This window comes from Bos indicus, chromosome 9 (genome assembly GCF_029378745.1).
Source record: "Bos indicus isolate NIAB-ARS_2022 breed Sahiwal x Tharparkar chromosome 9, NIAB-ARS_B.indTharparkar_mat_pri_1.0, whole genome shotgun sequence".
NCBI lineage: Eukaryota > Metazoa > Chordata > Mammalia > Artiodactyla > Bovidae > Bos > Bos indicus.
This window is the reverse complement of record NC_091768.1, coordinates 61,937,135-62,009,223: the sequence shown is the minus strand read 5'-3', so window position 1 is coordinate 62,009,223 and position 72,089 is coordinate 61,937,135. Positions and strand designations below refer to the sequence as shown.

The following is a 72,089-nucleotide window of genomic DNA, read 5'->3' as shown; positions in this document are numbered from 1 at the left end:
TTTTAGATTTTTCTTTGCTTTTTCTCTTTTCCACTGTATCTTTGCTCTTTTCTTACTATTCCCCAGGAAACTGTGTCTTATGCGATCTCAGAGTAAAGGGATACCCAGTTATGCAGCCCATCTCTGCTGTTAGCTTTCTTTTCAGCACCCTTTTTACCTTGCTAGTTCCTCTTTCTGACCACATTTTTGTAGCCTCCTCCTTTACATTGTCAGCTTGAGCATCGGATTGCACCAAGGAATACATTTCTGTTTAATTACTGTTTGTTTATTTATTTTTCTTAAATTGAAGTACAGTTGACTTACAATGTCATGTTAGTTTCAGGTGTACGGCAAAGTGAGTCCAGTATGCATGTGTAAATGCTTCCCAGGTTGAGCAGTGGTAAAGAATCTGCCTGCCAATGCGGTAAACTCAAGAGATGTGGGTTCAATCCCTGGGTCAGGCAGGTCTGCTGGAGTAGGAAACGGCTACCCACTTCAGTATTCTTGTTGGGAAATCCCATGGACAGAGGAACTTGGCAGGCTAAGTCCATGGAGTCTCAGAGGGTCAGACGTGACTGAGCGCATGCGTGTGTGCACACACACACACACTCAAATATTCTTTTTCATATTCTTTCCCATTAGGGTTTATCACAGGATATTGTGTATAGTTTTCTGTACTATACAGTAGGTACTTGTTGATTATCTACTTTGTATATAGTAATTTGTATCTACAGGACTGGAAAGGTCAGTTTTCATTCCAATTCCAAAGAAAGGCAATGCCAAAGAATGCTCAAACTACTGCACAATTGCACTCATCTCACACGCTAGTAAAGTAATGCTCAAAATTCTCCAAGCCAGGCTTCAGCAATATGTGAACTGTGAACTTGCAGATGCTCAAGCTGGTTTTAGAAAAGGCAGAGGAACCAGAGATCAAATTGCCAACATCCACTGGATCATGGAAAAAGCAAGAGAGTTCCAGAAAAACATCTATTTCTGCTTTATTGACTACTCCAAAGCCTTTGACTGTGTGGATCACAGTAAACTGTGGAAAATTCTTCAAGAGATGGGAATACCAGACTACCTGACCTGCCTCTTGAGAAACCTATATGCAGATCAAGAAGCAACAGTTAGAACTGGACATGAAACAACAGACCGGTTCCAAATAGGAAAAGGAGTACGTCAAGGCTGTATATGGTCACCCTGCTTATTTAACTTCTATGCAGAGAATATCATGAGAAACACTGGACTGGAAGAAGCAGAAGCTGGAATCAAGATTGCCAGGAGAAATATCAATAACCTCAGATACGCAGATGACACCACCCTTATGGCAGAAAGTGAAGAAGAACTAAAAAGCCTCTTGATGAAGGTGAAAGAGGAGAGTGAAAAAGTTGGCTTAAAGGTCAACATTCAGAAAACGAAGATCATGGCCTCTGGTCCCATCAAGTCATGGGAAATAGATGGGGAAACAGTGGAAACAGTGTCAGACTATATTTTTCGGGGCTCCAAAATCAACGCAGATGGTGACTGCAGCCATGAAATTAAAAGACACTCCTTGGAAGGAAAGTTATGACCAACCTAGATAGCATATTGAAAAGCAGAGACATTACTTTGCCAACAAAGGTCCGTCTAGTCAAGGCTATGGTTTTTCCTGTGGTCATGTATGGATGTGAGAGTTGGACTGTGAAGAAAACTGAGCGTCGAAGAATTGATGCTTTTGAACTGTGGTGTTGGAGAAGACTCTTGAGAGTCCCTTGGACTGCAAGATCCAACCAGTCCATCCTAAAAGAGATCAGCCCATGGATTTCTTTGGAAGAAGTGATGCTGAAGCTGAAACTCCAGTACTTTGGCCACCTGATGCGAAGAGTTGACTCATTGGAAAAGACTCTGATGCTGGGAGGGATTGGGGGCAGGAGGAGAAGGGGATGACAGAGGATGAGATGGCTGGATGGCATCACCAACTTGATGGACATGAGTTAAGTGAACTCCGGGAGATGGTGATGGACAGGGAGGCCTGGAGTGCTGCAATTCATGGGGTCACAAAGAGTCAGACACGACTGAGCGGCTGAACTGAATCCTTAATTCCTAATTTATTCTCCTCCCCACCACACCCCTTTCCTCTTTGTTAACCATAAGTCTGTTCTGTGTGACTATGAGTCTTTTTCTAGTTCCTAAATAAGTTCCTCTGTGTCATATTTTAGATTCCACAGGCAAGTGGTATCATTTGGTGTTTCTTTCTCTTTTTCACTTACTCACTAGTATGATCATCTCTAGTATGATGATGATCGTGGTCCGTCCATGTTGCCGCAACCTTTCTGTTTCTTGTTACCCAGAGCACACCCGAAGTCCAGGCCACTGAGAGGTGCCAAGCCCTGGACACCACCGCCTGAGAGAGGCCTGCCTGTCTCACTCAGCAGCATGGAATGGATTAAAGCCCTATCAGTGTCTGACAGCCATGCTTAGAGCCCTACCAGTGTGAATTCAAAACGAAGCAATTCTTGATCACTGCTACCACTCTTACTGATGCAAAAACCTCATGGGCGCAGGCCAGCCACTGCTGGCCATTTACCCAAAATGCAAAGCAAAAGAGTTGGGAAGGGAAAGCAACCATGTGAGCCAATAACTTTAAGTTGCTTCGCAACCCTGAAGCTGTAGGTAAAAAATCATTTTGTCTGTTAAAAAGTCCTAATGATTAATTCCTTGTCTTCATTGTTGACAATTGCTGAACTCTCTGCTCTCCAAATACTCCAAGCTGGCTCCTCGTGTACATTCACCTTTATGCTTTCATCTCTTTGTTTCCATTTTTTAAAGAAAATAATAGGGCAAATCTCCTCTCATGTCCTTCTTATGCCAGATTTCCAAGGAAGGCACGTTCCTGCCAAGATCCCACCATAGGCGTACACACACACACTAGTCCCCAAATCATACCTTTCTCCAAAAGCAAAAAAGCCTTTGTGTCCACTTGCTCCTGGAGTCCCTTGAATCTGCCTGTTGTGTCTGTTTTATGCACCTCACTGCTCTCACTCCTTTCCTGCGTGATTTTTAGAGACCCACTCATAGAGCCTGTCCAAGAAGACTCAAGGTCTTTCCAAGCACCAGATTCTTTCCAAAGTCTTTCAAAGCCCTGATTCCAGGAATCTACAAGAATTACCCTTTTGAGCTTGTGCAAGTGACCAGCAGCCCAATGTCACTGACAAGACTTCCTATCCTCCTGGTGCACTTTTTAGAATCCCTGTCAGTTTCATTCGCAGGCAGGGCAAGAAGCATAAAGAATAGCTGTCAACCAGTTCTCTCTGACTCCTTTTGGCCCTCACTGACCCCAGAACACAGTCCATAGAGATGCAGCCTTCAGAATTAGCCTGTGCTTTTGTCTTTCTCCCAGAGGAGATTTTCAGACCCTTTGAAGCAGGAAGCAATCATCTGTATCATTTTCTTTCCCCCTTTATATGGTAGTTTTCTCTTACATGCATTCCTGTGGAGCATGTGTACCATTTGTGGCCATTTTTATTAGTGATCAGACTATAATAATATATAATTTCTTAGCAGTCTTCACCCAGGAATCTCATTGCACTTTATAAACAGCAACTAATTGGAGAGGGACTGCTGTGTATTTATTTAATGATACAGTTGTATCTTCTGTTTAAACAAAATGTTCAGTTCTTTACTGTTTATTGTCAATGTAATTTCCTTCACATAATACAAATTAATGAGGAGAGAAAAAAGCAAATTTGTTTTTCATTAGTTACTAATTTAAGGGTTTCCAAGCTGATTAATCAGAGTTCTTCCAGCTCACCCCCCACTTCTATGCGCTCAACTGATCAGCCATTTTTCTTGCTAAGGATATCATTTGTAGTGAAGTGTTTGTTTTGATTCCTTAACCTGTACTAACTATCCGTTTGCATATACATCTGCATTTTCATATTTCTCTGTTCTTTTCCTTCCTCTCCCACAAAATCCACATGAGTATGAGACAAACACATGCACAGTGTCTCATTTTCATCTCTCTAGCAACTCCTGTTTCATCTAGTCTCTCAAAATTATGCCTTTCTTCCTCTCTCTTTTTTCCCCACTACCTTTGAATTTAACTCAGTGGCCTCAAGGGTGAGATCTTTCAATTTGGAGTTATCTCCAAATACACACACAGACAGTAGGATGATAGCTTTCTGCTGCTGGTAAGATTACTAACTGCTCATACGACTTTATCACAGATTTTGTGTGTGTGTGTCTGACAGTTGCTTGTAAAAACTGTATTTTTCCTAAAGTTCTCCAACTGCATTTCTATCATTATCACACATCTTTGCCTTTATTGGACCCACTGGCAAAACCTCAATGATTAATTGTAAAATAAACAGCTTTCCAGCTGAAAGAGACTCTATCTCCTTTCACAGGACCTCCCCCTGCCTGCCCCTTCCCTCCGCCCCTGGCAGGGCTATCTTCATGTGACTTGTGAAGCTGTGCTGGGTCTCGTGCTTAGAAGGACCCCTTGCTGGATGCTTTGAGTCATGGTCTTGATATTCCTAATAACTTTATAACAAGGAACATGCATTTTCATTTTGCACCAGACACCACAATTATGATGCCATCCTGCTTCCTCAGTAGTATTTACTTCCTCCTTTTTTTTTTTTAAATGTTTTTTAAAATTATCTACTTATTTAGCTACTCAGGGTCTTAGTTGTGGAATTTGGGATCTTTAATTGTGGCATGTGGGAATGTAGTTTTCTGACCAGGGATGGAACCTGGGCCCCCTCCATTGGGAGTATGGAGTCTTAGCCACAGGACCACCAAGGAAGTCCCACTTCCTCCTTTTTGCAGGTCCTAGGACCCCGCGTGGGCCCATTTTCTCTTTCTTTTCGCAGGTCCTAAGACCCCACGTGGGCTTTCCAGGTGGTGATAGTGGTAAAGAACCTGCCTGCCAGTGCAGGACACTTAAGAGACGAGGGTTCAACCCCTGGGTCAGAAAGATCCCCTGGAGGAGGGCAAAGTGATCCACTCCAGTACTCTTGCCTGGAGAATCCCATGGACAGAGGAACCTGGCAGGATATGGTCCACAGGATCACAAAGAGCTGGACATGACTGAACGACTTAGCACACATGCACAGGAACCCATGTAAAGTCAGAGAGGTTGGACTGGCCCCTTGGTGTGTATTATCACCAAGAAAGAGAATACAAGAGGCTTCTCTCACCAGGAGGAGCTTTCCACCGCCCTGTTTGCTTCCACTGAGAGAATCTCCTCTGAGTGTCCTAGATCACTTGGTGACTTTTACTCCCACACATTCTTCCCCCCAATCCTAGACCTCAGTGTTTCTCTTCATAAGATTCATCACATGAACTTTGTTTCCCTCTCTGCCACCTTCAGGTGACTCATTTTTATCAGGCGATGGGCGCTGCTGCAACTCAGTTCTTCAATGGCAAAGACATTGAACCTGGTACCTGAGCACCTCAGGATCTGAAATCTGAGCTCAAATATTCAGAAAAAGGCTTTTTAGACCGTGACTGAAATGCAATCAAGAAGCAACAACCAGCAAGAGGTGGACTGGGGTGAAAAGAAGGACATGAGCTTTGAAAGAAAGGGCTAGAGAATGGTTAAGGAATCAGCAGGCAGCAAAACAATAACTGGGTCTAAGGAAGAGGTTTGTGTTCATCCCTCATGAACATATGTACAAACATGCATGCAAATGGAGGGAGAGAAAGCAAGGAGGGGTCTTGGAGTATGGTGGTTTAGTCGCCAAGTCATGTCTGACTCTTTTGACCCCACGGACTGTAGCCCACCAGCCTGTCCATCAGATTTCCCAGGCAGGAATACTGGCAGGGGTTGCCATTTCCTTCTCCAGGGGATCTTCCCAACCTAGGGGTGGAACCTGGGTCTCCTACATTGCAGGTGGATTCTTTACCAACTGAGCCACCAGGGAAGCCCCTTGTGAGTATAAACTGATTGAAACGTCAACTGTCATCTGTTTCTTCAAGGCCCATTGTGGAGGAAGGGCTGGGACTCTACTGGAGAGCAAATCTAACAGGGACTGGATTGTACCTTTCTCTTCTAAACACACACACATTACACCACCACCAAGTGATGACAAGGTTATTTTTTTCCACCTGGCTTGTTCTGTTAGATGGCTGCCCTTAGGGATCAGGAACTTTATCTGTTTTTCAAGGCACTGCTGTGTGTCCTGCATTGGAAACAATGACATTCAATGCAGATTCAATCAGATTTGAAGAGTCGTGAGCATGAGGCGTACTGCTGGGAGTCCAATTCTGGTCTCGCTGTTGCTGGCTCTGTAGCCTTAGATGCATGTCTCAACTTCTCTACGCCTCAATTGCTTCATCTGGAGACAGGATGTGGTGAGGATTAGATGGGTTAATAAACATAAAGCACTTACAATGGCTAAGCACTCAATAACTGTCAGCAATTATTATTGTGGCTGACTTTTCTCTCTGCCTTGGGAGGAAACAGAGCTGGACTGTGCAAAGGGTGTATTGAGGCCATGCTTTCTGGAGCTCTGGGGCCACATTGCCTGCTCCAAACAAGGGCTGTCATCCTTTCAGGGTGTCAGACCATCCTCCTCACCTCTTACAGCAGAAGTGGGTCTTGATTCAAAGGTACAGCTCAGAGCCTTTATCCCTTGCTTTCATCTCTGGGCAAAGATGATACATTCAATGCTTATTTCCTGAGGAAATTTACCAGGAAAATATTTCTGACCATTCACATCCAGAGCAGACCATAGACATATGACTGTGCTATGTGGGTAATATTATTTTCAGATGTTGATAAAGCTGGTGTGGTGGTGAATGAGACAGTGAGATGATGATAATATATCCAATGCATACATAAGAACAAAGCATGTGACACTTGGGAAAAATCTCTCTGGGAAATCAGTGGATCCAAGTGGTAGAAATACTAACATAACTGATGGGACTACAGTGCCTGATGAAAGGCCATCTCTTGCCTCATTTCCAAAGTCCCTAAAAAGCAATAAATTCAAACCGATTACACAATAAAATATTTCAACATATTATTCAGTTTAACCTGCTAACACAATACTAGACCTTGGCATTTTCCATTGCTTCTAGCTTCTTTGTGGAAAGAATTCATCCCATTAGGTGACAGCTGTCCTTGATACTAAAGTAACATTCAATCTCTCTTCTTTTTTTTCAGATGCAAACCAGAGATGTTTGTGACTTGCTTTCAGAGTGTCTCATGCACTTGATGTTTTAATTATTTTTTTTAGCACAGCCAAGCTTGCCATTGGAGAATTCTTTGAATTTTCAAACAAAGCTCAATGCCACAGAAACCCTGCAGAGTCTCAGAATAAAGCAATATTATATCCCAGAGAAAGCATTTGATTTCAGGCGCAACTGTGCTAACACTGATCAGCCACATCCCACCCAGCCCAGGAGATGCATATAAGTGGCCTCCTGTAGGAGGAGACTGTCGTTTTCTGTGACCTCCAGCTCCCTTTCCACACAAGTATCAGGTTATCTGATTCTTGCATTCACTGACCACAGCCAGAGAGCCCCCAAACGAATCAAATTATCAGAAGGTAACCTCTCTGGATAGGAGTCAAAGGAGAAGAAAAACAACCGTATGTCCCCGCACTGGTTTCCTTAACACCTTCTGTCTGAAGGAACAACGTACAAGAGACCACTGGGGAGATGATGACAACAGAGGAGAGTCATCTACGTCATCTTTGCCCCCAAACACTGTGTATTGTCAACAGTTGCATTGTCAGTTGCTTCATCTAAGCTTTTTGAGTGCTTTTCACTGGTAAAGATAATAATGATGATACTAGGGTAAAAAACAACAACAACAACAAAAAACTTCCTATGCTAACATGTCTTCAGAGTCCAGCAGGATAATCCTTTCATTCTTTTTGGCACAATGGCCCATGAGCATGAAGGGGCAATAAAGATATAAGATTGATAGGAGGATGTACTTAACCCAACACACTGTGATGCTAATGGAAAACATCTCAGCCATGGCCATATGAAGCTGTTTGCCTGAACTTCCCTGGTTGCTGGCAATCATCTTGTGACAAGTGTCGTCTTCAACAAGAGGAGAACCTTAAACATCCAGTTTGGGCACAGACATCTTTTCCTAGCAATGAGTCATTTCAGAAAAACAAGTGCTTCTACATAGATTTCCCTTGCATACACTGACCCCAGGTAGGGAGACAGCGAAGGCAGACTAATTAACAAGATGTTTTGAAGCTAATACTCAGGAGTGCCTAGCCTTCTGATTCCCATTTGTAAATATTTTCTTTTTCCTCTGCTTGTAACAAAATTTGAAGCTAGTAGGACTTCTTATTGCCTTTAGGAGGTTTTTGAGGGGGCAGAATTTTTCGCAGTCTGTGTGTGAATCTGACATTTGCTCTTAGTTTATTCAGAACACGTAATAAAATGTTTGGTGTAGGATGGACACAGACATTTGCACTAACAATTCTATCAGCATTTCATTGGTGTTCAAAGATCAAAAGAGTTTGATCTCCCTTGTGTGGAAGATGCGGATGAGGCCCTTTGAGGTCCAGCTAACTGTGTGTTTCTTATTCTCCCTTAAGGTCCTCAAGGTGATGGGAACTTTTCAGAATGTGTTCCCAAAGAGATAGCAGTCAGGACAAAGGAAAACATTTGGAAGCAACTCACTAATCTAAACAAGTCTAAATGAAAAAAAAAAAGCAAGATGCAAAGGCAAACATTTCAGGAACCAAGAGGACTCAGAGGATTCAGGGTTTTGATACGTAGTCTTGCTTTTTTAGTCCTGGGCTAATTGTGTTGGAAGGGGCTAGTTCCAAGAGGACAACATGACCATCTTCCACATGTGGACTTTGTTATTTTTACATGGGACCCAGATGTCTCAAAGCACAAGACATTTGGAGACAATTTCACCCCATGGAAAGCCTGGAGTATAATAATATGGTCAACAAAGATGGAAAAGGTACATAATTTGTATAATGGGAGTGTAATCTTTTGGTAAACTCACAGATCTTTCAGTCATTCTCTTGTAGTTTAAATTTAACGTATCTTCCTAATTTCCTTCTTCACTGGGTCAGGGAATGACGTGTGAGTACAAAATGATAAAGCTGATGCAGGAAGAGGTAGGGTGGAAGTTAACATCTTCCTTGTGACTGGGCAAGAAAGAAGACTTTGGGTAAATTCCTGAAGTTTGAGAGACATCTCAGAAGATAACCAGGTGGCAAAGATCACCTACTGTATTTGAGATGGCAGATATTCATCAACATGTTCAGGAGAAAAGACAGAGATGCAAGAGAGAGGTGAGGAGCAAGGTAAGATCTAGGGGAATAAACCTAGGTCTAGAGCCCATGAAAAAGCAAGTTGGTGATATTTTCAGGACTTACCTGCCAAAAAGCCAACTTTGCCCTCATTCAATATTGATTGAATCTTTGGGCCTCAGTTTGTACAGCATCAGGCTAAAATTAGAAGCCTGGAGTTTTTCAAACTGGTGAGGCAACTTACTATCCATACGCAGTTGGGTAAGTCTCAAACTATTTCAATCTACAGAGATGCCTAGTGTAAGAAGGTTTACTACCTGCCTAGTCTAGCTCAGCTGATAAAGAATCCGCCTGTAATGCAGGAGACTCCGGTTCAATTCCTGAGTTGGGAAGATCCTCTGGAGAAGGGACAGGCTACCCACTCCAGTATTCTTGGGCTTCCCTTGTCGCTCAGCTGATAAAGAATCCACCTGCAATGCGAGAGACCTGGGTTCAATCGCTGGGTTGGGAAGATCCCCTGGAGAAGGGAAAGGCTACCCACTCCAGTATTCTGGCCTGGAGAATTCCAGACTATACAATCCATGGGGTCGCAGAGTCAGACACGACTGAGCGACTTTCACTTTCAGTCTTTCTTAAGAGTCATTAGTGGACCATATGAGAAGGCATATGAATGTGTTCTAAAAATCTAAATGGGGACTTTCAATAACATGGAAGATAGAGAAAGCAAAGATACGATTCAAGTCCTGGAAAAATATTTTTCCATCAATTATTCGGTACATAGCTAAGCTCAAAAAATGAAATGGAAATGCTGGGGCAGAAATTTAGAGAGAAACCAGAACCAAAGTAGTAAGTAGGAGCTGATACGATTTGCCCATGCGGCTTTCAGATGAGCTATGTCTCTAGAGTCCAGAGGTTGGAGACTAGAGAAATGGCACTGGATCCATGTGAGGCTGGGCAGCTGAAAAAGAACTCCATGCATAGAACCTAGAGCCTTAAAAATCTGCCCTTTTTGTTGAAAAAGATATAGAAAAACCTTTCCTACCAGCTCAAAAGAACAGAAATAAAAATTATTTTTTGTCGAAGGCTTTGGGGGAAAGGGGAAGAGTTGTTGTGCCAAATGTAGATGTGGTCTGAATTTATTCTACTAGGATGGTACAGAAAACTTAAACCATGAAATTAGCATTAGAAGCTGATTTTGGACCATCGAATGACTTGAAATCCCCAGTGACAACACATCTAAAAGGACCCAAAAATGTTTTATTTTTTTCTCCCACATTCAGAGCAATCAAGATTTTCAGGGAAAAATAGGCTCTGCAGAAGATGAGCTCACAAATTAAAAAATTACAAACCACACGAGGAAATGAATCACCATGAAGAAGAGTCAAGGCATAAAAACAAATGAAAACTAGCTACCCAAATGTGACCGTAATAAATCTGAGGCCCTGTAGATTTTGAAAGAATTAAATAGAACTTCTGGAAATGAAAACAATAGAGATTAAGGTTTTTAAGTGTTGAAAGGATAAGTATTAGTATGATGAGAAGGTTGTGTATCAGAAATAGATGTTTTTATTTTATACAATAATGATCAATATTATAAAAATATGGCAAAGGAAATCAGTCCTGAATATTCATTGGAAGGACTGATGCTGAAACTGAAACTCCAATACTCTGGCCACCTGATGTGAAGAACTGACTTATCTGGAAAGACCCTGATGCTGGGAAGGATCGGAGGCAGGAGGAGAAGGGGACAACAGAGGATGAGATGGTTGGATGGCATCATTGACACAATGCACATGAGTTTGAGTAAGTTCCGGGAGTTGGTGATAGACAGGAAAGCCTGGCGTGCTGCAGTCTATGGGGTCACAAAGAATCAGACATGACTGAGCGAACTGAACTGAAGGCAATTTTATGTCATATTTATTCATGTCCACTATGAAAGTCTATATTAAGTTCTTGCTATATCAAAGCCAGTTAAGATGCAGTCCCTGACCTTGGGGTGCTCATATTCTAGGACAAAAAGAATAATAGTGCAAAATGAATGATAAAATATCACAGATGAATAGGCTACAGTGAGGGCCTAAAAGAGGGAGTGATCGAATCCATTGGGGTTGGGTGGAGGCGGTCAGAAAAAGCTTTGTAGATACTTGAGTTGAGGCTTAAAAGATGGGTGGGTATTTTCCAGATCCATAAAGAGGGAAAGCCATTAAAAGTAGAAGGTGTGTGGTTAAAAGAAAAAAAGAAAAGTCAAGTCTGTGTCACTAAGTGTGAGGGTGAAGGAAGGATAGAGAAGGAGACGGGGATAGGTTGTAAATAGCAAATGGTGATTTTCACAGAGAGATGAAAGAAAAAAAGCACAGTCACACTATAGTTAGGAGCCAGGAGTTAGACTTTCTGGTTTAAATCTTGGGTCTGCAATTTACTGGTAATATAACTTAGCTCAAGTTACTTAATCTCTCCATGTCTCAATGTCTTCAACTATAAAAGAGATAAGGACAATGCAAAAATTTTAAGAAGATTGTTGTGATCATTAAATGAGATGATGAGGATCAACACCTGGCAGTTTCTAACACATTTTAAACACTTAGTGAACACTAGCCCTTGTTATTTTAACTGCTAATCTTATAAAAACATAGAGGATTTTGAGAGAGATGAATGCAAACAGCTAAGTCAAACTGTCACAGTATTTATTCAGCCAAAAGAATATTTAAGACACTATATAAGGTGTCTAGGGTTAGTGTAATGAACAAAACAGACCCAGTTCCTTCCCTCAAGAAACTTACATTCTAAAAGGGAGGACAACTATCAAAAGGAGACAGAGAATGTTAAAATGTTAAGAGGAGGCAGAGAAAATGCATTGTGTTGGGACTTCCCTGGTGGCCCAGTGGCTAAGACTCTGTGCTCCCAAAGCAAGGGGCCCCAAGTTCAGACCCTGGTCAGGGAACTAGATCCCACATGCTGCAGCTAAGATCTAGTGCAGCCAAGTAAATAATTAAATATTTTTTAAAAAAGAAAATGCATTAAGTTGTGCAGTATCCCCTGGGAACATGTTATTAATGCCATTTCTCAGCTTCTACCCCAAACCTACTGAACTGAAAGCTGTGAACAGGGTCCAGCAATCTGTGTTTTAACAAATACTCTGATTCCGACACAAGCTAAAATTTGAGAATTACTGCCCTAGGCTTTTGTTTCTTTAAGTTTCTTGTCAAGAGGTCTTTATCGCAGTTGGAAACAGCTTAACAGCAACTGGAATGGAGCCATTGAAAATTCTGGGTTCTCTTCTTGTGCTTCAGTTTTTCATGGGTTGTTCTGAGAACTAATTTAGGTTTAAAAGGCCTTGTTTTTTTAAATTGAATCTTGGTAAAAATCATAAGAAAGAAATCAATAACTAATTAGAGCCCATTTGATTTTCCCTCTTTAGGACCTCCAGGGAAATAGAGTATGGGTCTCTTTTTTCCAACAGGGGGCTCCACAGTCGGCCAAAGGAACAAGGAGAGGATCCCTACCCAGGATCAGGAATGAGCGCCACCGGTACACAAAGGTTAACTGCCCAGGAGAATTTATTCTGTGGGTCCCGCCCACTGTCTGGCCTCTTGTAAGCTTCCTGAAGTACCTAAGTGGTCGGTCATAAAGTATCTTCTAAAGAAAGTAAGTTCAGTCAATGACAAGACTTTTAATTTGTGACTGGGAATATAAATTGAAACAATACTACCTGTGGGCTTCCTTTTTAACCTTTCTTCTGTAAATAATGCTCACCCTTTATCTTGAACATATGTTGAAGAAATATTTAATGAAATTTCATTCCAAGGGTTGCTGAATGATTCATCTTCCCAGGACTACCCCACATCTAGGTCAGGCTGGAGCAAATGGACAGTTCTATGAAAATTTGCATTTAACCTTATTTATTCTGCAAGTTCAGATATGCATGTAGTGAGATTGACGGAATTTTCAATATATTGGTTTAATTGGAAAAATTCCATTAGACTGTTTCTCTCCCCAGTAGTCTCCATTCATTTTCCCCATCTCACCATTTCTGCATCATTAAAAAAAAAAACCACGTGGCTAAAACACTTTAATTCCCAGATCTGCCATGTATTTGCACACGACTTTAAGAGGAAGGAATTCTCCAGTGATTCTCCTATAAACATTTGTAAATGGCAGTATCTTCATGTGTAAATGGAAGGTAATGGCTTTTGCCTGATGGGTTTTTAAAAAGCAGTGTGTTTGTAAATGATTTCTGGCTTCTTTGAGTCAAAGAATTGTATCAATTAAAGCAGAAAGATTCTGACATAACAACACCAGTTATTCCTGAGAAATAGAAGAATGTCCCTATGGGATAAACCATGAAGCTCAAAGGGCAAATGCATTAATTGAGTGAAACTAATAAATTATTGGAAAACACTTTTCTAAAAGAGGAAAATGTCATAAATATGAACAACAGTGTTATTATTAACTCTAAAAAGAAGCAGAATGTCTCACATTGCAGCCTACCAAAGTCCTCTTTCAAGCATCTTTATTCAGAAACAATGACCTACTACAATGTTTATTTAGAAACTAAAATTCCCAGTGTGGAATAAGCACTTATTCATTGTTGGAACTCTAGAAGCTTAAAAGGCTTTATTAGATGGAGGTGGTGAAAGCAGCCTACTGGCCTTCTTACAAATGAGAGTAAGATGTGCCCAGGAGAATTACCAGAAGTGCCGAGGTCTAATCTGAAGGGGGAATTGACAGCAGTAGATCAGAACCTACATAGTTGACATGTATTATTGAAAACCTAGGCTTAATAGTATAGTATCATGTTTATTTTTATCATTTAGAATAGTGAATAGCCCAAGGTAAGAGAAGTAAAAGTGATTATTAAAATATATATATATAGTTGACACTATTATTTTAGAACATTTACATTAAGGTATAAATGATGGTAAGTTCAATGTATCATGAGGACATTTGCAGTCTAATACAAGAGCTTGTTAATCTGAATTCATTTCTAATTGGAGAAATCACAACTTCTCTTTCCCTAGCAGCCACTCACTTGCCTCATTTCATCTATGAGGTCAACATCCTAAACCTTTTGCTGCCTTGCAAACTAGACCCATACGGTGTAAAATGCAGAGAATCAATACTGTTTCTTAGCTGGAAGTCTCCTATCACCTAGACTTCTCTATCCTAACACCTTTACAAGTGTCTTCGTATCTCATGGGACTTGGTAAAGATAGCCAATTTTGGAGGGAGAAGTGAATGTCAGCACAAACCAAATAGATACTCAAAATCTAAGAAATCCAAAATGACTACAGAGAATGACTTATATACTGTAAATTATCATAGAACCCTATAACCTCTAAAGAGCTTTGAGCTGTTTTCCCAGTGTAGGTAAGAGATCTGCACAAGTGTTTCTTAAATGAATAACATATAAATCAACAAATAATCGGATTTTGTTGATTCATGTAAACTATCATTATGGAACAGAGTAAAACAATCTGGTCTTTGCACAGTGCTTTGGTTTGGCTAAAACCTCCAGAACAATGTAGCAGTAAACAATTATTCTAAAATACCATAACAAGACGGTTGAGAAGTAGGAATCATGATATAATCCTGTTTCTGAAAGTCAAACGGATGAGCTAAGTTTTTTGATCTGTATTCTCAAAATTAATTCCCCATATTAAATCTCAAATTGGCACTGAAATAGTGTTATCAATTTCACAGAGTTTCAAGTATAACTCTAAGTCCACTGAGAATCATCTATTTATTTTCAGTGTCTTCAATTTTTTGCATATATATGATCTTTGGGGAAAAAGTAATATCTAATGCAAAGAGTTTGACTTTACATATGAATTCTGTGCACAGAGATTGACTGCTGCTGAGTCACCCGGGAGGCTCTGGGGAGAGCTACATGGCACTGAATTTGATCATAGAAGACAGAATCATATTTTAAAAAGAATTTTCCCAGCAGTTCAGCTACACAGCAGAGATTTGCCATTTTTCTTTTCAGTCTTGGCTGCAAGTGCCACACGTGGGACAGAGTAGGGGGACTCTGGGACTCATGGGAAGGTATCTAGTCACTCTGACATGAATTGCACTACTGTCTTATTTTCTAAATGCTCCCAAATATAATGTGACATGAATGTAGCATTTTATAAACTTAACATGTAGTCAGAGAAACGATCCCATTTCATCATGATTCTAGCCCACTAGATTCTCTTCTAGTTCTGAAGAGCAACCAGGAGAAAAATTGCTGTTGTTCAGTCATGTCTGACTCTCTGTGACACCATGGATTGCTGCACGTCAGGCTTTCCCATCCTTCACTGTATCCCAGAGTTTGCTCAAACTCACGTCCATTGAGTTGGTGATGCCATCCAACCATCTCATCCTCTATCGCCCCCTTCTCCTCTTGCCCTCTATCTTTCCCAGCATGAGGGTCTTTGCCAATGAGTCAGCTCTTTGCAACAGGTGGCCAAAGCATTGGAGCATCAGCTTCAATGTCGGTCCTTCCAATGAATATTCAGGCTTGATTTTGTTTAGGATTGACTGGTTTGATCTCCTTGCAGTCCAAGGGACTCTCGAGAGTCTTCTCCAGCACCACAGTTTTAAAGCATCAAGTCTTCAGTGCTCGGCCATCTTTAGTGGGCTTCCCTAGTAGCTCAACTGTTAAAGAATATGCCTGCAATGCAGGAGACCCTGGTTTGATTTCTGGGTCAGGAAGATCCACTGGAGAAGGGATAGGCTAACCACTCCAGTACTGTTGGGCTTACCTGGTGGCTTAGCTGGTAAAGAATCCACCTGCAATGCAAGAGACCTGGGTTCGATCCCTGGGTTGGTAAGATCCCCTGAAGAAGGGAACGACTACTCACTCCAGTATTCTGGCCTGGATAATTCCATGGACTGTATAGTCCGTGGGGTCGCAAAGAGGCAGACAAGACCGAGCAACTTTCACTTTCAGCCATCTTTATAGTCCAACTCTCACATTCGTACATGACTACTGGAAAAACCATAGCTTTGCCTATACAGACCTTTGTCAGCAAAGTTTCAGAGAACAATTACCGGGGCCCCATTGATGGGGCAGGAATGAAGTACCGCCAAGCTCAAACTAAGATATTAAGTCAGGCCTTGAACCTGGGCCTGGCATCCTTTCCAGGACAGCACAGTGTCTTCACAGAGTCTTGGCAGCTTGGGGGAGCCAGGAAGCGGGCTGCTGCTTGATGACGATGGCCTTTCTGGAGAACCTTAGGAGAGGTCCAAAGCTGAGCGCTTAGCCTCAGCACCCAGTGGATATGGACAAAATCACTGCTAAATGGATGTAAAGTCCCCTCTGGCTTGCTCCCATCTTGTTTATGTTCTTCTCTTTGCTATTTCGGAGCTAATTATGCGGTGTGCTGAGTGTCTCTGCTCCCAGATCTCATGCTGCCCGTTCTCTGACCGTTCGCCTGCCTATTATTTCTGTCAGTAGATAGAGGTCAGCCAGATAAGGCATCAGACTTTAATCAGCCTCCTCTCCCTCTTGTTAGCATCAGTAGAAAAATCTTTACAGAATGTTTCATATTTAGCTCTCAAGGATTGGGACATCCAGGGATTATTTATGGATTTCATTACTCACTTTATTCCGTTCACTATTATTGTGAAGAGCTGAGGTTTGCCTATATTCCTAACATAATTTCAAGTTTGCAGAGGGGTCCTATGCCTTAAGGAATTGAACGTACTCAGTTCATTATATCTGTCCACTCAAACAATTCTGCTTTACAGAATACGGAAGGATGCAAGAAATACTTGTGCAGGATTAGAGGGTAGGAAGAGTAAAAAAAAAATGAAACTATAAATATCTTCCTTTGAACAATAGAGCTATTTCTTAAAAGTTATTAAGAATTGGATTTATGCAAGCTACAATGAGGTACCACCTCACACTGGTCAGAATGGCCATCATTAAAAAATTTACAGAGGCTTCCCTGCTCCAGGGGCTGGGATGCCATGTTCCCAGTGTAAGGGGCCCAGGTTCGGTCCTTGGTCTGGGAAATAGAAATCACATGCCCAACCTGAGAGTTCACATGCCACAACTAAAGATTCTGAATGCTGCAACTAAGACCCAGCACAGCCAAATAAATAAATAAATAAAAGTAAATATTTAAAAAATTATCTACAAGTAACAAATTCTGGAGAGGGTGTGGAGAAAGGGAACCCTCCTACACTGTTGGTGGGAATGTAAATAGGGAAAACAGTATGGAGGTTTCTCAAAAAGCTGAAAAGAAAGTTGCCATATGATCCAGCAGTCCCAGGGTATATATCCAGACAAAACTATAATTTAAAAAGATATATGCACCCCTATGTTCATAGCAGCACCATTCACAATACCCAAGACACGGAAACAACCTAAATGTCCACCAACAGATGGCTGGATAAAGAAGATGCAGTACACATATGCAGCGGAATAGCACTCAGCCATGAAAAATGCCATTTACAGCAATGAGAATGGATCTGGAAATTACCATACCACATGAAATACGTTAGAAAGAGAAAGTCAATTACCATATGATACCATTTATATGTGAAATCTAAAATGTAATACAAATGATTTGATCTACAAAACAGAACCAGACTCAGACACATAGAGAACAAATTTGTGGTTGCCAGGAGGAAGGAGGATTGGGGGAGGGATGGATTGGGAGTTTGGGATTAGCAGGTGCAAAGTATTATATATATAACGAATAAACATCAAGGTCCTACTGTATAACATGGGGGTTTATATTCAGTATCCTGTGGTAGTTCATAATGGAAAAGAATATGAAGGAGGATGCATATAGATATGTATAACTGAATTACTTTGCTATAGAATATAAACAAATACAACATTATGAATCAACTACACTTCAATAAAATTTTTTTTATGGGGTTTAGGAACATTTGGTTACATTTGAAATCCAGTAGAGGAGTTGACAATTCAAGGCATACCCTGCTATGAGCTCTTTTGCAGGTGCAAAGTATCTTTGTGAGGAAATAATTCCCTCCCCATTTGTCTTGTTTATGAATTTGAGTTTGAATCTATCAAGCTGTCTTTAAACACCTGTATAGCTAAATCTGCCAAGATGCTTTTCATTGACTACCTGGTAGATGAACAAATGCATTTTCTCGTGGCAACATGAGAAGTTGTTGGCCATTTCCACATTCAAAGGTGAGAAGTGCTTATCATAAATTGGACAAAAGACTTTTAATGGGCCACACCTGACTAGGTTCCGACAATTTGTGAACACTCATTCTCTGCCTAGGGGAGAAAATCAAAGGGATCAGTTTATACAGCCACGTTTAGAAGCTTCTGCTTTATGTAATGTTAAATCTATTGGTTATTGTGTTTACATATATTTGGGTAGGAAAGACCCATTTGTTTTTAGGTTTCTAAATCTAATATCTTTGCAAATACTTTAATCACTTGCCTATGGAGTTTTCATTAGATTCAAAGGGTTATATAAGCTCATTTTCATTCATAAATTGCATACTCTTTTCTGCTCTTTATACCTCATTTTTACTTTGCTAGCTACAGGGGAAAAAAAACTAGTGTTTTTAGTTCCTGTTGTCCAGATAATTGCTATCTTTGCTGTCCTTGGTGCAAATGTCTTCCAAGTTCCAATACAAACACATCAGTTCAGTTCAGTTCAGTTCAGCCACTCAGTCGTGTCTGACTCTTTGTGACCCCATGAATCCCAGCACGCCAGGCCTCCCTATCACCAACTCCCGGAGTTCACTCAAACACGTCCATCGAGTCGGTGATGCCATCCAGCCATCTCATGCTCTGTTGTCCCCTCTTCCTCCTGCCCCCAATCCCTCCCAGCATCAGAGTCTTTTCCAATGAGTCAACTCTTCGCATGAGGTGGCCAAAGTACTGGAGTTTCAGCTTTAGCATCTTTCCTTCCAAAGAACACCCAGGGCTGATCTCCTTTAGAATGGACTGGTTGGATCCCCTTGCAGTCCAAGGGACTCTCAAGAGTCTTCTCCAACACCACAGTTCAAAAGCATAAATTCTTCGGCACTCAGCTTTCTTCACAGTCCACCTCTCACATCCATACATCACCATAGGAAAAACCATAGCCTTGACTAGACGGACCTTTGTTGGCAAAGTAATGTTTCTGCTTTTGAATATGCTATCTAGGTTGGTCATAACTTTCCTTCCAAGGAGTAAGCGTGTTTTAATTTCATGGCTGCAGTCACCATCTGCAGTGCTTTTGGAGCCCCCAAAAATAAAGTCTGACACTGTTTCCACTGTTTCCCCATCTATTTTCCATGAAGTGATGGGACCAGATGCCATGATCTTCGTTTTCTGAATGTTGAGCTTTAAGCCAACTTTTTCACTCTCCTCTTTCGCCTTCATCAAGAGGCTTTTGAGTTCCTCTTCACTTTCTGCCATAAGGGTGGTGTCATCTGCATATCTGAGGTTATTGATATTTCTCCACTAGACCGTTCAGGTATGACCTAAATCAAATCCCTTATGATTATACAGTGGAAGTGAGAAATAGATTTAAGGGACTAGATCTGATAGATAGAGTGCCTGATGAACTAAGGAATGAGGTTCGTGACATTGTACAGGAGACAGGGAGCAAGACCATCCCCAAGAAAAAGAAATGCAAAACAGCAAAATGGCTGTCTGGGGAGGCCTTACAAATAGCTGTGAAAAGAAGAGAAGTGAAAAGCAAAGGAGAAAAGGAAAGATATAAGCATCCTAATGCAGAGTTCCAAAGAATAGCAAGAAGAGATAAGAAAGCCTTCCTCAGTGATCAATGCAAAGAAATAGAGGAAAACAACAGAATGGGAAAGACTAGAGATCTCTTCAAGAAAATCAGAGATACCAAGGGGACACTTCATGCAAGGATGGGCTCGATGAAGGACAGAAGTGGTATGGCCCTAACAGAAGCAGAAGACACGAACACATGGTGACATGTAAAACGAGCCGGAAAATTTGTAAGGGTTTCCAGTATAGTAACGCTGGTTTTCCCCAGAGTTTTCATTTCTCTTGGCCCACTGCCTATCATCTGAGTATCCTAGCCCTGGACACATAGGAAAGAACTTCCTTTTTAGACTGGTTCGTTCCATTTATAGTCAGAGACAATAGCAATGAGAGTAATGACATTAAGCTCTGTTGCCAAGTCGCATAGTTCACGACTGTTTCCGGGCATTGGCATTCATTCTCCTCCTTTCAATTAAGATGAGAGGTCATATGTTGGTTACATGCTTAGTCATCCTTAGAAGCAGCCCTGGAAGCATTTTTGGTTGTCCTTCAACCTTAAGAAATCCAAGCCTTCCATAACGAGAGCCATGGAAGCCAATTCCATTGGTGGACATAGCATTTTAACCATAGTATTGTCTGTTTCTAGCTTCAAACTATCAAGGGTGGTGTGTGAATATGCACATAAAACCTCAAGAAGCTCCCTGTTCTACTGCAGACATCTCCTGAGGCCACCTTGTTAAAGAATTCACTTTCATAATCAGTTTCTCAGAATCAATATTTCTTTTCTTATTTCCCTCCACTTGGACATAATGTGATTAGAACAAAGAACTCCATGCTTTGGGACTTATCAGAATTCTTGCTAAAGGAACACTGTCCAGCCGTCCTTCTCTCAGGTGTGAACTGAGCTGTATTCTCTTCTTGTAGACTTGGCTGTGGCTATGAGAGCAAGAGAGCTTGGGACTGGGTCTCTAGGGGATGCAAACGTGCCCCCATTTTCTTGGAGGGGCCTCGAGAAGGGACATCTTGCGCCAAGATCTTTGTTGATTTATATTTGCTGTAACAGTCACATGCTCCATCTTGCTCATCTTTTCCTGGAGGCTGTCCTGAGGAGACAGTGGCATTTTGTATTAAGTGTGATCTATTCTGGATCATTCAAAGGAGATGTTTGTACTTGTTGATTGCAGCCGTGAAATTAAAAGATGCCTGCTCCTTGGAAGGAAAGTTATGACCAACCTAGACAGGATATTAAAAAGCAGAGACATTACTTTGCCAACAAAGGTCTGCCTAGTCAAAGCTATGGTTTTTCCAGTAGTCATGTATGGATGTGAGAGTTGGACTATAAAGAAGCTGAGCACCAAAGAATTGATGCTTTTGAACTGTGGTGTTGGAGAAGACTCTTGAGAGTCCCTTGGACTGCAAGGAGATCCAATCAGTCCATCCTAAAGGAGATCAGTCCTGGGTGTTCATTGGAAGGACTGATGTTGAAGCTGAAACTCCAATACTTTGGCCACCTGATGTGGAGAGCTGACTCATTTGAAAAGACCGTGATGCTGGGAGAGATTGAGGGCAGGAGGAGAAGGGGACGACAGAAGATGAGATGGTTGGATGGCATCACCGACACAATGGACATGGGTTTGGGTGTACTCCGGGAGTTGGTGATGGACAGGGAGGCCTGGCATGCTGTGGTTCATGGGGTGGCAAAGAGTCAGACACGAGTGAGTGACTGAACTGAACTGAACTGAATGTTAGTGAATAATGCTGAAATACATAGGACTTTCCCTTTTGTTAGGAAATGAAGGACATTTTCTATCTCTAATTCCTTAATCAATAGGAAGGAATTAATACTTGAAAATATTTGCATTGGATGACCAAGTAAGACAAATTATTCATAGCCACCTATATTAGAAAGATAGGAATTTAATAAGACATGCAATCAGAGGCTGAGTTGAACAAATAAATGGTCTCTGTCCCTTTCTAGAATAGTCAGAAATTTGAACAAAGCACAAATCAGAAAAATTGTTGTTAGTTTTATAAGTACAAGTAAATAAAACCTATCTTAAAATATGTGGCAAAGTCCCCCCTCCTCCCTTAAAAAACACAAAATGTCTGCGTAGATTTTGTGAACACAGATACAATGAAGTGTTGACAAAAACCAAAATATGCAATTAATTTGGAAAAGGATTAATGCCAGAATACTTTAAAGCTTTATTCCCCTCCCTACAGCATAACTCAAAGATGTTTTCAGTTTTTTTTTTTCCCTTTGAAAACTCAGACTCCTAATTGAAAAATACTCTGTAATTCAATATGAATGAAGTAACTGTGTTTGTATCAGGTGTAGGGTTGCGTTGCTTTGGACAGTTTTAAAAGATTCTCCCTTTTAGTTCTTATCTACTTGTTCCCTGAAGGATTTCTGTATCTCTTAGGGGAAACCAGGCAGTAGCAGCAGCAATAATCTTATTTGCAAAGAGGGCAAGAGGGCACAGGGTTGGCGGCCTCAAGGGCTGGTGTTCAGTATCGGCCCTGTCATCTGGAGATCACAGGCTTTGCCCCAGCCCAGGTGAATAATGACCAGGAATATTTTGTGACTGATGACTGCTCTGTTTGGGGAGCAAATTGATGTCCCTCAGTTCCTAGTGAATAATGTTCTTTCTAGCAGTGACAGTAATGTCATTAGTAGGGAAAATATGTTACCAGTTAATGAGGAAACAGGGTAGAGAGGCCCACCCTCATCTCTGGGTGCCCTACTGGGCCAAGCAGGAAGTCATACTTTCACATAATACACAATGCTTTGGAAAACAACAACAACAACAACAAAACTCTTTGAACCAGCAGAACTAGGGAAAAGGCTACCTAAATTCTGATCTTTTTTGGCTGATTATGAATCTGCTCAGGTCTCTGCTCAGGTCTCTGTAAATCACAGTGAGGTGCACCAAGAACGATGAATCTGCTTAGCATCCATTGCCCTTGGTGATCTGGTCCCTGGCCCCCATCCCCAGTACTCTCCTCTAGGTACCACAGCCCAGCCACATCAGACTACGTGTCATTCTCTGGACATATCGCCCGTCTCCCTTAAATCTCTCACGTGTCTCTCCCACCCCACCCTTATTTCTCCCTAGAGCATCCTTTATCTCTATTTTTCCCCTTTTCTTTTCTCCTGGCTAGCTCTTTCTTGGTCTTCAGTGTTCAGAGCAGTATCACATCTTCTTCCTAAGTTAGTTTCCTGGGCCTTTTCTGATTTTCCATAGCCTTGTTCTTTTTAGCTTTGGTTGGGTTACACTGAGGTCGTCTGTTTACGTGTTCACCTTCTTTCATTAGATCTTAAATAATTTGAGGACTTGTCATGGTAGATAGTCAATAAACACTGTTTGAATTGAAGAAATACATGCAACAGTATGTTAAATGGAGATTGGCTTAAGGCAATCAACTTAGTAACTCAGCCCCTCAGTAGGAGCTAAAAGCCAATCTGATCTCTACCACCCACTGGCTATGTGACCTTGGGCAGGTTACTATCTGTCCAATTGGAGTAATGATCTTGCTGCTGCTGCTGCTGCATGCGAAGTCGCTTCAGTCATGTCCGACTCTGTGTGATCCCACAGACGGCAGCCCACCAGGCTCCGCCGTCCTTGGGATTCTCCAGGCAAGAACACTGGAGTGGGTTGCCATTTCCTTCTCCAACGCATGAAAGTGAAAAGTGAAAGTGAAGTCGCTCAGTCGTGTCTGACTCTTAGCGATCCCATGGCCTGCAGCCTACCAGGCTCCTCTGCCCATGGGATTTTTCAGACAAGAGTACTAGAGTGGGTTGCCATTGCCTTCTCCGATAATGATCCTGGGTTGGCCAAAAAGTTCATTCCTGTTTTTTCTGTAGGATGTTTTGGAAAACCCAAATGAATTTTTTGGCCAACCCAGTAGTACTTCACAGGTTAGTTGAAAGGTTTAAATGAGATGTTGCATCTCCAAACAGGTGAGATAATGCTAACCATTACTGTCATTTCAAGGACAACATAAGTTCTTAGTAAATATTTGTTAAATTGTATTTTAACAAGTTACATTTCATTTACTAAAAGAGTATTATTTCCTGGATGCCTTGTTCTTACAACTTAAAAATAAAGCACATTTTTTAAGTTAAAAGAATTAAAATGAGAACTGTGTGGTAGGAAGTGGCCAAAGAGCTTAGGGAAAATAAGCTACTATAAGAGGGATCAGAAATATATTTGTAGCACCCAGCTCAAGGGATAAAATCAATCAAACTTCTCAGTCACTGTTTCAGCTACCCACGGTGAGTGATGATTCATACTAGGCAAGTGATAAAGAACACAAATTTAATTTATTTTGATATCCAGAATTGGTTTGATAAAGTTTTGAACTGCTGCTGTCTGGAGAACAATGGAAGGAAAATGCAGATATCTGGTTAGAACCGTGCACCTGATCACATCCCACACAGTCTTGCAATGTGATGGAGGAAAAGATCCTGGGTTCAGAGCCCAAGGACCAGAAGTACCAGAGATTCAACTCACTACTAACTATCCATGTAACCCTAGGCAAGATCCACACCTACATATGTGGAAGTGTGCTGTAAAACACAAGAACTTTGGGCGTTTTTTGTACTAGGCATTCTGATAAGAAAAGTTAAGTTTTCATCTTTCCATTTCCTAGCACAGAGGAAGCTTTCCGTGAATACTTGTGGAATATACGGCTTTCAGTGAAGAATGGAGGATGAGAATTGGCATTGTGGTTTAATAAAATTAATATGGGCTTTAGAATCAAGAAGGCCTGAGTTCCATGTGTTCTTTACCTCACTGAGCTTTCTTCTCACAACTGTAATATGGTGCTAGTCATGCCTACATACTAGAGCTGCTGAATGTATATCATCATGTCACTATAAAGTGCTGATGTAATGCCTGTCACTCACAGGCACAACAAAATGTAGCTTCTTTATTCTTGATTATTAGCTAAAGGATTGGTATAGACAATAACTGAGTAAAATAAAATGAATTATTTGAACATGAGTTAATTTACACTTGGGCTGGTATAGTTCTTCATAGTTTTCAAAGCTTTTCAAAACACTTTACATCGTCTGATGCTACTGATATTTTCAGAGCTGGCATTTTTATTGATAAGAAAACCAAATCAGAGGTTGTAATACATCCAAGGCCAAATAGCACTAAAGTGACTGATTCAGCGCTTTCCTGGATCTAATGATTTCTTCTCCAGTGTTCTCACAGCACTATAGCTGCTTCCTCTGTCAGAATTGCATGCCTTTGACATTTGTCATGATTCTGATGTTAGCCAAAACGATTTGCACACTGGATAGGAAATGCTTGAAGATTTTCAAATGGATCAGACTTACCCCAAGAAGTTAAGAATTCTGTTATTATCATTATTAAAATAATAAAAAACTGAGTACTTCCCTGGTGTCCACTGGTTAGGACTCTATGCTTTCACTGCAGGGGGTGCAGGTTTGATCCCTCATCAGGGAACAAGATCCCACATGCCACATGGTATGGCCAAACAAGGACATCTCTTAAAAAAATAAATAAAGTAAAAATACTAAAATAAATAAATGAGTAAATGACTGAAGTGCTGCATTTCCTTCTCCAAGTAATATAATTACTTGAGTTAAAAGAAAATTATTCCACTGCTTTACCAATATTTGAGTACCCATGTTCCAAGCAATGAATAGGTGCTGCCGTTAATTCTGGGCAGTCCTAGAATTTCATTTGGCTTTTAATATAAGATTGCATCTGCATATTTTAATTACTTATCCCTTTTGTCATTCCTTCCTGTCACTCTCTTTCCCGTTGGATATATCATAGGGAACTATACATCTTATAATCCTGTATATTCATTACACAGCCTTACCCAGAAATTTGTGAAGTAGCCCAAGAGTATTTCTGAAAGGTTCAGAGACACACGTCTCTGTACATGCCATTCTGTACATATCACGGCTCCTAAGCTAATCAGAATGTACACTCCAAATTTCCCTTACCAGCATTCCAGGGACACAGAGTTGAAGAGCAATGATAATGTTTACTGCTCACTTTCCATATTCCAAGAGTGAACCAAGAACTTCACATGTTATCGCCTTCTATCAAGGAGTCACACTTACCACAGACTATTCTAGAGGGGATGGTGAAATTTTTCTATTTGGAAACATTTAGGGGCATATTGTGGAGTTTCTTGCATATCTCAATTGTTTTTCTGTTTCTACATCATTCTTAATTTATATTTCAGTACAGATGGCAATGCATATTACTGATGGGGGTCAGTTTTGAGTTTCAAGATGCTATATGAAGATATTGAAATAAGTATTAGGTTGGTGCAAATGTAATTGTGGTTTTGGACCGTAAATTTTAAATCATTATAACAAGGCTCAAACACATCTTTATTAATCAAAATAGGAACCATTACAATCAACACATTTTTGCCAGTGAGAAATGTTTGTTTATTCCTGTGGTATAAAATCTATGCTTCAAGATTTGACAAACTCTTGGAAAGCATTTTCTGCCTCCTCCTGGTTGTGGCAGCACTTTGCCTGCGAAAAAGTTGTCGAGATGCTTGAAGAAGTGGTAGTCAGATGTGAGAGGTCAGTAGGTGAGAAGTCAGGTGAAGAAGGCGGAAGAGGCAAAACTTCATAGCCCAACTTGTTCAACTTTTGAAGCATTGGTTGTGTGACATACAGTCGGGTGTTGTGAAGAAGAACTGGGGCCATTCTGTTGACCAATGCCAGCTGCAGACGTTGCAGTTTTCAGTGCATCTCATTGATTTGCTGAATATACTTCTCGGATATAATGATTTCACTGGGATTCAGAAAGCTATAGGGGATCAGCCTTACAGCAGACCACCAAAGAGTGACCATGACCTATTTTTGGTGCAAGTTTGGCTTTGGGAAGTGCTTTGGAGCTTCTTCTCAGTTCAGCCACTGAGCTGGTCATTGCCAGCTGTGGTACACAATCCACTTTTCGTCACACATCACAATCCTATTGAGAAATTGTTCATCATTGTTGTGTGGAATAAGAGAAGATGACACTTCAAAAACTTTTTTTTGATTTGTGGTCAGCTCTTGAGACACTCACTTATCAAGCTTTTTTTGCCTTTCCAACTTGCTTTAAACGTTTCGAATGACCATACAATGGCTGATGTTGAGTTCTTTGACAACTTCTCGTGTGGTTTTAAGTGGATCATCTTTGATGATTGCTCTCATTCAACTGTTGTCAAATTCTGATGGCCAGCCACTGCACTCCTTGTCTTCCAGGCTCTCATCTCCTTTGCAAAACTTCTTGAACCACCACTGGACTGTATGTTCCTTAGAAGTTCCTGGGCCAAATACATTGTTGATACTGCAAGTTGTCTCCACTGCTTTACGACCCATTTTGAACTCAAATAAGAAAATCACTCAAATTTGCTTTTTGTCTAATATCATTTCCATAGGCTAAAATAAGTATAAAATAAACAGCAAGTGATAAGTCATTAGCAAAAAAAGAATAAACCAAGAAATACACATTAAAATGCTGTGTAACATAACCACATTTATTAAGAATGTATTCCAATATCAAATGGCAAATTTCAACAATGTAAAAACCAGTTACTTTTGCACCAACCTAATATCTTATTCTCTTCAAACCCCAGTATAAAATTTAAGAATTAAGAACACATGTCATTTGCTCTTTGCTAGAAGCGTTTAGCTCATGCAGTTAACTACAATGCTTACTAAGAGAAGAATGAAGAGTTTTAATTACAGTTATTTAAAAAATAAAGATGATCTATTTTCAAACATTTGTCAATTCATCATTTGAAAAATTTAAAAACTTCTTTCAAAATTGACTGCAAACATCCTGTATTTCAGACAGTAATAATGTATAAACTTCATTGTAATGCTTTTTTACTTCATTATAAAATTTTCTATTTTCTCCTACGGTTCAAATAAAAATATGCTTTTATAAATAAGCTGAAAAGTAATTATCTTTTCACATCATTCAGGATATGTGATGCTATAAATTCTTTAGATTTATATATTTTACTAAATCTATGAAGTTCAAATTTAATTTATACATTATGAGTAGTACATTTGCTCTAGCTTAGTGCAAAATCATTAAACTCTTTAATTAAATAATGATTTTTAAAAGGTATGGCAGGCTTTTCCCTTTATTATGTAAATGATGCTTTTTGCATTTTTTTCTATGTTAAAAATGAATATATTAATCTAATCTGTTCTCATTTCTCAAATAGAGTCTTCCTTGCTTTTGAGGAACAAATCAACCTTTCAGAACTTAAACCTCAAGTGTTTTGACATTAGACAGTGAAATAAGGCAGAATCCAAAGACACTGTGTGTTCTTTGTGATAATCTAGAATTTTTATTTGATTCCAGGTAACTTTGGACAATGGACATGATGGGATGTTTTCTCTTTGAATAAATAACAATTTAATTACACCACTGAAATAAAATATAGTGTGGGCTTAATACATTGTAAATATTACAGAAGTACTACTTCACTATAGTAATTTAATGACTGAAGCTACATTGAATAACAATCTTACTAGTACTTGTGTACAAAGTTTTATTACTAACAAAGATATTGCAGCGGTTGCAAGGATGTTACCAGCTCAACAAACATCTAACAATACAGTATTTCTCTAAGAGGAAAAGTAATCATGTTTGATTTACAGACAATAAAGACCTATGTTTTCCACTTGAAACATTGGAAATAAGAATCCAGATCATCTGGTATCTTGATTCATATTATTACAAGAAAAGGTTTCCTTCCTTGGGGATGCCGATCATCCCCAGCAGGCCTAGTACATTAAGTTGATGTGAAGATAGCTTTTAGGATGCCACAGCAGTGTAAAGAAACTCTCCTATCTGAAAATTACTGATTTGTAGGCCACTGCTTAAACATCTGACTTTTTGAAAACCTATTTACATACATTCAGCCCAAATCAGTAGATAAAATGTTTTGTCTATATTACAGTAGGCATTGTTAACGTTTCATCAGAAGGCCAGTGCAAGACAATTGTTAATAACCATTGCCCAGCATTTAGGAGATTTTTAAATATCATACAAATATACAGTTAGATTGTGAGAAATCTAATTTTGCGCATGATATTGGTAGTCTCTTTTACAGACATAAGATGGCAGAAATTAATCAACAAGACAGTAACTAGAATGCTACTCATCAAGGGTCTAATTCTCATCAGGAGGTTGGGCCTTTTCCTGCTGTGTGGGTTTAGGCAGCCACAATTCCATTACACTTAATACCACTTGGACTCAAAGTGATAGGGAATCTTGGGGATCATCTCAAGTGTAGGCATATGTCTGTAGCTTCTTCCAGATCTATGTTTCTTTTACACTTATTTCCTATGTAATGGAAAAGTAAGGGTTGTTAGAGACAGCCCTCTTTTTCTAAATGAAAATGTGGGTCTGGGATTGAAAGATTCATCATTACTCTGAAGAAACCAAGCAGGTTGGCAATTTGGCCCTTTCTGAAGACATATATGATGGTGAAATGCATGGTCAGGACCCATATGTCAGCCTTAGAGGAAAGAAGATAACTCTGAAGCTAGACCTTATAAAATGTACTGAAATCTAAATTATATTTAAATCAATGGATCTCATTAAGGGACTAATTAATGAATGGTACTAATGAATAATAATTCTAATGAGTATATTCATTGGGGAGAGCATTTGAGTCACTTGGGTTAGGAAATGATATTAAAAGTGTCAGAGTGAATCAAACTCATTTAAATGCTTTAAAATGAAGGTGGCATAACACATACAGGATGATATTTCACAGATATTTCTTAGAATATCAATAAGCACCAAGTTTAGTGCTGTCAGCCCCATTGTCCCTTAATTGATTATATATGATTAAGATCTTGTAAGCACAACACACTATAAAATCTACTTTGCATACACACAAATACAGTTTCAAAAATGAATCCCGAAATTTTTCTACCAATAACAAGAATTTCATCTTCACCAGGTCTTCAGAGCTGTGAAAAGAGCATTGACATTGCCTGGTGAGCTCATAGATATGTGGATTCATCTTCAGGGTAATTTGGGACTAAAAAGTGGCAAACTCTTCAATGGAAACTAGGAACCCTGGTGAGTTTTTTCATAAATAATCTTTTGTCCTTCTAAAGAGATCTTCTTAATCCTCTAGCACCCTGAGCCCTCATCTGCATATGACGGAGAGGTAAAGTGAAGAAACCAGCAGGCAGATTCGAGCTGTACAGACAATTAAAAGCATCTCAGCTTGGTCCACAAGCCATATTCAGCCTTATACTGCAAGAAACGACATTGCCCCATCAGGCTGCTTGGGTACCACATAGCTAGCAATCACCAGATTAGCTAGCTCTCCACTTTACTTCAGGCTATGCAGGCCTATGCAGGCTATGCAAAAGCTACATTTTATCCATTTAGGGAAAAGGTAGTCTGCAAGCAAAATTTGTCAGAGTCGAATGGCTTCTTCAGCACTATCAATGCTTACTGTGAAAGGGCCTAATTTGGAGCACCCATGGCACCACTGAGGATGAAGTGGAGGGTAAGAAGAAAGCAAGCCATGTTCATCATTATGCCTTAGCACCTCTAGCTAACCAGGAGCAGAGGACAGCCTCTTCCTTAGCCCGAACCTATACAGGCAAAGCTGCTGGGTTGTCACCAAGGGCATCTGCTTGAAGTACAGAAGCAGCCACATGACGTCTAGGCCTCCATCCCAAGGGTGTCAGCTCCTCACTGCCCTTTTCTCTCCCACTTGCTGTCTGATTGGCCTTCTTACCACATGAGCCAGATCTGGTAGTCTCACTCCAGTGAGCAAGGTATAGAGCTACTTAAACTGGGATCTCGCTGCCTACACATACAACTAAACTGTGTTACTACTGGCTTTTCTTCTTTCTTTTAGAACCACTTCCCTTATAATGACTTACATTTCCATGGACTTGATCGACATTAGGCAATCAGAAACCAAAACACTTCTATTTCCTGACATGAACACTATACAGACCGTGACTTGAGTGTTCATGGTCAATGATTCCTTGCTAAACACTGGTCTTATGAAATATCTAAAGGTCAGTTTAGTAATACTTGATCCAGTTTCAAAGGGGGAGGGTTCTGAAGGTTTATGGTCAGTGTTTTTATCAACAAGATTTCCAGAAGAACTCAACTTTAGAAACTGAATTCATGTGCGAGAGTGCAGCAAGGGGAACAGCGTACACATGGTCACAGTTTTCTCACTTTAAGACATTACTAGAACAGTTACAGGATAGAATCACACACATACACACACATTTATATTCACACATACAGTAGAATTTTACTGATCCAGACAATACTTCTTTTCAATTAAGAAAAAATGAAGACTGTTGTTTGGCCACCCAGGCATGAAAGCTACCTAAACCTGGTATATAAGGATGCAGTACTCTTCAAGTAAACAGCGATTGCACAGTGCTAACAACTTACATTAAGATTGACACATGCTGTCTTAAGAGGTCCAGTAAGAGCTAAAGACTAAACAAAGTCAGTGATTCCAGCCAAAAGTCAATAAGTCGTCTCTCTTTTGTTCTGCCTGTAATCCATCACTCAGCAGAACAGTTAGAGTCCAGAAGATAATACGAGTCCTCGTATGAAATGCAGGACTAAGAAAATTTTAAGTGTCAATGAGTTCTGCTCAAGACTTTGGACAGTCTTAAAATTCTTCTTGTTGGATTAACAGAAAAATAAAACTTTATGGTTATTTCAATGTCAAGTTTTAATAGAGATTTTTGAAAAAATATTAAGGTTTCTAAAGTTAGATCATGGGCAATAATGCTTTAAAAAGTGGTCTCATTGGCATATATCCACTGCTTAGGTTCCATTGGTCTCATAGAAGCCCACCTTGCAGTTTCGCTGAACTAGACAAATATAAATAACACATAGTAAACACTAATACACATCTCACAGGACACACTGCATGTCACAAAATAGCTCTACTTTAGTCCTAAAACTGTTGTAAAAATGGAGATCTCTCAGATATCAGAAGTATCTCTGATATTTCTGGACAAGTACATTTCACATTATAATGAAAGTTGTGATTACGAAGGCATTACTCATTTAATGGCCTTTTTCTATGGGTACTTGGGCTTTCAACTGTGTAGCTGAAAGTGTCTCTCTTATTTCATTGAGACTCTGCAAGGACCTTCCAGTTCCTGAAGCCACAGGCTCTCTTCCCTGTAAACCTCCAGAGAACTGAGTTTGAGGACCTACACTATAGAAACGTTAGAGAACTGATAACTGATCATGGTGACAATCACCTTTTCACTGAGCGTGGTCAACTTAAAAAAATATAACCGATGAGAGGACAGACGCTTCTGGGTTTTGAGCTTTAAAAAAAAGAAAGAGAGAGAATTTTTTATTTTTTCTGTGCAGCCAGGGAAGTGTCTGGCTCACAGAGCCTCGGCAGACGTGTCCGTGGACACAGACATGGTCACCTTGGCGATCTTGACCGTGCTCTTGATGCAGCTCTCCGCCGCCCTGTGGACGCTGGCTGCATTGTTGGCGTGTTTGTGCAGGCAGTCTGAGTCCCCCATGCTGTTATCAAGAGGCTGCGCGGTGCCTTCGCAGGAGGGGAACATGCTCCGGAAAGCATGTCTCAGGTCCTTGCTCCGCAGAGCATAGATGATGGGGTTCACTGTGGAATTCAGCAGGCAGAGCATGCTGCAGAATGCAAACACCGTCTTAATGAGCTTGTTCATCTTCCCAAAGACATCATATACCATGATCGCGAGCAGAGGGCCCCAGCAGATGATCAAGACCACCAGGATCAGGACCAGGGTCTTGGCCAGCCGAATGTCCATGCGGGCTTGGTCGGGCCGTGTCACCTGCACCTTGCCATCCTCGGACGTGTGGATGATGATGCTCTTCTGGGTACCACGCTGGATCATGCGGACAGCATGGCTGTGCGCCTTCCAGAGGATGTACATGTAGGCATACACGATGAACAGCAACAGCACGCTGGTGACCCCGATCCAGAACATCAGGTAGGTCTCGTCGATGAGAGGGAAAATGTCTGAGCACACGGATTGCAGTTTCTTGCAGTTCCAGCCTAGCAGGGGCAGCACGGCGATCACAATCGCGATGGTCCACATCAGGCAAAACGCCACCACAGCCTTAGGCCGTGTGACGATCCTCTTATAGGCCAGGGGCCTGTGAATCGATATGTACCTGTCGATGGCCGTGAGGAACAGGCTGCCCACCGAGGCTGTGAACGAGGCCGTGACCCCACCCAGTTTGAACAGAAACACGTTGGGGCTGTCTTTGCGGTGGAACACGTGGAAGTCGACGAAGCTATAGACGAAGATGACGCTCCCCAGGAGATCGGCGACTGCCAGGCTGCCGATGAAGTGGTAAGAGGGCCGGCAGCGGAGGCTGCGGGAGTGGAGGATGACGCACAGCACCAGCAGGTTCTCCAGGACCGTGAAGGTGCCCAACGTGAGGGACAGCACAGCGATGGCCAGCTGCTGGCTGGGGTTCAGGATCATGAAGCACTCCATGTCCATAAAGTTCTCCCCGCACTGAATGTTCTCATCATTCTCCTTGTAGGAGGACAGGGACTTGTTGTAAAATTCGGTGAGGTTCACCTGGTCTGCTGGGACCAGCTGAGGACTGTCCCCCGCAGTCATCTTTTCTTGGAAGGGACTTCCCCTGAAGGAAGTCAGAGGAAATTTCTGTGGGAAGTACCCTAATTTGGATGCCATGTCGCTTTTGATATCTTCGTACTGAATGTCATTGGCACCCACGTACAGGAGGTCTGTGGTGATGGTTCGGAAGGTGGTATCTGCCAGGCCGTCGAGGATGGACTTCATCCCCTCCGTCTTCAATCAGGCCACACACACAATGACTGAGAAAGAGCCCCTTAGCGGGGGACCCTGATGGGAGGGAAAACAGATAAGCTGAATGGTGAAAGAACCGGGAGAATTAAAACATACCAACCACAAAAATTCCCCCCAATGATGGTAAACATCCCAACAATGTACCCTCATGTTATTTTATTCCTATCTCTAAACATAGGTAAAATCCTTAGCCAATCATGGAACTGGGAGAATTAAAACACACCACCAACTGATGTTGGGGAAGATTGAGGGCAGGAGAAGGGGGTGACAGAGGATGAGATGGTTAGATGTCATCATTGACTCAACAGACATGAGTTTGAGCACACTCCATGGGAGACAGTGAAGGACAGGGAAGCCTGGTGTGCTGCCGTCCATGGAATCACAGAGTCAGACATGACTGAGTGGCTGAACAACAACTAACAAAAAATCCCCGAAAATGACTGTAAACATCCCAACTGTGTGCTGCTGCTGCTGCTGCCAAGTCGCTTCAGTCGTGTCCGACTCTGTGTGACCCCACAGATGGCAGCCCACCAGGCTCTCCCGTCCCTGGGATTCTCCAGGCAAGAACACCGGAGTGGGTTGCCATTTCCTTCTCCAATGCATGAAAGTGAAAAGTGAAAGTGAAGTTGCTGTGTACCTTCATGTTATTTCATTCTTGTCTCAAACATAGGTAAAATCCTTTAACCAATCCAGTCAACAAAACAAGTCAATTCCTTAGTTGAAAAAGAAAAGCTGCCCAGAGAATTCCTTGGCGATCCAGTGGTTAGGGCCCCATGCTTTCACTGACAAGGGTGCCAGTTCGATCCCTGGTAGGGGAGCTAAGATTCCACAAGCTCACTGCTCCATGAAAAAAATTAAATAAAAATAAAGCCATGCACTTGATTAATGTACAGAAAAATATACAATAATAAAAATAAACACATAATTAAAATTAAAAAAAAAAAAACAAGAAAAGCTATCCAAAGTTGATGAGGTAGAGCACACCCCCAACACATCCATATCTTTCATTTTGTAAGCTCTCCAGACTTGAGTCACTGTGTGAGTCCCATGTGGCTCTCCAAGGCCTGGTTGTCAAGTGAAGGCAATGTACCTTGGGTGTGGCTACATTTCAGTTGTCTTAGGGACTGTCTGCCACCTGGCCTCTACTCTCTCTCACACACACAGTGTCCTAATGTTGGTGTAGGAGAGTAACCACAAGTCACATAAGCTCTGCTCTTGAAGACTTGACTGCCATGTCACATAGGTAAGACCAAGCATATAAGAAAACCAAAGAACAAGAGTGTAGTCAAGGATTGAGTTGGATGGCCTATGTGTTGAGTAGAAAGGCAGAGGAAGACATTGCTGCAAACTATAGGAAGCATGCAGCCATCATAGGAAGATCCAGGTTCTAGCTCTGACTCCACTGGGCAAGTTTCCTGACCCAGAGAAGACATTTGAACTGCGCCTGAGGTGCACTTCTACAATGTCTACACCAGCCAAGAAAATTGTTATGAAGGGCAAACTTGCACTGAGGCTCATGAAACTGCTTCCAGAGAGTGAGCGCCACCAGTGGTGGGTGATACCAGCGCACGCTGGAGGATGGGAGACAGGCTTGATTGTCCAAAGCTTTCTAAGTGGATAACGCTGGAAATAGGATGGCTGAGAGGAAGAGTCGATTTTCAGGGCTCTTCAGTTCTCAGCTGGGCAATTTGGTTCTGTTTCAAAATAAATGGTCAGAGAATTGGTTTTGCTATTTATAAATGTTTGTTTAAAATGTGGCTTTTAAGCTCTTTAGCTTATAAAAATTATTTGAAATACTGAGGGCAGTCCACAATATATAGTAAGTGCACACAAATACTGTCTGATTTTGCTTATATGAGGTACCTAGAATAGTCAAATTCATAGTCAGAAAGTACATTGGTAGATGCCAGGGAGTGGGGGATCAGTGGGTGGGAAGCGGGCATGGGGAGCTGGTTTTAAATGGTGACAGAATTTCAGTTTAGGAAGGTGAAAAATTTGGGAGATGAACGATGGTGAGACTTACACAACAATGTGAATGTACTTAGTGCCACTGAACTGCACAGTTGAGTATGGTTAAAGGAGTATGTTTTATATTATGTGACTTTCACTACAATAAAAAAAATATTAAAAAGAAAATACTGAGGGCAGTCCAAGATGGCAGTGTAGAAAGATCTTCAACGCTCCTCCTACCACAGGGCCACTGAATCTACAGCTACAAATGGAACAATTCCCTCTGAAAAAGAGTTGAAAACCAGCTGAATGGCACTTCACAACAAACCGTAAAAGGCATTAAGACAGGTGAGAGAGTTAAATAATGATGTCATACTCCTGAAACAAACATAATGTTCAGTGCTAATGACTTCAACATAAAGAAGAACTATTCGTAGCCCATTTGGTAAAGAATCTGCCTGCAATGCAGGAGACCTGGGTTCAATTCCTGGGTCAGGAAGATCCCCTGGAGAAGGAAATGGCAACCCACTCTAGCATTCTTGCCTGGAGAATTCCATGGACAGAAGAGCCTGGCAGGATACAGTCCATGGAGTCATAAGAGTCAGACACGACTTAGTGACTGAAATCAACAACCAACATTAGAAATACAAAGTGATATCTATCCTCATTTCAAAAATCATGAAAGTCAATATTTTACTTACTAATTGTCTTTTTTGTGTGTGTTCCCAAATATATAATGCAGTTTTGAGGAGGGGAAAGATAGTCATTAACTTGGATCCAATTAAAATGCTGAAGAAAATCCAAAAGGGGGGAGGGGGGTGGAAATATGTGTGTGTGTGTGTATATATATATATACATATATGTTATTCACTTTGCTATACAGTAGAAACTAACACATCATTGTAAAACAACTATATGCCAATAAAATTTTAAAATGTTTAAAAATAAATTATAAAAATTGTTCCCCTATTGAAAAAAATTCTATATCTGAACTAATAACTCATTAACTCATTCATCCAACAAACCATGGAGCACCCACCACATGCCAGGGACTATATGAGGCACTAGGAACAGAACAGTAGCCAGGGAGAGCCCCTGACTACATGAAGTTCAGTGTAGTAGAGGAGACAGGCAGCTGACCCTGCAAGTATGAGAAAGCATGGTAACAGCTACAGTCAAGGACATACACGATGCTGTGGGAGCAGCAGTCTAGGGGTTGAAGGCGGCTTCCCCCAAAACAGGATGTCTACACCAAGAGTAAGTAGAATTCATGTGGGTGTAGACAGGACACAGAGGCAGAGAAAATCATTTTAATGACTACCTTAAGTGTCCTGAAGTGCTTTTCATTGTTTAGTAACTGGAAACAGGCACAAAATGTGGCCCAAGTCCCCACCTTCTGCCACCTCCATGTCCAAGCCACCATCACAGCTCACCAGAACCTGAGCACCATCTTCACGGCCGGTTTTCCTTCCTTTCTCTGGACCAATCCCCTTTTGACCACTTCCCAAATAGCTGCTGTGTGGATCTTCATAAAATAGGTAGTTGATTATGCTACTCCCGTTTCAACCTCTTTGCCCTAAAGACCAAGTTCAAATTCATTCACAAGGTTTCCCTTTCAGGTTCATGCTCTCCAGACCATCCAACACAGCTCTTCTCTCTGCCTTCTGTGTAGGCCCAGCTGAGTGCCTTTCAGATCTGATTCTCACTCCCTGTGCCCAGAGTTCTCCACCTTCTGTTCTCCCTGAGCAAGAAAGATCTCCACCATCATCCCAATTGCCCACAGGACAAAGTCTAGTAAAAGGCTTCTTTCCCAAGGTCATCTAACCCTTGCCTGTCTTTTCAACACTCCTCTCGTCACTTCTGGACTTGCCGCTTGCACCAGATAATTCGGCTCCATGAACACAGCAAGTCCACTGCTTTTCAACTTGGTGCATTAGTTTCCCCTGCTTTTCATACTCCTCTCAGCAAACATCCTTTCCCTTCCTCCATCTGGCCAAGTCCTTTCCTGCAATTTGATGTCACCACCTCCTATAGCTCCCATGATCAGAGGAAGTACCCTTTCTGGGGCTCCTAGAATATTCAAATAGAGTTCTGTCACAGCATTTACTTAATAGTCTAACATTTCTCTGTGTTTGCATATGTTTTGCCCCTCCTACCCAATAGACAGTAAGCTCACTGAGGGAAGGAATTTTATCTTATGTTTACCCACAGCATATAGTGTAATGCCTACCATATAGAAGGGGACCCTATATATGTTGGTTGATTGAATATACGTATTTCAAAAAAGGAAAAGGTGAGGGACAGATTCTCCCGATCACAATGGAATAAAGCATGTAGCTTAAATCAAGGTATCTTGCCTAAATCGCTACCCAATCTATATGCGCTAGAAAAATGCTCTATTTAGATGAGGTTGTTGATATTTTAGGGCTTCCCAGATAGCGCTAGTGATAAAGAACTTGCCTGCCAATGCAGGAGACATAAGAGACTCAAGGTTCAATCCCTGGGTTGGGAAGATCCCCTGTAGGAGGGCACAGCAACCCATTCCAGTATTCTTGCTTGGAGAATCCCATGGACAGAGGAGCCTAAGGGGCTACAGTTCGTAGGGTTACAAAGAGCTGGACAAGACTGAGGCAGCTTCGCTTGACTTTGATATTTTAAATGAAAGCTGCCTTGTGTAATGATTGTGTTAGTTGCTCCGTTGTGTCTGACTCTTTGAGACCCCATGAATTGTAGCCCACCAAGCTTCTCTGTCCATGGGATTTTTCAGGCAAGAATACTGAAGTGGGTTGCCACTTCCTTCTCCAGAGGATCTTCCTGATCCAGGGATCTAACCCGGGTCTCTTGCATTGCAAGCAGATTCTTTACCCTCTGAGCCACAAGGGAAGGCCCATGTAATGATTACCTAGCCTAAATATACATGGGGAGCTTTGGCTAAATAGTGGTTAGCAAGGATATCAGCAATGTTTTATCAGACAGTGAGCAAAGTAAGTATGACAGGTAGGTCAGGAGGGCTCCTCCACCCCTTCCTGGTCCTGTAGCCCTTTTGCATGATCCCAGTGTGACCTGTACTGACAGTATGGAGACACCACTGGACCAATGGCCCTAAATCCTCCACAGTTAAATTCTGGCATTACTCAGGAACTTACAGCTAGCTCCTTTTCTGAGCTGGCTCTGTACTCCTTCCCGCACTGGCATAGGGCAAGGCACATGGGGGCTGGGAATGGCTTGACCAGAGGCAGGAGCACGAATGCACGGACCACACAGGGACACCCAGTGTGCACTGAGAGTCTGGTAAAGCCCAATCAGGTGTCCCAGGGAGGCAGGCTAGCTGCAGAGTCTATAAAGGATGCAGAAATAAAAGACTGAAGTCCAACAGCCACCATGGTTGCCCACTGCTTCTTGATTCCCCTCTTCAAGTCTCTCCTGAGTTCCCATCTTAGCCTGGCTCCACCTGCTCACTCTCAAGTGTCCTCAGGTTTCCTGTTCAGCCATCTGTCTGTCATGTCCTTTCTCAAAGCCTCAGTTCTTCCAGAAAATGCCCTACGTGCGCCCACCATTGGGCCACAACTTTTGAGTCAACTTTGCTCTTTGTGCAAATTTACATTTGCTGAACAACTCCACTCACATATGAAAGTGTGCATATAACAGGAGGGATAGAGAAGAGCGCTATAATCTGCGAGAGCCGTTAATAGCCCTGGCACATCCTCAAATCTCACTTTTGCTTCTCAACTCCCACCCATACTTAAAACACACAGCGCACTGGCCTAGGAGATGGCTCTCTGCTCCTTGAATCACCCTGCACACCTTCCTCCTTTCCTCCTACCCCTCCCTCTGTCTGAAATACTCATTTCCAAGGTCTCTGTTAGCTTATCTTTCTGAGACCTCCTTGACCTGCCCTTCCCTCCAGGCAGAAGCAGTTCTCCCAATTTCCCCCTCTATTACAGACTTTATTACACCATTCTCTCATGAGTTTACATATTTATTTCCATAACTAGAATGTGCTTTCCAAACATAGGACTGGTGTCTTTTTTTTTTTTTATGTGACTCACCAGCCTGACAACATGATAGCAGGTGAAGGAGGGGGATGGGGGAAGCTGGGCTCCCTTAGAAATCCTCCCACAAAGCTAATATGGTGGCAGTTGAATTTTACTGAAGCATGAAAGCCATGATTTAAAAATATATATTTGCCTTTCCTTCAAATTAGAAGAGAGAAAGGTAATAAATTCAATGGACACTTGGCCTGAATACCAAAGCTTGAGCCCAGCATTTCTAAGCAGCTACTTGGGGCCAGTCCAAGACCTCCATCCGATAAGTCATCTTCTCTCAAGTAACTAATTCTCCCTTCACATTGCCTAATTAAAAACTAATTTCTTTGAAATTCTCATTATTTTTATGTGCACATTCTACTCATATAATTCAAAATGTACAAAGGGATATACAGCAAAAGAATCAGTCTAACCTCTCCCTTTCCAGTGTTCCAATCAACCAGTTTTCTTCTTTAGAGACAAGACATTTCTTGGTGCTCTTTCCAGAGATATTCCAAGAATAGTTAAGCAAATGCATATACATTTATTCCCTCTTTATTTTCCTTTTAACCAACACTAATATATACAGTGTTTTGCATGTTGATTTTAAAAGTGTACGTGAAGACAGTGCCACAGCAGTACACAAAACCTCCCTCCTCACTTAGCAGCTGCCTTGAGTACCTGTTAGATGAATGTGACCAGCCTCCTAGCGAGGCAGATTTAGGTTATTTATCATCTCCCGCTGTCACAAATAATGCAGCCGTGTCATGTTTCACATTTCTTACCGTACTGTGAATAATCTTTCCAGACGCCCAAGTTCACATCCTAGACTTATCCTGGATTCCTCCTCCTTGGCCTCTATAAACAGGTAGACTACGACTTTTCCCTTTTTAGGCACATATGGAGAGGTTATTATGTGTGGGTGGTCCTCAGAGTTTCTGATGAAAAGTAGACGCCATCATCGTCCCCATTTTGTAGATGGAAGGTACAGAGAGGGTAAGTAACTTGCCATTCACACAGCTAGTGGGTGGCAGGGCCCGAATGAAATCAGATGTTCTGGTTCTAGAGCAATGCTGTCCCATAAAAATGGAATGCAAGCCACATTGGCAATTTTTAACTTTCCAGTATTAAGGATACTGTGTGGATCACCACAAACTGGAGAATTCTTAAAGAGATGGGAATACCAGACCACCTGACCTGCCTCTTGAGAAATCTGTATGCAGGTCAGGAAGCAACAGTTAGAACTGGACCAGACTGGTTCCAAATAGGAAAAGGAGTACTTCAAGGCTGTATATTGTCACCCTGATTATTTAACTTATATGCAGAATACATCATGAGAAACACTGGACTGGATGAAGCACAAGCTGGAATCAAGATAGCCAGGAGAAATATTAATAACCTCAGATGCAGATGGCACCACCTTTATGGCAGAAAGCGAAGAAGAACTAAAGAGTCTCTTGATGCAAGTGAAAGAGGAGAGTGGAAAAGTTGGCATAAAGCTCAACATTCAGAAAACTAAGATCATGGCATCTGGTCCCATCACTTCATGGCAAATAGATGGGGAAACAGTGGAAACAGTGTCAGACTTTATTTTTGGGGGCTCCAAAATCACTGCAGATGGTGACTGCAGCCATGAAATTAAAAGACGCTTGCTCCTTGGAAGAAAAGTTACGACCAATCTAGACAGCATATTGAAAAGCAGAGACATTACTTTGCCAACAAAGGTCCATCTAGTCAAGGCTATGGTTTTTCCAGTGGTCATGTATGGATTGTAGAGTTGGACTGTGAAGAAAACTGAGTGCCAAAGAATTGATGCTTTTGAACTGTGGTGTTGGAGAAGACTCTTGAGAGTCCCTTGAACTGCAAGGAGATCCAACCAGTCCATCCTAAAGGAAATCAGTCCTGAATATTCATTGGAAGGACTGATGTTGAAACTGAAACTCTAATACTTTGGCCACCTGATGTGAAGAACTGACTCATTAGAAAAGATCCTGATGCTGGGAAAGATTGAAGGTGAGAAGAGAAGGGGACGACAGAGGATGAGATGGTTGGATGGCATCACCGACTCAATGGACATGAGTTGAGTAAGCTCTGGGAGTCGGTGATGGATAGGGAAGCCTGGCGTGCTGCAGTCCATGAGGTTACAAAGAGTCAGACAAGACTGAGTAACTGACTGAACTGAACTGATCAAGGGTAAAAATAAAAAGGTAAAATGTGAAATTAATCTTAATGGTATATTTTATTTAACCCAATGCATCCAAAATATTTTCCTTTCAACATGTGGAACTCACATTAAATAAGAAGCTTCGGACTTCTCTGGTGGTTCAGACAGTAAAGAATCTGCCTGCAATGCAGGAGACATGGGTTCCATCTCTGGGTCTGGAAGATCCTCTGGAGAAGGAAATGGCAGCCCACTCCAGTATTCTTGCCTGAAGAATTCCGTGGACAGAGAATCCTGATGGGCTACAGTCCATGGGTCACAAAGAGTTGGACACAACTGAGTGACTAACACACGTGGAACTAACCATACTTCAAGTGCTTAATAGCTACATGTGGCTAGTGGCTGTCATATTGGATATCACAGGTCTGGAGTTGCTTTTAATTGTTATGGTAGGTCATCTCCCTAACCTACCAACTGCCTGCTTTCCCCTACTGATTCCAACTAATCAAAGCACTAGTAATTAAGAGAACATTGAATTAGGAGTTAGTAAACCAAGATATTACTAACTCCTAATTCAAGCAATGGCACACCACTCCAGTACTCTTGCCTGGAAAATCCCATGGACAGAGGAACTTGGTGGGCTGCAGTCCACGGGGTCTCTAAGAGTCAGACACGACTGAGCAACTTCACTCTCACTTTTCACTTTCATGCATTGGAGAAGGAAATGGCAACCCACTCCAGTGTTCTTGCCTGGAGAATCCCAGGGACAGGGGAGCCTGGTGGGCTGCCGTCTATGGGGTCGCACAGAGTCGGACACGACTGAAGCGACTTAGCGGCAGCAGCAGCAGCAAACCAAGATTAGTATCAGAGCTATATTTGGTTAAGTAGTTAATCTTTCTAAGGCTCATTATTTCATCTGTAAAATGGGAAGTGGAAGAGGAAAGTAGAGGAAGACGCCTCAATCACAGAATTGTTCTAAAAATTAAATGAAAGAAAACGTGCATGTAAAATATTTAACATAGTGCCTGGCACAAAATTTAAGCCTGTAATAAATATTAATTATTGTTATCATTACTTAGTATAATGACTCTTTGCCATATATTATTAATTATACTTCCAGATAATTCATTGGCTTAATTAGCTCATAGGCTGCTTATTCAATTTTTAGTTTTCTCTCAGCACTTAAAGCAAATAAAAGATACACACATGGGTGAGAGCGGCAGAAGCTTTACTGAATGTCTAAGATACTCCAGGCATTTGAGACTCCGCATAAATTCTATCAATAAATTGTCATAACAACTCTATCAGGTGCTTATTTATAATCCTATTTTGCATATAAGGAAATGGAGGCCCTTATGTTTTAAATAAACTGTCCAGGTGTGAAGAATCTGTAGCTGAACCTATGTTTCTCAGACTCCAGAGTTTCTGCCTTTGGACTTTATACTCTTTTCTAAGGATGAACAATAACTGGGATAAAGGCATTTTGCATTTTATAGTATATTCAAGTCTTCCAGCCTCTTACAAGCACCAATTAAGGCATTTTGCCAGCAGTAATTAAGACTACCTCCTACTAAATCACTCTTTCCTATCCCAGCCCATCTAGGTAAATCTGCCTACTGGCATGGCCTCAAGGATGAAAATGTTAGCATTTGGAAGAGCTATAATGATTTCTCAGTAAAGACAAAGAATCATGGACCTTATTTCAATAATGCAAAACATGCATGCCTATGATTTACTCTATATTAAGATCATCACATATGTGATCACAATTTCCCATTTTAATGTGACCAAGTACTTTCATGAAAACAAACTAGCTTGTTAAAATCAGAGGCAGGGCATGGCATGGTTATGAAATATAGAGTAATTTCTGTCCAATGTAAGCCAACTTTATAATTAAAGAATGCAGTTAAAAATATACATGGATTTTGTGCAGTTCAAGAATCTTAGTAATGTCAAAATACCACTGTGCTCAGGCTATTTTAACAGTTAATGGCACTGTGGCAATAAGACTGTTCTCTGCATTTTTGCTAATTCTTTCCTTTATTTCTACATTTGGATTATTACAGTAATTTCCACCTGATTATTTTTTTTTGCAATGAGAGTGTTCTTTGAGAGTTCATTAGTAATATAGCTTAGGCTTTGTGGGGGATGCAGCTACCATTAATTTTGCTTTTGTTTGCTACTGGGAAAATCATAATTGCAAATTTTCAGCAAGATGCGTAGATGCACCTATTAAATAAGCAGTTGGTTTTTTATTACTATTATACTAAAAGAATGAATGACATTTAAGGTGATTTTCTTAGAATTTTGCTTTTTTAAAAAATAAGCAACATACTCTAATTTAGGCTGTCATGCCTTATGCATACATGTGCAGTTGCTCAGTCGTGTCCAACTCATTGTGACCCTATGGACTGCAGCCCACCAGGTCCCCTGTCCGTGGGATTCTCCAGGCAAGAATACTGGAGTGGGTTGCCATTTCCTCCTCCAGGGGATTTTCTGGATCCAGGTATCGAACTTGTGTCTCCAGCATCTCCTGCATTGGCAGTGGATTCTTTACCGCTGAGCCATCTGGAAAGTCCTTTATAATAACAATAATAAAAATACTTTAATACATTGAATCTTATTATTTGTAAAAAATTTCAGTTTTTTAGAATAATATCACCTGTTCTTTTTTTCCATCTCTATGCACACCCACTTCTCTATCCACCATCTCCAAACTTACATATCAACCAGCAGCCTATAGTATCATCAAGAAATTTTCATGGGTTTAGCAGCACGGAATTTCTTTTAAAGTCTATTCAGAGTCCATATTTTTGCTTCTATAACCATTAAGGTATAAAATATCCATGTTCTGCTTAGGATAAGCATGGTGTAAGTCTTCAAAACAAGACTTAAAATAGTCTTTTCTATATCAATATAATTTAATAACAGAGTATTTTAATCTTCATTGCCCCACTGAGGACCTTCTTTGTTTTAGAATGATACTTAAGTCATTTAGGTATTTGTCACTGTTGATTCTGGAGTCAAAATCCTTGTAGCATCTTGGGGGGTGGGTAGGAAGGCACTATACAGTATTAGATTCCTGCATGATGTCACATCCAGGAAGGCAGAAAATCCTCTAAAAGCATCAGAAACACTGCTGCTCCCACTGTAGTTACAGACTGTATCACCCCACCAGGCTCCTTTTCTAGTCTAAGTTTGTAAATGCTTTAAGGAAACAATGCCAAGTTCATCGTGTCTAGATTGATAGGCATTCAGGATATTAAATATAGGGGCTCTAGGCCAATTCTTCATCTGCTTGGCTAACCTCATAAAAGATCATTGTGAATGGTTCAAGAGAAGGAAGGTGCCAGTGGATATATTTGTTATGTTACATTCATTTCTGGGAACAAGTCTGGTTTGTCTTAATTTGATCAAGAAAAATAACCTGCTCATGTATTTCTCTAAAGTTAGTAGGGAAAATTTTAACTGCATTATGTCTAAGGCATGTCCTTCATATACACGGCAGATCTCATGTGCCAACATCACAACTAGATGAATGATGTTTCTGTTACAGTCGAATGGGCAACTGAGTCTTTTCTCACTCTCGCCCAACCAGTTGAGCTTTGGAATTATTAAAGTAGTTTTGTTACTTATTGCATCATCTTCCACAGCAAAGTCAAAGACTGACTTAATTATCCTGATGATTCAGGCAAAAATACCAAATTCCTCTTCCTTGTGTTAATGTTCTCTTTCTCATATATTAATATAAAAGATAATTCCATTATGCTGGTAATGCTCGGTTGGTTCTGATAGCTTTAGCTTTTCTTGTACTTTGTAATATACAGCAGAAGTTATTAAATGCACCCTTTTCTCTGGTCTATTCTTACTAACAATATGAGTGTTAGATTTTTCATAAAAATATCAACTAATATGAACTAAATAGCATTAGGATATTTATAAGGCTATATTTCAGTTCAAATTTAACCTTTACATATGCCTACTTATTTAACTTTTGAAGTCTTATTAAAACATAAAGAATTTTAGGGCTCAAGAAATGATGCCTTTAAACAACATCAAATTAAGCACTCACTATTAGGTGACAACGCTAGAAGGAAAGCCTATCACAAAAGCAAATTAATGATACAAATGAACAGATTCCTTAGATTTGCTGACTTTTATAACCAATTCAATTAATCATTTAATTTTTCTCTGATATTGTGATGTTTCCTCCTACCAAGTGCCTTTGCATTTGTGGAGGGAGAGGTGCCTGGTGGTGGGGGAGATATCTTTTCTATATAAGCTGTAAAGAGGATAATTGAAGCAGTCATCTCTTAAAATAGAATCTGCAGCTTTTTTATTTCATAGAAGCCATGGTCCATATACAAAATACTCCATAAGACTGTCTTCATCTGGCTTATGAGATTTGATCAATAAAGGCCAAAAGCAATATGCAGAACCCAGCAGGCAGGTTATCTTTACAGGTCATTGTCAAGGACAGCAGTAACTTAAAATGTGCAACATGTTATCCACAAAGCAACACACCTTTCCATTTATTCATTCATCTTTCAATAACAGAAAAAGTATCTTCTCTTTGAATCCATGGACTAAAGAAGTCCAACTAAAAATCAAGTCTTGTTTTCCCAGGCTCAAATCTCAAAGTGATTAGGTGACTAGGGTAATTAAATGCACGACAGTGAAAATTCCAATTCCCAAATATTTTTCAATCAGAAACATTATGTGCCAGGCATCATGCTAAGGCTATGTACTATTTTTTTTAATATCCACATAAATTAGGTGTTATTACAATTCCCATTCTACATATGAGAAAACTGAGGCTTAGAGAAGTGAAATGCTTTTGCCCAGGGTTTCCTACTAGAAAGGGTGGAGTTGGAACTTCAACCCAGGACTGCCTAAGTCAACACCTCTGCTCTCAACTTTGAGGTCCAGAAACCATTTAATAAGACATTCCTCTTTCCATTTCTAAGGAAAAGGAAAGAACTAACTTTGAGAAAGGAGGTAATAAATACAGTACTTAATAATTTTACAAAATGAACAACTAACATCAGAAAGAAAGATCTGCTGACAGTAAAAAAGTTGCCCACAGCACTTGCAAATCATCTTTATCCCATGGGTTTTAGGGACAAAGTATAACAATTAACTATATAAATCTCAGCCCTGGATTAGCACCTTATTTGCAGTGGCTGTTGGCAAGTAATAAATAAAATCTAACTTGTCTTTGCCATTATTAAAAAAAAAAAACTTATACAGACCTTTTTTTCTTTCAGTAGTCAATTATAAGGACTGTGGACAGTAATGACAGTTTCCACAACACCTGCAAGGAATGGAGAGGGCACTTTCTTCATGTCTGAACGAGACATGATGGTTGTTAGTTGACAAAGGCTTGAAACATCCATTGCCCATACAGAGATATTCAGACTCAGTGGAAATCACTCCACTTTCCACTGGGAGCAGAGTGGTTTTCTTAGGCCCAGAGAGAGACTGCCTTTCTGTGGTCAAGTTCTTAAGATCTCGCCTGGAATCCAGGCAGAAGAAATCCTCAGAAGGTCTCCAAACAGGGAGAGCATGCGACTGACTCCTGGCACTCAAAGGCACAGGCACAGAGCTGTGTTATATGCAAGGTGGCAGATGGATATAAAGTTATAGGCCCTTTACATGCTTTGTGTAAAGTTTTATTGGGCATGTGTTCTGTGCTAAACACTGTGTGTGTGCACGTGCTGAGTCACTTTAGTCGTGTCCAACTCTTTGCAACCCTATGAACTGAAGCCCGCCAGCCGTGCCTGTCCATGGGATTCTCCAGGCAAGAATACTGGAGGGGGTTGCCATGCCCTCCTCAGGGGATCTTCCCAACCCAGGGACTGAACCTGTATCTCTTAAAGTCTCCTGCCTTGGCCGGCGGGTTCTTTACCACTAGTGCCACCTAGGAATCCTACTGAACACTGCAGATATTATATATCCATGTATCACACCTAGATAATGGATGTGGGTCAAGGAAACAAGGGAAACAATTTTCCCTTCCAACAAACCCTTCAAATAAGGTCCATTCATCTGCTCTTCCCCTCCCACAGAAGACAGTAGTGAGTAGGATATGAATACATGCAACAGGCAGATGGTACTTCATCATCAAACAGTACTGACTGGGGTAAATCCCCTGCCTACATGTGCTCTGAAGTTTTCTTCCTGAAGAGATGATAGGCAATGCTGAATCATTCTATAGCAGTCTTTCTTGTGTCTAAACCCTTCAGATCATGAACACCTTGAGAGCAGAGTAAGGACTTGGAGTATATGGTCTTGAATATCCTCTGCCTGGCCCTGTGCCCGGCATTTAGTAAACAAGCATTTAGAATGCTTGTTTACTAAATCAATGTTGGCAATACAGCAGGACTATCCTAGCAGAATGACTTTTAACTGTGGCTAGTTTTCTTTGGCATAAAGTCCGTTGATCATTAGGGAAGTAAACCTGAGCCTTGGTCTTATACAAACATCCATCTGAAAAGAACTGCCCAGATGTAAAAGTTACATGGAAGACATCAACAACTATTTATCCCAGGATCTTTGATCTCAGTTTCAAACAGAAGTTATATTGATGGCGAGCAGAAGTTCTGGACAAAGGTCAGGTATTTACTTTTTATTCTGATCCTTGTTCAGCCTGGTGTATTATGAACCTCAATGTTTTACCACATAAAAACGATGTATAAGGAGATTTTTTTGAGATGCGCAACTGTGAATGAATTCTAATTATACACTGTTGATAGACCTTTAAAGACAATATATAAAACTATGATTATAATGGACTTTTTCATTTCCTCAAATGCATACTATTATGCACTGATTTTTCCCAAGTGGTTTCTCCATGTGCAAGTGTGTTTTCAAAACAACTTGTCAAGAGAAGTTATGTGAAAATTCAGCCACTAGATGGAGTGGCTTTTAAAAGCCCTCAGGAATCAATTTGTTACTCTGTTCAGTGGATATAGTTCTTGCTTTGGTTGAGCAACTTCTGCTACAACATTTTATGCGTTTTACAACTGAATTAATTTAAACATATATAAGAAAACATGTTAGAGACGGTTAAAATGGGTTATTACTATTGCCTACAAAAACAAAATTTCTAATTATTTTTCTGAGGCAAAAGGGCATTGAGAAAATTTAATATACTGATAAAAATTAATTGTAAGTATTTGGAATTCTGCCTCAAGAAAGTAATTAAGAATGAGTAAAGGAAAGTAGTTATACTGAAAACAAATGACATGTTTATGCCAAGAGATGCTAAAAGTAAGAAGGGAATATCTTGGGAGCCCAAAATCAATTCTAATAACAAACTCAACTCATTTCTATTTTATGAAACATTTGGCTTTCCAATTTTCAATTATGAAATCACCAACACAGGTCATAACTCTGTGATGAAAAAGAATGGAAAATTATTTTCTATTCTTACAGAAGCTAAAATGGAATATTTCACAAGAGAAGTTAGTATCTGTTCAAATACTCATACAAATCAAGGATACAGTAGCTTTCTAAATAACTCAATTTCCTTCCTATCATTTTCTTGCTGGAATAATTTTAAACATTTTTATTGTTAAGTTCAGGGTTCCATTTAATCGTGATTTTAAAAACTAGGTACTTACAGATCACCTACTTTAGTTGAAAATCACCTACTTTAATAACAAAAATTTCAGTGTGTATGAGCAATACTTGATATAAGCAGAAAAAAATATGCTTTCAAGATGCAAATTATAATGTACAAACAGAACTAGAAGAACTTGGTTTCAATAACGATATAAAAATATGTTTTGGAAATGTAACAAATTGTATGAAAGGTCAGAATTTTCATGCCATTGAAACCATGAAGTAGTTCTATTATACTTATTTAAGAACTTGATTTTGAATTAAGGTTTGTGTGATACAGCTATATGATTTTGAACAGAGTTGAGGAACTAAAAGCATTGAGAAAAATGACATGAAGATAAAGAACTGGGAAATAAGATAGTTGAGCACAGGCTGGACATCTCAGCATACACCTTGAAGAATAGTCTGATAAATCACATGTGGTCTGGAAGTGCACACCTAGTTAGTTTATAAGTTGTACATGCGAGCTCAGTCACTCAGTCATGTCTGACTCTTTGCTACGCTATGGACTGTAGCCCTCTAGGCTCCTCTGTCCATGGGATTTTTCTAAGCAAGAATACTGGAGTGGGTTGCCATTTCCTTGTCCAGGGTATCTTCCCGACCCAGGGTCTCCTTCATCTCCTACATGGGCAGGCAGATTCTTTACCACTGAGTAACCTGGGAAACAATTTTATAGGTCAGTGGCTCTGAAGGGATGCTCTTCAACCAGTAGCATCAGCATCACCTGGGAACTAGGGAGAAATGTAGTCGCAGGTCAAACAACAGACCTACAGAATCAAAAACTGTGTTTCTGAGTTGGGGCACTTTTGTGTCTTCACAAGGCCTCCAGAAGAGTCTAAGACAGTCTGAGGTTTTAGAACTACTGTTAAAGATGATGGAGACCTGTGAAAAAGATTAGATGAAGGAGGAAAACAGAACTAACCTTTCAGAAGTATCGAGGTTAGATAGGAAGAAAGAATATTCTATGAGTATAGGTTTTTCGATCATTGAAATGGATTGCGAAGGAAGCATAAAATAATATAAAATAACCTCCCACAGATCTTTAAAACCAAGCTTTTTCTATTTGATTGAAATAGAACAATGTAGTCTAGCCTGAAAATGAGGGAAAGGAGTGAAGAATCTCTCAAGGATTTTCAGTCTCCAAGCTTCTCTGCACTTTTTCAGGGAACTTATTTGCTAGATCTTTTGTCCAGCAAAGGAAAGTGGCTTCAAGACATAACACGTACTTATTCAGCTGCAGATATAAATTAAAAACTGCATACCATTTTTTCTTAATTCTATTTACTCTGTGATACATTATTTTATGGTTTGGGGGAAAAGAAGAGCAAACAGAAATATTTCCAGCTTAAAAAGAAAATAAGCTAGAGTGTTACTTTTATTTTTTCCTGTTCTTTTATGCTCAGTAATCGCTGAGTTCCTTCACAATGGTGTTGAAAGACGTGGTTAGCGGTCCTATCAAACTTCGCCTCAGTTCAGTTCAGTCGCTCAGTCGTGTCCAGCTGAACTGACGCAAAGTTTGAGAGGACCGCTAACCACGTCTTTCAACACCATTGTGAAGGAACTCAACGATTACTGAGCATAAAAGAACAGGAAAAAATAAAAGTAACACTCCAGCTTATTTTCTTTTTAAGCTGGAAATATTTCTGTTTGCCCTTCTTTCCCCCCAACCATAAAATAATGTATCACAGGAGATGAACCCAGAAAATGACAAACTAAAATGGAAATTTTGCAGCAGGCCCAACTAATGCAAATCTATTGCAAATTATCTTACAGAACTACCCCGGTAATTATGCAATTTTCACTGCTTATAGCTGGCAGAGATCTTTCAAAAATACCTACAAGTTATAAATACATGGAAATATATTCCCAAACACTTAAATATATGACTCTGGGCAGACTGTTTCCTCTATAATTATTTCATCAATAAAAATGGATCACAGATTACTCATAATTAGTTTCCTTAGTCGAGGACTAAAATCATTCAAAGATTTCCCCCTTTTCTGGTGTGTATGAACTTAGATCTAATTTTCAAAAGTAGTTGTATATTTTCTAAAGTCATATTCCCACATAGGCAAAAACACAGAATTCTTTGGGCAATCATTTGCTTACTTTGGTTATGAGTTAAGTTGTGTAACTTTTTCAAGTCTTTTTTTCATTTTTCTTCATGTGCATATCACTTGTTCCCCACAACTTGTACAAAAGCTAGAGAAAACATTTGGAAATTCTGGTAGCCATGCATTGAAATGAGCTGAAAATATGGTCCGTTTAAGAAGTAATGCTGGAATAAACCAAAATACACAGATCACAGTGGTATTAAAATAAACTTCCCTTACAAAGGAATAAATCAAGTTGATTTAAATATAACTGAGTTAGAAGTAAACAAGAGTGACAAAGGCATACCACCTATGATATTGGTTCACTTGCTATATTAAAAACACCTTTTTTTAGCCGCCTGACCAATAGAGTTAGTTAGCATTAGTCGCTCAGTTGTGTCTGACTCTTTGCGACCCCACAGACTCTAGCCCACCAGGCTCCTCTGTCCGTAGGACTCTCCAGGCAAGAACACTGGAGTGGGTTGCTATGCCCTCCTCCAGGGGATCTTTCTAACCCAAGGATCGAACCTGGGGGTCTCCTGCATTGCAGGCAGATTCTTTACTACCTGAGTCACCAGGGAAGACCAACAGAAACCAAGGTTATAAAATTTCCCATTCAAATGTCTATATGTGAAAGTGGAAATTTGGTTTTATTTTTTTAAGCATACTGGAATTTATCACCAATTTAAAGGTAAGACTCCTTTTAACTCAATTTACAGAACTCATACTGACTCCAATTATCTCCTCTAAATATATGGCCTAAAGAATGGATAAACAAATGATAAAGGAAAGAGGGGAACCCTCCCATGTCAACATAAACTTTGAAAAACATTCTTTCCTAATTACATTTTTAAAAATTATATTTAAATATACTACTGACATACACAGTTTGTGAAAGCATTTGCCAGTATATTCAACTCCCACAACAGATTGCCTGGCACGTCTTTGAAAAACGCTTCTGCTTTTCTTTAAAAAGCAATAGCATAGAATTTGCGAGTGGGAATAAAAAAATAGATATTACACTGCTGAATTTTGGAAACTATGCTGTACTTTATCTCCTGAAGTGAAGAAAACTTTTAATGCTATTCAGAGTTGATAATGATGGTAAGGAATCATGCCAAAGGTATCCAATTTCTTTTCAACGAATCCAAACTCTAAACAATTAAAAATCCAAATCAGAGTGGAAAAATAAGACATTAGATAATAAAATATCATACTCCTAGGGGAAAATTATTTTCCATCTGTGTTAGAAGAAAAAGGAACTTAAATCCTTTCATTCAAAAATGCAAAATTTACTTTGAGAGGCTTATTCGAAAGTACAGACTATACTGCAATAATAGCACTAGGGGGTAAAAAACAATGAGTCGGCCAAAAAACCAAAAACACTAATTCCCATCTGACCAGTCTCAACTCACATGTTCACTAACAAAATAAAACAAGCAAAGCAAAACTTTGAAAGCTTTCCTAAAGTGCAGGTGTGAACATTTCCCCAGCTGGGGCTAAAACGGAACTCATAGTATTTCAGTACAACTGCAATGACTCTGCCAGACCCATTTGCTCAGATTAGGGGAGTAAACAGTTCTTTCCTCAAAAACCCATATGAATGCAACTCTGAACCTCAGAATTCCATGCTCCCTAAATTATGAAATTAACCTGTCCTAGTGAAACTTTCAAATTAGAGGAGATTCCAAAGTTATTCACCAATCATCTATATGAAAAGTACTTCAAATACATGGAAAGCAGCCATGAAAATTAGATCAAGAATATATTTGTCATCTCAACTGCCCTAGAAAAACTGTTACAATTAAATGTACTTCATTTTCCATGAGGCACCCTGTTCAGTAAAGAAATATAACCCGGGAGAGCTTTTTAGTAAATATTTTATGGTAAGAACTGGAGGTAATCACACTGATTGCTTGAGGCAACAACTTTGACCTCTGATCACTGGTATGTCATAGACATACCTATTATCCATGCAGGCCTGTTTGAGATAGAAGTTCATCTAACCTCAAATCATTTGAGGAGTACCAAGAGAAGCACTGGAAAACCACTAAAAGAGGCTTCCCCTTTTCTCCTCACAAATTTCCCAAAGTTTTAACTTACTTGTAATAGCATTATAATGTGTTTTATCCAAGAAATATAACTATATTAATATGCATCTTGTGACATAGTGATAATTTTGTATGTGTATGTGCGTGCTCAACTGTGTCCAACTCTTTGTGATCCTGTGGACTGTAGCCCACCAGGCTCCTCTGTCCATGGGATTCTCCAGGCAAGAATACTGCAGTGGGTTGCCATGCCCTCCTCCAGGGAATCTTCCCAACCCAGGGATGGAGCCCATGTCTCTTATGTCTCCTGCACTGGCAGGCAGGTTCTTTACCATAGTGTCACCTGAGAAGCCCATAATAACCTTGTGTATCTTCTCCGAACTTTCTTTCCAAGATTAATAAACAACCAGTGAAAACTGTGTTAAACACAATAGTCAGTGTTTACGAGAAAACTATAATTGAATGTGGTTCTGCCCATCCTGGCATCTTCATAAGATTCTTAGAACATAGAAGACTGGAATAGATTTCTACTCTCCTGGAAAATAAGAACAGTGTTGTTTTGATTCAAGGTGGGTACTTCCTTTGGCCTTGAGTTGTCCATGTCCATCTGCACAGTTCCCTTGAATTTGGACATTTCCCCAAATTCATAGAATTTATTTAAAATCTGAATCATATGTTCAAATATATCAAGGCAACATGTCTCAATTTTTAATTTAGTTGTGATTATACATCCAGGAAAAAATTTTGTTCATATACACATATAGAGGTATATTTATACATGCTGTCATCTTAAATTCTGCAATCTATAATTTGACATTACATATACTCTGGATAATATTTATTGTTTCTTTTAGTCCAGAAAATATTTGGGAGAAAACTAAGTTGATCTGCAATATGTTATGAGGTTAACCCAATCTAACCTAAGAATATAGATTAGTGGATAAATGGTTATAAAAACATTAAAGAGCAATTTAGTTACAAAATGCTGAACCTTCCAATCCCTCAAAAACAGGATTCATGTGGTTATACTGTAAAGTTAACATTATCATGAGAACAGGATTAGGAAAGAGCTGGAGACTCAGAGGGAAAACAGGAGGCTAAAATTTTACCAATGTAAAATATATCCAGTGGTTTTCATTTCCTCATTAACTTTTCCACCAGCCTTCATCCATGGAAAAAAAAAAAACCTCAGCAGAGTTTGCGGCCCCTCAAATATAGATATGCAATATAGAAACCTGGCCTTGGCATAGTTTTTCAAACAATGTTGGGTCCAGGTGATTTCAGAGTCAGAAGCAAAATTATAAATAATTTAAGCCCAAAGGCTGGCTTCACTCTAATTTGTTAGTTCAATTAGAAGATGATGAATACAAAAATAAAAGAGACAGACTTACACGGTGGTGACACAGCATCCCTTTTTGCAGGAATGAAAGCTCTCATCTATGTGCTTCACGCAACGGAGCTAACATCATTACCCCAAGAATAACAGGCAGCAAACTAACAGACAGGCCCCATCTTCCTAACCAAATTCAAGATGCTATAACCAAATCTTGTTTTACTCATCATGTGTTGTTAGGTATTTCCGAGTTTGATTTATTACTCTCTTTTGCAACATTCCTGGAGAGCTAATTATGGGAAATAATTCTTTGCCTTATTAGGCCAACTGTTTTCTGGGAAGAAACATTTGGTAAGCCCGGTGAACTAAAAACTGCTATGAGAAGTTCCATTTCCTAATAGTTTATTCTGATAAGCAGAGTACTCCCATTCTAATTCCACCTAATAGGCAAGACAACCTCGGAGCCTGTCTAAATTTTCTGGTGGTGAATATTAGTTCCGGGTTAAAGCAAAGAAGTATGTCACACAATTGTTTTGAAAGAGTTTTTCAGGCTTTGCCTTAGTAATTTAATAAGCTGACACTGCATACTAAACACATATCAGCACAACCACTGGGATTGCTGCTTTCTTGAGAAAAGAGGTAACCCGATTCAAGGAGTCTTCTTTTGGAAGAGGCTATGACAAGCCACAAATATAGTGGTTCTTCTGGAGAATTTCATTCCCAGCAGTTTCGTCTTGGTAACATTTAACAATTTCACTATTTTAACATTTTGAAATGCCAAAAAGAACACACTGATCCTGCAGCTAGGCTTATTAGAGAAGAACAATCTCACAGGCGAGACAGGAGGCACGTGGTCCACTGGGAAAAGGGTAACAGAAAAAGACAGAAAACAGTGGATAACAAACAAAGCCAAGCACTACTCCAGTGTAAGATGGGACTTTTTTTCACCGGAAGGTGAATCTTCTCTCTCCAAAGTGAATAATGTCATTTACAGCTTCTTTTAAGGGACAGGGCATAACATTCTTTTTAATATGCATGTATACTGATGCTGTCTATTAAAAGAGGAGATATGAATATAATGTGCCTTTTAACCATGAGTATGAAAGCATAGTAATTTTCTTTCTGAAAGGTCAGAACCAAGCATTATCCCACTGTGGCATTATTTTACCCCAGAGAGGCTTAGGAACACAAGGAACACCAACACTTTCCCGGTCAAACACTTGATACCTACCTGAGCCAAGACTGCTCCTTGCCTGGAGTAGGAGACATCTTTAGAATAAAAAGAGTTCGTTTACAGTAAGTTCTCTTGATAACCTAAAATAGTTTTTAAAAACCGTATCCAAGTGTCTTGCCTAACTGTGGTAACTGTTATTGCTCCTACAGTAACTGCCTGCAGTATGCAATGTTTAAAATTCTGGACATGCATGGATGCTATTCATGTATAGGTAATCAGAAAATAATCTGTGTCACTTAAGAAACTATACACAGCCTTTCTGAGAACATTGCTCCTAAATGAGTTAGAGAACATAGGAGGGCAAGGAGTACCAGGGAAAAAAGGACAGAGAAAAAAATCAATCAGTGTATCTTCTCCTGCAAACTGTCAGCAGGGTGGGATTAGAAAAACAACACTTTAAATCAGATAAAGTCCTATGGGAACCTTAAAGGTTGGTTACTCTGAGCTTCTCAGGATTCTGCAAAATAGATTGATGGCAGTGGTCACCCATTGATACTCAGTGTCCACTGAGTTTCCCCAGAGAAATTGCATTTCCCTCATTGTTCAAAAGATATTAACTTGGTAATAAAAATGAGAAGAAGTTATGGAACCCACTGAGATATATTTCAACACCTTTAAAACCAGTAGATCTGTTCTAATCTCTTATTGGATTAAATGCCTGAGGATGCTAATACGTGAAGAAAGCAACAAAGCCAAGAGCAGCACTTATCTGAAGGAAAATAAAAAAGATGCGAGACAAAATAACGAATAGGTGACTCAATTTTTTCTCATCTGTTCAACTGAAAACTAAAATCAGAAATATGCATGATGCTTTTAAACTTTCAAATGACCAAATGACAGTTTCTCACGTCTGTCACAGCAAACACATTCTCATTCACAGGAGCTGATCATTTGTGATTGTGAGCCTTGGCAAGAAATGTCTTTTAAACAGACAACATCAACTTTTTTTCATCTAATGGCTACTTCTGAATTCAATGGTTCCATCACCATTCAAATTTAATTATCAGTTAAATGCTAATTTCTTTTTCCTCAAAGAAAAGTGGTTCCTGTAGCTATATTTTTATATGTAAAAGTTTATTACTTGATATACATTTCTTTATATGACATTTAATAATCTGACTTTGGACAGCTTCTAGGTTTGGTGCAGAGATCGATGTATTTCTTCAGGAAGACTCAGCTGCTGATAGGGTTTAGAGACATTAAGCACCAACTCAAGCACCCGTTTTTCAAACATGCACAATTACACATTTTCCACAAACAGACATCAGTGCATACAGACAGCCAGGTGCTCACACATTCAATAACTAGTAAATGGTAGAAACCTCCAGAAGTAGCACAGACCACAGTTAACAGGCTAGGGCTCTACGGCTTAGTAAACACCAGTGCACAATTCGCTCACACGGAATCAGAACTCCACGAAGGACACTTGGGAACCACACTGGTCAGCACCCGAAGGGGCGGGAGGCGGAAGAAGTATTTACAAATGCAACTCTACCAGGTCTTACCCTTCGCATCCCCCGGTCCTCGCGGGAGAAGCTCCCTCGCCACCTCTCGCCCAGCGCAGGGGCTGCTTCTCTGCTTGAACGAAACGTCCCCCCACCTGACTCTACGGAGAGCTCTGCCGGGAACCGAGGCGCCCCGCCCGGGCCGGGGGAAGGCACTGGCGCCGCGGGAGCCGAGAAAGAGGCGGAGGCGGAAAAGAAGTGGAGAAGGCAGGGGTGGCCGAGGGAGTAGCGAGAGGGAGGCGGCGCCGGCGCGGGGATGCGGGCGAGGAGGGGTGGGGTGGAGCGGGGTGTGCCTCCGTCGGTCGGTCAGGAAGTCAGTCGGTCCGCTCAGCCCGTGCGCCGGCGTCCCCTGCCTCCAGCGCCAGCCCGCGACGGTGATCGGGACTGGCGCCCCCTGCGCTCGCGAGCCTCGCCCCTTGCCGGGGCTCCTCGCTGGGTCCTCCCGCTCGCCCTGCCTGGCCCGGCGTGGGGCCGCCCGTTTCCGCCAGCCCCGGAGCCCGTCGCCTCGCCCGGCGCGCGCGGTCCCCGACTCTCCCTGCGCTCGCGCTCTGGCTCCCTCTCGCTCCGGTCCCATTTATGAAGCGCGGTCCCATCACGTGTTAATGAGCCTTTGTCCTGCCCTGGCAGCGGCGGCGGCACAGACCCCGCCGAGGGAACTGCGCGGGGAGGGACCGGCGCGCGGCGCCCGCGGCTCCAAACTTTGCTGGCGCGAGGGGACCCGCCGCTGGCGCCGGCCCCGGGGCCAGAGGGGACGAGCCTCTCTGGTCCGCGTCACCTACTTCTCTTCCTCCTCCTCTGCCGCCGCCGCGGTCCCCGGGGGCCCCACTGCCATGACCTGGCTCTCCTTCCAGACACTCTCACACTCTGGCCGAGCCAAGAAAGGGCTCGTGCCTGCACCGTCCCCGACCTCGAGGCCATGAATCACGCGCGCCCAGCCAGCGCGCAGCGACAACACCTTGCGCAGGGGTCACGTCTGGGCCAGCGGGCTGAGCCGGAAGGGAAGGGGGAGAGGAGAGGGGAGACTAGGCGGCGGCGAGCCCCACCCAGACCCCCCCAGTTCCGGGCCGCTTCCGCGGCAGGCGGCCACTAGCCAGGCCCGGGGTCAGGCGAAGCCCGGGGACCGCGCCGCGCAGCCCCCGAGTCCCCGTGCTACCTGGCAGAGGCCACGCGGCCACCTGTCCTCCGCCCTCGGGCGCCGCCTGGTTCCGCGCCGGGCGCCTCCTGCAGCCTCCGCCTTCCCCGCCCGGCGCGGACCACTCGGGCGCGCCCCACCCGCCCGGCCCCGGCTGCAAACATTTGGGCTCCGTAGGCGGCTGGCTCTGCGCCTTCCTGCCCGGCGCGCCCCCTCCCCAGCCGGGGTTGGGGGCACCCCGCGCCTCGCACCTTCTCGCAGGAAGAGGACGCCCCCTTCCAACGCCGGGCGGGGGGCGCCCGGGGCTCGCGGGCAACCGCGGCAGGCGCCTGGGAATCCGTGGTGCACCCGGCTGCCGCGGCAGGAATTAGGGGACATGCTCGTTAATTGGTTCCACTATCAGCCGCTGTCTGCCTCCGGTGTGCACGGATCAAACCTTAATTGGTCTTTACATTTATCATGGTGAATTGCGAACCTACAAACAAGCCTCAGCCGCTGTTTCAGCAGAAAAGGCCCTCCCCCTTTCCCCAGGGCCGGGCAGGGCTGTAGCGGCGGCGATCCCGGTTATTTAGACATCTTTATCTCTCCGGAGTTGGGTCGGGGGAGGACTGCCTGGTTTCCACCTGATGCAGCCAGGTCCTCCGGCCCCAACAGCCCCGCGGAAAACGCTTGGTTCGGTTCCTTCCCAAGCTCTCCTCTCCTTGACAGCCTCAGCGTTCGTTTTATGACACCCCGCTAGGATCCAGCAGTTTCTGCCCAGTCCTCATACTGCACGCGCTCTGGTTCCGATCTCTAGTCTCGCCTTGCCCAAGCCCAGAGCTCAACAATCCGAACAGATTTGGGCCCCATATTTGGACTACGTGATGAGAATCCGGAAAAGCGAGTCTCTCAAGGAAAGGAGGAGAATTGGTGCGGAGGAAACCCATGGATGGTGGGTTCAGAGTCCTGGATAAGGGGAGGTTGTTGAGTGCCTTTTGGACATCTCAGTCCAAATCACAGAAAATACGCAGGGCTCCACTGAAGTCTTTGAAGATCCCCTAAATTGCTTTAGGCTAGAAAAAGTATTTCCTATTTCCCTATCAGGGAAATGGACATTTGCAATAGAGTACACAGCGGAAATGTTTACTTTCTGCTAGGTAGGTAGACGGAATAAGTTATAAACAAAGATCTGATGGACCGGTCAATCGATGGCGAGTGGGTAGATGCGGGATTAAATCTGATGCCTGAGGCAGACTCTGCTTCTGTCTGAAAAAGCCCTCTTCAACCACTTGCGACGGGAAGACAGCTCTACCTAGAGATTTAAAGGGGGGCGGCGGGGGGGGGGGGGGGGCATTTGTTCCTTTCTTTCTTTTCTTTTTGGGGTCATGGTTGTTTATTTTACTTTTACCTTACACCCTTGTCAGGAGGATATATTTGCAAAATTTTGCCCCCTTGTGACCTTACAGACTTTAATGTCCCAAGTGACCTGGCGATTTGATAAGAACTAGTTTGCCACTTCCTGGTAGTGTAGGTTCAGAGGTTTGCTAGTAGGATCTAGACAGCTCTTCTGATGATGATGAGGTCGTCTTTCGGATGACAAGAAAGGCTAGGGAGTTAGGCTTCTGGAGGGCTCTTAGGCAACAGGGGTTTGTTTCACATGGGAGCTGCCACCTTTCTCTGGAGCATGATGACCTATGCTCTTGGGGTGGCCGAGGTGTTTAGTATCCTTTGGAAATATGACACTGACACTTGCTGGGGTAGCCCTTATAAGACATTCTCCCAATTACCAGTCTGCCCCTTGGTGGTCAACCTCAAAAATTTAAGGGTGGAAACCATTTATAACCTAGGGAAGGAATTCCATGGAAATCTTATATCTCAACTCAGCCACACCAACTTTTGCTTTCTCCTAAAGAAGAGCAATCTAATTACTTTAATTATTTCTAAGTCATCCTATAGCTCTTTTGATTGATGGTGGATCTCTTCACTGAATTCTGAAATTCCAAGCAGCAACCGAGGATCCAAAATGACCTGAAATCTATTTGTTGAGTGACTGGCCAAAGTGACCTGTAGACAGTCACTCATTAAGAATCTAATCAAGTAGTGACTCCAGCAGCTATAACTGTTTAGCATGTTATTCTGTTGTTGTTCAAGATGAGGCCTCGGGAGGTCGGGGAGAGAAGGCTGGAGCCTGACAGCTGGTGAATTGTACTCACTTTCCATTTAGAGCTCAAGGATAATGCTCAATAATGGAGTCAAAATTTGACTTGTGACCTGGCATTTTATCACCACGAGTGAACGCTTTGTTGGAACTGAGAGAGTTATTATGTTGTTTAGAAAATGCCATTCTTGTAGGCATGCTTGTCTATCTTTAAAATTTAAAATCTGTCTTCAGCTCATCAGGGTGGTAGACTGTCAGTCAAAGAATGGCTATACTTTTCCCTTGAAGCTGGGCAGACGGCTGATAGTGTGAAAGCAAGATGCTCCTCTGTGCCTCCAAGTTCACATTTGGCAAGGATCACCTTTATATGGGAGGAAATGATTTGGTTTTCACATGTGGTTGGCCAGCCACTGCCCTCATAAGAGAGTCAGCAAGAATGACAAATACAAGCTGTCAGCATCCCTTTCAGGAAGACTATGTTGAAGGCACACATACATTTAATCTAAGACATTGGATGATCCTTGGTTATCACAAACCTACATTGAATTTGAACCTATGTCCTTCTGGGGAAAGACACAGAGTGCCCCTTAGTGGGTTTCACTAGTCCTTGCATTGCTACATACGAGGCTGTCTGGTTTTTTAGTTCTTTATCCTTTTAAAATTAGAACAGGGCTATGATGAGCCAATTTACTGCCGTGCTGTGTAATTTAGGTTATTCACTCAGTGAAATGTAGAGGATGAGAGAACAGTGAAGACTGCATATTTCAACTTCAAAGAAAGATAGATCTCAATTTATTTCTGCCAAAGTATTGATAGTTATATTGGACATAGAACATTAGAGAAGCGTGTTCTGCCTCCCTAAGATAGACACTGATCCAAAAGGAGCCGTAATTCACAGTTTCTTTTTATACTTGTTTTGGTTGGTGGTACCTCTCTCCCATTCCCCAAAGGAGTGATCTGTTGGGAATGATGAGTAATGGTTTACCAGTTTGGGAACTGGAAGCAGAAACATCACTTTCTTTTAGAGTTTTGAGAGTTCTTTCTGAGTTCGGGTTTCAAGTATTTGTTTTGTTTGTTTGGCCCTTTTTTTTTTTTTTTTGGTATTTTCAGTGTGTTGCTCACACCACAGGGCTGGAACGCTCTCAGATTAAAGACATTTTCAGAATGATGTTATGACGACACAATTCATTCTCATTTGGAGCATTGCTTTAGAGTTCGACAGTTATTAGTGGGTCTCCTTTGAAGCATTAAAGCAGGATGTTTTTCAGCGGCTTTGCCTTGTGAGATGGGAATTTATTCTTTATTCCCAATCTAAAAGGTGATTGACAGCAAGCCTGCAGACTGGGCTGAAGCTCTGTCATCCCAAGCTTGAGTTCTGAAATGTTTGTTCAGGAGATGCTCGATCAGTGATGCAAGCAACCTAAAGACCCTCCCGCACCACTTCTGCATGTTTCTCAAGAGCTACCAGCTGGTGATGGGGAATGACATTCTATCTCACTCCACCATTAGAAATTAAACTTCATGAAATCTGTTGTAGATGGAGAAGCTGGTTGCTAGGGTAGGAAATAAATGGGGTGAGGAAGGAAAGATGATGGGCTTCTCTGACCTTGGGGGACACTGCCTTATGTTAGGCACAAAGAAAATCACTGCCACCTCTCAGTGATCTTTCCATATAACAAAACACATTCTCATTAGGGCTTTTTTTATTTTCACCTTCTCACCTTCTTTCATTAAACCCCACTTTTAAACATCCCAGCTGAGCAGCAGCAAGGAAGGCTGAGAAATGACAGGAAGGCATTTTTCCTTTGTTCATATGTTTTGTTTTGTTTTTCATCACCAAGCAGAGGATCAGTAATGAGGAGATGGATCATCCTTTCATTTCAAATCATATGAGGAGTATGTTCTAACATATAATAAATAAGCACATGGTGCAAATAAGGGAAGTGAGAAAACAGGTTAATAAGGCTTTTGAACCCCCTTGATTGGCAAAATAGTCATCAAAACTCTATAATTTAAAAGGCTGCAAATATTATATGTCTAAATATTTCCTTTAAAACAATAGTTCAGGCAGCAGTATTATCACAACAAAATATGGCAAATAATAGAAAAATAGTGCTAAATAATACGTATGTCTTAAATAGTCATCTGGCCTGCCTTCTAAGTAAACCCTTTTCCCAGTATTCTTCATGGTTCTTTCAACTTCAGGTGGGAACATAGAATTGACCATCTATCTTGGATTATGAAAGTTAGGAGAAATAATGAACATAAAACTCCCAACCTGGTGCCTGAAACTGAGGCTCTCAATAAACTGTCTTGCTTTCTGTCATCACTACTGTTGCATTGTAGTTGAATTTGTATTCACTGTCTGGAGAGGACCGCAGGATGGCTGGAGGCGTTGAATTCTCAAACCAGAGGGCAGGCAGGCAGGCAGCTGATTCGTAAGCAAAGTGCTCACATTTGGTGGGTTTCTTCAGGCTCAGCTGTGACTTCTTTGCTGTCGCTCCCATTCTAAACAGATGCTGTAGATTATCTGCCTTACACGGTAGTCTGGATATACTGATTCCCATAGAAGTCCCCATTAGCCATTGCCTGCAGTTCACTAGCTTTTCCTTGAAATGCAGCTGCTAGTAAAAATGAGAATTGGCGAAAGCCAATGGGGTGTATGATTAGTCTGTGGATTCGTTTTCTGTTGAATCTAAAACATGTTAAAGAAACAGTAACAGCTCACTTTATTGTTTCAACAGTATTGAAGAATTGAAAGGATCTTATTGTTTTCTAATTTTAGTTTAAAGAACTATTGATTTAGACAGGATGTAGATGAATTCTGAGAATAGAACATCTTAAGGATATAGATTTGAATCCCTAGTTATGGCATCAATGACCCAGGCTATCACTTACCCTTCTAGACCTCACTTTTCTGTTCTATGGGATGGGAGTACCACTAACCTGCCTTAATTTTTTTAAACTATTGTTGAAAATGGTTAATAAGACAATAAAGGTGGGAACAAAATGGAAAAAGCTTTAGGTAAAATTCAACGAAAGATTTTATTACCCTTAGTACTTTATCTGTTGTCATGGTCCACTGATTTCTTAGCTGTATAAAATTATGTAGAATATTTTAGTTATTCTGCTCATGTCAATAGACAGTAATAAATAATGAATCTTAACGCTCCAAAGACAATGATTTTGTATTTAAAGCCCAGAGAAGAGGATGTAGGGTGCTAATAACCAAGTTGAAGACTCTTAGGCAAGAATACTGGACAATGGATAATTATGTACATTGAAGAGAATTTCAGTCCCTGGCATGATGGTATGTTTCTCTACACTGGTAAATTGATGGATGCACCTGTGCTTATCGATACTGCATGATGCAAATTGTTGCCCACTTTTTCCACTCAAGGGGATATACTTTCCTGATGCATAAAAATCTGGAAAATGTGCAATTTACTACTCCTTTAAAATGTAATTTTTCTCAAAACTGATTGCTGAGTGTTAAGGCAACATAACTTATATCCTCTCTATTGTAGCTATTGAGTAAAATAAGAGTAACTTCATCTTTATATAGTGTGTGGTTTTCAGGCATCAGAAGGACAACTGTAAGGGTAGAAATCCCATATAAGAAGCTAATTTAGAAGCTGTTAATACTTTTTCAGATATGATCGCATTTATCAATTCAACACAACAGTCTAGAAAAAGAAATCATGTGGCAGTTTTACACTGTCAAAGTTATGGAAGAATATGAAAGGGTACATCGAACCATCAGTAAATAGCATCTTTAAAAAACCCTTCAGTTCTGAAGTTTTCTATCATGATCCACTATGAGGAGAACACCAGTATCAAGGCCATGCCTCCACTCTGTCACCTTCTGGAGGAAGGTTTTCATTTCTTTCTCTAGTTCTTTCTTCCTTTAGTAGATGCTTTTGTTAATAAGGAGCTTGTCGAGTGGGAAGGTGGGAGAGATAAGAAAGGAAAAAGAAATAAAAGGAAAAAGAAACAGGAGGAAAGTAGAAAGGAAAAAAAGATTTCTCAAGGATATCACTATCTCTTAGAGTTCCTTAAATACTGAAAATGAGAAATTTGAGATGGTCTGTGAAACTTGTGATCTGACACTTTGCCTAATATGAAGCAGTAATAGTCCTCAGCTTTCACCTGCGGCCCCAAGGGTCTGACTTTGGAGAATTCCTGGCATATTCTGTGAGGGCAGCTCTTGACTAATTTGTTTCTACTCAGAGGCCTCAGAGAAATGACCTGGTATAGAAATAACCCTGAAAGTGAAGGCACACTGAGCTAAAATATGGACATTTAATTTTATTTTATTAAGAAAATGATTCAGACCACACAATGTCAAGACGACATCTTTTAGTGACATCACAGTAAAATGTTGGATCTAATGTACTCAGTGGGTTAGATCACTACTCAAGCTGATCATTTCATTCTCAGCCTTTATTATTATTTTTGAGTAAAAGTAGCATTTTAAAAACTACTGTTTTCATAAAAGTGAAACATGTTCATTATAATTAAAAATTTTGTGATAGGACAAAGTCAGAGTTCCCACCTCATACTCCAATTTCCCAACTCTTTACTCAAACGCATTTGCTATTAAGGGTGATATATATCCTGTTGTCCATTGTTTGTATATTGTCCATTGTTTGTATATAGAATTAGTTAAGTGAATGAAAGGACAAAGTCCTAGGAATGGAATTTAGGAGTGAAAGTTTTGTGTATTTCAAACACTGTAAGAAAATGCCAACCGTATACTGAGCCTTTTTTTAAAGATTTTTTTTTCATATGGACCGTTTTAAGTCTTTTTTGAATTTGCTACAATATTGCTTCTGTTTTATGTTTGGATTTTTGACCTCAAGGCATGTGGTATCTTAGCTTCCTGACCAGGAATCGAACCAGCATCCCCTGCATTAGAAGGCAAAATCTTTCCACCAGACCGCCAGGGAAGTACCTATACATACTGAGTCTTTTAAAATGGGCATAATCAATCATGTATACACACAACTGGAGTGAAGTGAGAACCCAGTCTTGCACCATCTCTCCAACAGCATGGAACCTATTCAAAGATGGTAGGCTGGTACTGCACCCTAGGGGCTTTGGAAATTTGTAGGAAGAAAGTTATTCTGTTGTCACCATGATTGGAAGGGTGGAATGGGGCTTGGAACATTAGACATGCTGCAATGCATAGGGCAAGTCTCACCCAATGAACAATTGTCCTCTGTCCCATACAGTATACAAATGTTTGGGTGGGCATTCATGTTGATGAAGAATCTTTATTATCCTGGACCCAGAGCCTGGCTACATTTTACATATAAATTCATCCAAAGTTTTTTGTTGCTTTTATTCCTTTGTCATGTTTTTAACACACATGGAATTTTCCAGGAATACAACCACCATGTAAATACAGAGTTAAACATTTTGGAAAATTGCATCACTGTGGCATTTTAAGTCCTAAGCCAACATGTCTTTACTGGTCTCTATTTATAACTGGTGCGTGCACAGTGATTCTATGTATAATCTGACTATGCCACCACTATGCCCAAGCTTCTACATAATGATATATATGATTATTATATAAATTACTTGCCTTTTGGTTCTTTTTATGTTGTACTTAGGGCATGATGTTCATTATTTTTAAAAAGTGAGGGACTTCCCTGGTGGTGCAGTGGATAAGAATCTGCTTGCCAATGCAAGGGACATGGGTTCTGTCCCTGGTCTGGGAAGATTCCACATGCCTAGGAGCAACTAAACCCATGTGCCATAATTATTGAGCCTGTGCTCTAGAGCCCACAAACCACAAGTACTGAGCCTGTGTGCCACAACTACTGAAGTCCGTGCTGCCTAGAGCCCACATGCCACAACTACTGAGCCCGCGTGCTGTGGCTACTGAAGTCCAAGAGCCTAGAGCCTGTGTTCCACAGCAAGAGAAGCCACCACAGTGAGAAGCCCGAGCATCTCAATGAAGAGTAGCCCCCACCTGCCCACAACTAGAGAAAGCCTGAGCAAGGCAATGAAGTCCTAATATAGCCAAAAGTAAATAAATTGTTTAAAAATTATTTTAGAAATAAAATAAAAACCATGTGTGTATTGAATTATATCATCTATGAATTTTTATTTCATTTTACTTAAGGTTTTACTACAAAATATTTGTCATTAAAAAACACTATGTCTGCCAGGTATGGAAACCCACAGTGGTAGGGAACATCCATCTTCCTCTGATCAGGTGGGTTGGGCTCAATTATCTTCTGAGCATGCTTAGGTCTGGGATGCCTTCTTCACCCTCCAGGCCCCAGAACCCACAGGGAGAGAGTTAGTCCAATCCTACCTACACAGCAGCTCCAGAGAACCAACCCAGCCAGGACAGCCCTGTCCCTGATCAGAAGGACAGTGCAGTTCGTGAGCAGAAGAGCTTCTCTCTGTTTCTAGGAGAAAGCAAACTGGTCAGCCTACTGACCATGAGTGTACTGAAGAGAACAAATAACATGAAGATGCTTACTGCCCTGAGTCTCGCCCAGTACATGTGTCATGGTCACCCAGGGGACAAGAGGCTGCATAGATCAGTGAAGATTCTCACCACTACTAGGTAGGTGGGTGGTAAAATCTTATAGGCAATAGAGAGTTGTTGCTATTATTATTATTTTCAACTGGAAATAGTGCCATCAATTTTTTTCATTATAAAAGTAATAAATGCTTACTGTAAAAATGTAGAGTATAAAAAGTATGAATAATAAAATCTAAAGTAATTTATAATCTGGTTACCCAGAAATGATCATTAATATTTGGAGCATATTTGTCTAAACTGGTTACTCTACCCCTGTACGTAATTGTACATGTCTATAAGTATGAGTAATATCGTACAGTCTGATTTCACTTTAAAGGGAATGTATCACCTAAAAATAAGCCCTGGATATTCATGTAATTATATATGTTAAATTATGTATGTTAATGCCATTAACCTACTGTGTTATTTTTTTCCTTTGTGGTTGCTTCAAGTTCATTTCATGCTTATCGTACTTCTAAAAATATTTATCCATGTTTGTCTAAGTTCCCTAAAATTAAATGTTTAGTGCAAAGACAATTCCTTTTTATTTGTTACATTCCCCTAGAACATAAGTTCTTATATGGAAGTAGGAATCTTGTAACCTCAAAGTCTAGAATAGAACTTGCAAGGAAAGTATTCAATAAAAGTAAATGAATCGAAATATATGCATCTATTTCCCCCCAAAGCAAGACACTGCATTTCTTATATAAGAACATAAGGAAATACATTTCTTTTATCTCGTATAAGACAAAACTTTTTTTAGTCATGAACAAAATCGACATTTTATGGAAATGTCTTGATTCCATGTGAGAAAGCTTAAAAAAGAAAAGAAAAAGATATGATGTGGAATGAGACTGAATACTCAGGGTGGCAACACCTTGATGGAGAGCCCATGGGCTATATATAGTCTGACCCTTAGCTCTGCATGAGAATAAACACCAGGTTGTCCTTGGGTCCTTAATTGATCTATATCCCCTAAGAGGTGCTGTGTTATGGTAACCAAACTCACAACAGACTGATGTATGTATGCTAAAATGACAGTGAATGATGAGAACTGCACACTTGTGATTCTTCTGATCATCACAGTCTCTTTCAAGGCACAGAAAGGTAAATGGCTATCAGAAGGGAATTGGTAGGCATGAGAACCTAGAAAGAAGGTTTGTTGACCTTGTGCTGTGCTTAGTCGCTTAGTCCTGACTGATTCTTTGCAACCCCATGGTCCCCACCAGGCCCCTCTGTCCATGGAATTCTGCAGGCAAGAACACTGGAGTGGGTTGCCATTCCCTTCTGCAGGGTGACCTTACTAGCAGCTATCATGAACCTAAGGGAGCCTAATACACCCACACCCATTACAAGCAACTCCTGATGGAATGAAACAGCCCTGTTAGCTGTCCAGGGCATCTCTCTCCTGGACCACATTCAGAGAATCCATTCTTGTTCACACCTCATGAAGCTGCCCCACTTTCTGGTAACAGAAAGAGAATATATGTGATGTAAGTAAATTAGGGAACATTATTAAAATAAATACTTATGAACATAGCTACCCAACTTAAGAGCCAGTCAATTTACTTTTTAAAATGTCCGTTTGTACTCTTTTCCTGTCCCATATGCTGTCTCCCCCATCAGAGTACCTGACATTTGTATTATTCTGCCTTGCTTTTTTCTTTTTAAGTAAGTGAAGTTGCTCAGTCATGGCCGACTCTTTGCGACCCCATGGATTGTAGCCCACCAGGCTCCTCCATCCATGGGATTTTCCAGGCAAGAACACTGGAGTGGGTTGCCATTTCCTTCTTCAGGAGATCTTCCCAACCCAGGGATTAACCTGGGTCTCCTGCATTGTAGGCAGACGCTTTACCGTCTGAGCCACCAGGGAAGTTCTTTTTAAGTAAACTTTATCACAAATTTATCACCAAAATTACTGTTTTCAGTATTTATAGAAATGTTGTGGTACTTTATAGATTGCTTATTTCCCTCAGTATTAAGCAGACAAAATTCACCCAGCTTGGTTTTCTTTTTTTAATACTTCTGTTTATTTTCACTTCTGAATAGTATATCTTTTCATGAATATACCACAATTAGTTTAACTGTTTTCTTTTAAAGGATTCTTGTTGCTACAAACATTGTGTGCATATCTCCAGATAACAAAGAAGAGTTTCTCATGAATAAATATACCAAAAAATAGAAATGCTGGCTTATAGTATATGGAAATATTTGACTTATGTTTATAATGTTAAATTATTTTCCAAAAATGTCTGTATACTTCACTCTTCTATATTCAGTGTAGAATATTTCTACTTGCTTCACATCACTATCAAACCTTGGTGTTGTCAGATTTTTAATTGTTTTCTAATTTAGAAGGTATATATTTTTCTTAAAATTTTTCATTTTATATTGGAGTATAATTCATTTTATATTGGAGTATAATTGATTAAAGTTGTGTTAGTTTCGGGTTCACAGCAGAGTTAGTTATACACATATATGCATCTATTCTTTTTCAATATGTTTCATATTAATATGATTTTTATTGATTACAATTGAGGTTGAACATCTTTCATATGTTTATACATGTTTATATTTCCCCTTTTGTGCATGACCTGTCCATGTCTTTGTTCATTTTTATTGTATATTAGATAGCATATTCAAAAGCAGAGACATTACTTTGCCAACAAAGGTTCGTCTAGTCAAGGCTATGGTTTTTCCTGTGGTCATGTATGGATGTGAGAGTTGGACTGTGAAGAAAGCTGAGTGCCGAAGAATTGATGCTTTTGAACTGTGGTGTTGAAGAAGACTCTTGAGAGTCCCTTGGACTGCAAGGAGATCCAACCAGTCCATTCTGAAGGACATCAGCCCTGGGATTTCTTTGGAAGGAATGATGCTAAAGCTGAAACTCCAGTACTTTGGCCACCTCATGTGAAGAGTTGACTCATTGGAAAAGACTCTGATGCCGGGAGGGATTGGGGGCAGGAGGAGAAGGGGACGACAGAGGATGAGATAGCTGGATGGCATCACTGACTCGATGGACGTGAGTCTGGGTGAACTCTGGGAGTTGGTGATGGACAGGGAGGCATGGCGTGCTGCGATTCATGGGGTTGCAAAGAGTCGGACACGACTGAGCAACTGAACTGAACTGAACTGAACTGAAGATATATAAGATATAGTTTGTTGTTTTCTTATTGATTTGTGGAAGAGAGATAATGAATGAGAGAAAGAAATTGGTTCTGGATAATAATGCGTTACAGGTTACATGTGTTTTGACTACCTTCTTTCATTTTGTAGCTTGGTTTTTTTTTTAACTTTTTTTTTTTTTTTACAGTCTTTTAATACACAGAAATTCTAATTTCACCTAATTTCATAGGAATGCCTTGGGTATACTTCATTTTTTGCTTTCTGATGTACATTTTAGAATTAGCTAGTCAAGTTTCTCTATATAACTTATTGAGATCTTGAAAGAATTATATAGAATCATTAGTTTAGAGAGAATTAACATCCCTATTATATTGAGTCTTCCTCTCTATAAGCATGATGTATAATTCTATTCATTTAACTCTTCTCTAATGTATTTCACTGTTTTATAAAGGTCACCATAAAGCCCTTGTACATTTTTGGTAAATTTCTTCCTGGGTATTTTATACCTTTTACTGGTACTGTAAATATCTCTTTTTTCAAAGAATTACTTTTTCTGTGTATTTATAGAAATGCAATGAATTTTATATATTGATTACATACCCAGTCATTTGGGTAAACCTTCTTATTTAACCTAGTAATATGTATTTTCTTTTGGATTTCCTATGTAGACAATCATATCATGGCAACCAAGAGTGGATTTATTTTTTTTAATTTCTAGTCATGCTGCTTTTATTTTCTCCTCTGTTGCCATACCATCTAAGATTTCTGATTCAGTTTTGAATGCAAATGAAGTCTTCCTCTTTGCTGGATACCTAGTTCCTATCTCCAGAAACAGTCATCATTTGTGACTTTTGTTTATCTTTAAAGACATTTTATACATAGAAATGTATAATCTCACTTCCTATACTAGTTTGATCATATTATTTGTGATTCTTTACCATGCTTTTTAATTTAATACTAGATTGTAGAGATTTTCCTTATGAGCAACTGTAGCTTTGTTGTTATGTCTACAAATATAATTTAATTAATTTCTGCTCTTATCTATATTATCTCTCCCTGTCTGCTTTATTTGAATTTACTTCTTTCATCTTCTTTATAATGGATACTTAACTTCTTAATTTTCAGTCTTTTTTTCCTAATAAATACTTTAAAGCTATATATAGTTCCTTTAAAATACATACTCAGTGTATCCCAGAGGCATCAATATGTTATTTTCATTATCTATTTGTTTTAAATTTACATTTTAATTTTTTGTGCTATGAGTTTTTAAAACATTGTTTACTTACCAAGTTTAAGGATGGAGAGTTATAAAAATTGATCTTTTTGTTATGGATGTCTAACATAATTGCATCATTTGTGGTCAGAAAACCTGATTACATGATACAAATTCTCTGAAATTTATTGAGACATTCTAT

General features: G+C 40.6%; 1 protein-coding gene across 2 annotated transcripts; it reads right to left on the bottom strand.

Annotated features, from left to right (window-relative positions):
• Positions 1 to 28,228: 28,228 nt before the first annotated feature.
• On the bottom strand, positions 28,229 to 58,976 carry CNR1 (cannabinoid receptor 1). Of its 2 annotated transcripts, none has more exons than XM_070796094.1 (2): positions 58,889 to 58,976; positions 28,229 to 33,796 (listed from the first exon to the last, which is right to left on the bottom strand). In XM_070796094.1, exon 2 carries the CDS (start codon positions 33,731 to 33,733, stop codon positions 32,315 to 32,317), a length of 1,419 nt encoding a protein of 472 aa, XP_070652195.1. In that variant the 5' UTR covers positions 33,734 to 33,796; positions 58,889 to 58,976; the 3' UTR covers positions 28,229 to 32,314. The 2 variants fall into 2 exon arrangements, with proteins under 2 accessions (XP_070652195.1, XP_070652194.1); XM_070796093.1 differs by lacking the exon at positions 58,889 to 58,976 and adding an exon at positions 57,736 to 58,703.
• Between the last annotated feature and the right edge of the window lie 13,113 nt (positions 58,977 to 72,089).

What these genes read in the sequence shown, in the direction of transcription:
- CNR1 (XM_070796094.1), bottom strand. Translation starts at nt 33,733, where the DNA reads ATGAAGTCCATCCTCGACGGCCTGGCAGATACCACCTTCCGAACCATC.